This window comes from Macrosteles quadrilineatus, unplaced genomic scaffold (assembly GCF_028750875.1).
Source record: "Macrosteles quadrilineatus isolate MER2022 unplaced genomic scaffold, UCM_ALF_1.0 Scaffold_8__2_contigs__length_117827958, whole genome shotgun sequence".
In the NCBI taxonomy this organism is placed as follows: domain Eukaryota; kingdom Metazoa; phylum Arthropoda; class Insecta; order Hemiptera; family Cicadellidae; genus Macrosteles; species Macrosteles quadrilineatus.
Window position 1 is genome coordinate 73,212,863 of NW_026542601.1, and position 72,089 is coordinate 73,284,951.

General features: G+C 33.4%; 3 protein-coding genes across 3 annotated transcripts; 1 reads left to right on the top strand and 2 right to left on the bottom strand.

Annotated features, from left to right (window-relative positions):
• Positions 1-31,169: 31,169 nt before the first annotated feature.
• Positions 31,170-35,472, top strand: LOC129001476 (putative uncharacterized protein DDB_G0279653). Its single transcript, XM_054428776.1, has 4 exons — positions 31,170-31,278; positions 32,286-32,372; positions 33,686-33,831; positions 34,348-35,472. The coding sequence occupies exons 2-4, from the start codon at positions 32,286-32,288 to the stop codon at positions 35,393-35,395; spliced, it is 1,281 nt and encodes a 426-aa protein (XP_054284751.1). The 5' UTR covers positions 31,170-31,278; the 3' UTR covers positions 35,396-35,472.
• A 3,615-nt stretch (positions 35,473-39,087) lies between these two features.
• LOC129000475 (meiotic recombination protein SPO11-like) lies at positions 39,088-53,720 on the bottom strand. Its single transcript, XM_054427438.1, has 6 exons — positions 53,419-53,720; positions 52,911-53,104; positions 49,745-49,890; positions 48,835-48,972; positions 40,359-40,538; positions 39,088-39,482 (listed from the first exon to the last, which is right to left on the bottom strand). Exons 1-6 carry the CDS (start codon positions 53,718-53,720, stop codon positions 39,363-39,365), a joined length of 1,080 nt encoding a protein of 359 aa, XP_054283413.1. The 3' UTR covers positions 39,088-39,362.
• Positions 53,721-57,564: 3,844 nt separating this feature from the next.
• LOC129000476 (meiotic recombination protein SPO11-like) lies at positions 57,565-63,808 on the bottom strand. Its single transcript, XM_054427439.1, has 5 exons — positions 63,754-63,808; positions 63,197-63,325; positions 60,902-61,027; positions 59,523-59,660; positions 57,565-57,664 (listed from the first exon to the last, which is right to left on the bottom strand). Exons 2-5 carry the CDS (start codon positions 63,313-63,315, stop codon positions 57,565-57,567), a joined length of 483 nt encoding a protein of 160 aa, XP_054283414.1. The 5' UTR covers positions 63,316-63,325; positions 63,754-63,808.
• Positions 63,809-72,089: the final 8,281 nt, after the last annotated feature.

Genomic DNA, 72,089 nt, shown 5'->3' on the forward strand with positions numbered 1-72,089 from the left:
ACTATAATATATTATATTACAGTATATTAAATATGTATGTATCGTGCTTAACAGCTATTACAGTAAGTAATGGTTTTTTATCAAAACCCTCCTGGTCAGGGCTTAGGTTTTCTTCTTAGGTTCTTCTTTGCTTGGTTTTCTCTTCTAAGGGTTTTGATTGATTATTATACCTGAAATTAAAAAGCTTGAAACATTTTAATAATGCAGGAAATGTACTGTTACATGTTTTAAATTCCATGGGCTTCAGCAGAAGATGACTAGTACAATGCTAGTATATAACGTTCATGTGCAGCCTGAAGATGGCTCCAATTAGGAACCGAAACTAGTTGCTGATCACAATCTAAGGAACCACCACAAGCAGGTATTTACACCATTTAAAAATAATATAAATTAATAAATGGCACAAACTACCTCCATGTTTGTTTATACCGTAGCTTTTTTTATTTCCTAAGAAATCGTTAACAGAGAGCTGAAACCCCTAAAATATTTGGATACCGGTAAAGATTCGCCAATAATTACAAAATATTTAGAAACACCTATTGTCAATGTTTCGTAACAATAACTGCTATGTCTTCTTACAACATTAACAGTACTCACTACATAACCAGTATTTTGTTTATACAATGTAAATGTGTATTAGATAACAATAAAAATTCACCTCATTAGACAGAGCTGTTCGGAATCGAATTTGTATCCTTCTGGATAACTGCTGCCTTCTAGTAGACCGTTGCCACATTTGTATGTGAAAACAATAACCATGGCTCAAGGTAAATAAGTGCAATGACAGTATGTACATTATGTATAGTATCGCAAATGTGTTCATGGAAACGAAATAAAGGTACTTGTCAATGGTAAAACACTGAATGCTATACATACCTGTCATGATAAGTTTATGGATTTCCTTTTCCCAAATAAAATTAGTTGTTAGTAGAGAGTACAATTATATAGAAAAGTAATTCAGAAACTTGTCATATGCCTAAGAGATACACCACTTCTACCATTGAAGGTACGAGCTTTGTGGAAGACAGCTAATTTATAAATTGAATCTAATATATTGTGGTAATTGTTAAAAGCAAGAATATATTTGATCGCGAATTGGAATATAATTATGTACGAACTTCCTATGTCATAAATAAAAGAGGACGTCTACAACAAATTAGAACCATCACAAAGCGATGAAAATAAGTTTGAAACTTTCCTTATGATTATTGTAATAAGATGCGGGATCATTCAGGAAATTTTAAAGGGGAAATGTTGAGGTAGTTTCCAATTAATTGGTGATAAATAACTTAATATCGATGGTAATAATTTAATCTGATTAAATGATAATAATTTAATTTCAATTTAAATAATAATTTAAACAGTAGTATGGTATAAATTAAATAATACAGGAGATATAGCATATGTTTTGTTAAATTCTCATTTTCTAAAACGTAATTTGCTTATTTAGTTAAAGATCTATAAAAATGAAAATTAAAAAAAATAATTAATCTAATTAATTAAATTAATTAAAAAATTAAAAATTAATTAAACTGTCACAATAGTTTCTTATAGCCTATTCGCATCATGAACATATTCTATATATAGACATCTCTGTTATACAACTCTGCAACAACATGTTTTTCCTCAAAATCTCTCTGATAATAGAGACCCTCCAGTAATAATAGAATTTAAAAATCTTAAGACAATTTATTCGGCTATAACACATTTTATAAATAGACTTTCTATTTAATACCTTGTACAACTCGTTTGTAGTTTTTTTTTGTATTAACGATAATATGTACATAACACTACTTACAAAATCAGAAAAGTATATAATATTCAATTTTAAAACATTATGGTCAAATACAAAAAAGTAGGTACAAATGAGAGTAGTTAAAAATATACTAGAATTATCTTATCTAAAAAATCTAATGGTGTCAGTATGTGTGTGTTACTCAATCGCGTAAAAACTACTGAACCGATTGGTCTTATTTTACAAACATATAGCTACATACAAACATATAGTCAAGGATCCTTTTAAGGACTATTCACGCTTCAATACTGGCCGAGGGCTTTGCCCCTTTGGCTTTCAACGTTCTGAGGGGAGAGTTTAAAAGTAAATATTGATTGGCCTCTATGGCTGCAATGAGAAAACTCACAATGTTTACATTTCCTATGACATCTCAATATCATCGATCTATATTAACTGTCAAATGCACTTTAAATCATAATTCCACACAGCTAGTTTAACAAAATTAAATATGCCTATAATATTCTGTAAAACAATGTGGCAGGGTTATTTATTCTTAGAACTTTTCAATTAATTGATTATTAATTAAATTATACGAAATAAGCAAGTAGATTTTATAACTCATGTCGTATCAAGTAAATCCTTACCCTAAGTAGGTATTTAAATGTAAGCTAATGCTAATGTGAATCATTTTATTGAAAGATTTTGTGGAAAAAGTAGTAAAATCCGTAGGTTTACATTACTTGAATATTATTTTGATATATTTTGTTTACAATGTCAATACCCTACATGCTTAGCAAGTGTTTGGATTGTATCATACAATTCAAAAAGTAAAAGAGTTTTATTTTACAAAGGGATTGTTGTATATTTTTGTTAATTAAAGAGAAGTAATGTTCACCATTTGCTTTTTCATATATTTATTGATTTAAGATATTACAAGAATGTCCTCGCCAAGTTTACAAAAACTTGTCGGCGAGGTCCAATGGATTCAAAAAATGACAAACAAAGTTTACAGATTTTTTTCTTTAGTTTTGTTTTCTGAGTGCAAAAATTATGAAAGTAGTTCTAAGCTCTAAGGCGGTTTGTGGCAGGCACTTATTTATAACAAGAGTATTTTGGCAGCTAGACTTAATTCTAAAAGCATTAAAAAGAAGTGTATATATTTTGAAATCATAATTTTAGATTACTACCCTTAATTATGATGCTTTCTAATCCAGATATAGCTTCGTTAACTTTAGATACTTCATGTAGATTTCACATTGCAAGGGTAGTTCAGATTGTAATTAGCACAGATCAAACATGCATCAACCTCGTGTGAAGGAAGGGTACTCTGCTAGTAGCCAATAAGAAAGATTAAAGCCAATTGGAAAATTAATGAAATAGATTTTTTTGAAAATAATTTAAACATTTAATAAGAGAACCTACTAACCTTATTTTTTAATATTGATAATTTCGTATGTAATAATCTACACTTTCCAAATTTTAGTTGCCAACTCGGCCCCTCACCCACACAACGATCTCGGTCGCTCGACCAATTTCCAAAAGTGAACCATTGGTATGATGGTATGAGCGCTTGCCCACCAATGGTATGAACACCTCTTGCCGCACACACCGATAGTCGAATGACAACGACAAACTGTCGGCGTGCAGTCTGCAGTCGTCCACTGCCACTGTGATCCACGACTGTCGCCCGATTCATCGGAACACAGTGGTGTACGTAACCAAACGGAGGTTGGTCCACATACCGATATAGTTGGCTGTAGTTCTTTCTCACCAGTGACACCAGACACCAGTAGTCCTCGCTGCGTTTCCTTGCTATGCACATAGCATTTATTGTGTCTATCGATTCAAATGAAAAGTGGAAACGGCATGGGCATAAAGTGAATTAGAATTTGACATTAAAACTTACTATCATCACGCCGGATCCCTTAAAACATTGTAGTATTCTCTTGTGTGTTCTCTGCGTATTTTGATGAATTAATTAGTACACAACAATGCTCAAACCACGTTTACGAGCACCGTTCATATCCGAGCACATTGCTAATTTAGGTGAGTTTTTTGTAATTCGTGTTTAGCGAAATATTAGTAAATCCAACACTTCCGCTGGTTTTGGGATCCATTGTTATACTATTTTAGAAATGTAAGCCCTGTTGAGATAGCTGCGCAACGAATACACTCGTCCACGGCTACTAAGCCCGTGATCGTGCGGTGGCTCGTATTACCGATAGAAGTGTCGTGTGGGCGAGGACCACACCACCGGTTCAATGTCGGGCGACCGAAATCGTTGTGTGGTCGAGGGGCCTCGATTGTTGGAATAGGCGCTGCTAGAAATATTTGCTAAATAACAGCTGAAATTTTGTTTTCACATTGTCAGTATTTTCATTTCAAACTGTGCAATGACCAAAAATATTTTATTTAAAATCATAATTACTGCTAATATATCGCTGTTAAACATTATGTTAACTATTTTTAATTTAGAAATAACCAGTTCTTTCAAATTAAAATCTGAAAAGTTGCGAGAAAAATAATTTTCATCACTCCGTAACGAAAGTAACTATTTTCGATAACAGCTGACATCAATGAAAGTAGTCGTTTCCCAAGCTCTAATTTAGGGCGAGGGAAAATCGATCAGCTGATTTTCCCTCGCTCTAAATTTACTTCCCCTCGCTCTCAATTAGTTCTCCATTTATTCACTACGCGCGCTAGTGTTTTGTTACGGTTTAATTTAATGATTTGAATCAGCTATGTGTATGGTTGAAAGTTGTTTTATTCTTTTATTTGATGTTTAAACAAAATTTATTGAAAAATATACGTAGGCTACCTTTAGAATATTATCTCCTATTTTTTGTTTGAAAAATTAATCAAAAATATACCTAGGTTTCCTTTTTAAAGATTTATTTTATTTTGATGTTCAATCTAATTAATTGAGAAATAAAACAGTTGCAATACTACTGAGGTCTGTTATTCTGTGTTTGTGTATTTTTGCGTCGTGATGAAAAGTATCGTTCATAACTCGTACCGAAAGTTATTATCCGGCACTTGCTCCATTAATTCCCGTCCTCGGCTTCGCCTCGTACGTGAAGATAACTCTCACGTACTCGGCTTCGCCTCGCACGTGAAATTGGGATTCCCTGTGTTCGGCTTCGCCTCACACAAAAACTTGAGCGCGCGCCGGAAAATGCCACTTTCGGTCCTAGTAATGAAATATACTAATTTTGCCACCTCAACTTCTTAAGTACCTGCCAAAGTGACCCTTAACTGCGCAAGTTGTTAATACAAAAATATTCACGCTACCTTGAAGTCAATAAGTGCTAGCCTAGTTTATGAATGAGCGTCATCATATTGGAAGTACTTGTATACGATTACAAAATTGTTAAATTAATAGCTAAACAAATTGCAGACTTCACTTTGTAAAAAAAAATAATTCTAAAATCGATTGCAATTTAAGTATGCCAATAATGTAATTTTTGTGTTCATTGGCTTCCATTGTTGCATTGGCTAGTGAAATGGGTAACACTTATTATATTCGTCATCATGTAACACCTATAATGCGGTTTGAGCATTGAAACTTCCCATAACGAAGAACTAATGATAGTTTTTTACAAAAATTGGAATTAATAAATCACTAAATTTTGTAAACAATTATATAACAACTGTTACTCTCTTTTAAAAACCAAATGACGTAGCAACAAGGACAGAAAAACAAAAACCAATCGATTCACCCAAAGTGATAAACTTTTGATGAACTCAACGGTGGAAAATTTTGTTTAACGATAAAAACGATAAATTTTGTTGATCGATAGTGAGGAAATATTATTTTTAAGTACTTTAACCATTTCCTGTCAATAAAGTATGTCTTGGTGTGCTTCACGTTTCTACTTCAAGCCATAGAAATGCGAAATTAGATAGTTAAAAAGTAATCTAGTAGTTCTATATTAAATAGTAAATCAGAAATAACTAATATTCCTAAATTTTACGGATTGTTTGTTGCAAGGCAGTATCAATAGTGTTCTAAACATGCATATAGAATTTAATAACCAACACCTTACCATTTAATCTACATTTCTACTAAGCAATCCGAGTTCGTGAACTATAGCTTGAAAACCCCTGGGAAAATCGGTTGTAATTGATTTAAAATATGTTAAAATCAATCGTAAAAAATAAAGCATGTTAATGTAAAATTAAAAAAATTAGAATTTAAATACAAAGTGTAGGTACATTTTTTTAAATACTGGTGTAGCAGATATTGCATTTTCAAAATCTACGTGGCTAAGGGCGTTGAGGTGTAATATTGTGATGGGTGCAGACTTATATTACTAATAGGTTTAAATTGTAAAGTATGATTTTTAAAAGAAATCGTCTTACCTAATAATTAACTTGAAAACCCCTGAAAAAGCCAAAAAAGAATGTTAAAAATTAGTCTCAATGTTATAAGTACGGAAGTATCAATCAGAATATTTTGTTTAACAAATCCAATACTTCAAAGAGGGCATTTTATCACTTGATACAGTAATATTCAAGTCCAGTACCTGATAAACTTGTGACCGTTTTACTTATGGTGAGATTACATTTACGAAACACCATTGATTGTTTTCTTGTTTGTTACTTCCTGACAAAGATACAAAGTAGACCATTTGATAGGTGGGTTATCACCTTTGTTGTTCTTTAGTTGCAATGTTTGCGCAAACCCCGCAGAATCATGCGAGGTTAATGTGTTAACAGTGTAATAGTGCGTTGGTTAATTCCAATGATCATTTAATTTTTTTAAATATACTCAGTTGTTGTGGCTCATTTGGTATACACAATCTATTTTAGGCCCTAAAAATGTGGTTATAAAGGTATAATCAATTTAGGCTTCGATAGTAGTTGAAAAATCATAATTCTCAGCTGCTAATTGAAGTGAACCCTACTGCTTGGCTTTATTTTGCCTCCCTGGCTAAACTAAAAATTTAGATGTTAAGCTTTTTTTATAGTTTTTAGAACTTTGCGTTGTTTGATAGTACAGTATATTAAATGCTAAATCAAAGTGTTCTTCGCAGTTTTCATAAAATTAACAATTTCTTAGTAATGTAAATTATAAAAATGAAAACGACGGCCATTTTAAAGAAACACACATTTTTACGATATTTTTTCTTACATAAGTCTAGTTGGTCATTATTTAAAATTGTATAACTAATTGTATAGGTAGATATTAAAGATATATCTATACTGTATAGATATATCTTTAATATTGTTTTAGGCATTAATTTAAAACACAAAAATCACGAGGCATTTTTAGGAAAACATTATTTTTGAGTTTTTTCTATTTCCAAATATTTGGTCCTTATCTTTGTATTAAAAAAATATTTCAAAGCGAAAATCATATCAATATCTCTTTTGGTAGCTCAAAAGTCTTATGAAATCAGACACGATTCTAGTTCAATACCCGCGAGTCTTGTTCTGGAACTAACAGACCTTACAAGAAATACTAAGAAGGTCTATCAGTTTAGTTGTCGCTCAACAGATAACATTGTCAAAGGTTCAGAGAAATTATCTTCCTAAATTACATCAAACGATTAATTGACTGACCTCTGCAGATCATCGATAAGTCTATTGCTGCATTGCCAGTGTCGCGAGTGACTTTGATGTATGGGAGAATATTGAATGCATCAGACATTTATTTGTGAACTATTCAATTGCAATACTGTATCTTTTTCACGATCCGAAATCATGATTGTATTACAATTTTATCTAAATTATTTACGTCGTAGAAGAAATGTTGAAGGCAATTTTCGTCATAGCGAAATTTAGTGACAAGAGTGTATCCTTTGAAACAGAGTCTCCAAATCAATAAATAAATGTGGAGATTTATATGAATTTGATATTTATTATATAGAGAAGAATGATACTCAACGCTAAATTAATCAAGGTCAGTATCGTCTTCCATAACCCTAAAAGATGCTATTAGCGTCTCAGTTTGAAAGTTGTCACTGGCAGGCATACACAAGCTAACATTCAACTGTAGATATGCTAAGGTTTTGACTAAAATAACCTGCTATGCCATAAATGCATGTCGAACACAGATGATTGAAGCATTGAAGCATTATTATCACCTCTAAAATGTTAACCTTTTGCAGGATGACTTTGCACTTTTAAGTGTAGTTAATCATTTTCAATATTTAACGAAATTAAAATAATTAGGTTCAGTCGAATTAGGTAGGATGGTATTATTAAAATATCAACCTAGGGCAAGGAAAATACAAAATATTTTTTTGATTCGACTAGGTACTACATGAACAACTTACAACCGCTAATCACGATACCTCTGTTTCCGTTAGGAGGGAAATTGTAAAAAGTGTTAGACCAAATCCTAGATGCAAGGAGTATTTTCTCTCCCATTCTTGTGTATTTACTGAAATCCTTAGTTATGTTACAATAACCTATAGTGTGAAATGATTAGGGAGGAGAGAATAAGAGATTATTTGAGAATAGATTTTAGCATCAGGCTTGGTAGGTAGTACCAAATGATATTTAGGTTTAGGAAGAGATTTTACCTGTTAAATTTTCTTCTTTGTATAAATCTTGAGGTATCTTGATGTTTGAAATTTAGAATTATTAAGAATATAGTGAAAAGAGAGGACTAACTTTGTTAAATACTTTGAGGAAGAAAAAACACTAAAAATAATTAAGAGCAAAAATAATTTTTCACCACACTATCATGTTTTTGGCTGTATTACATACGTTAATTGGTGGCCGAAAGTTACGTTTTGCTGGCGATGCCAGCTGTCCATAATTTGGGGACCGAGCAGGTTTTTACAGGCCGGGGCCGCAAAATCAGCTGTCCGCTTACTTACTTAAAACATGAATGCATTTTAAATACATAATCAAAATCCATAGCATTTCAATAGAATTGTGTTATTGTCACCGTTGCCTAGCAACTATATATTTTTATTTTTGCTGATTCCTCAAATTATTTCTTCACATAACCTTAAAGTTGTAGTTGTGTTGACTATCAGTGTGCATTATTATTGTGGTGAATAGTGGTAATAGGGTATAGTGTGGTGAAAAATAGCGTTCGTACCACGGACCGAAATGGTTTTGCGGCTCTCGATCGATTTAAGTTCTCGACTTCGTCTCGAACTTAAAAACTATCTCGAGCCGGCAAAACCTCATTTTCGGCCCTAGGTACGAAATATACTATACCACAACAGTTTATATAATATCTTCAACATGAACACAGATTATTAAAAACAAAACTAACAACATCCAAAAGACACATGATAATATTTAAAACATGTGTTAGAGACAATAATGTAACCAGACAATAATATTTGAATGTTAAAACATTGGAGACAGACTGATGGAAAAATTTATTTTAAATCAATAGAATACTTAAACATGGTGTGTTTTTCTTAATTTATAGTATCACGTAAACTAGATAATAAGCTTAAAGTTTAAGTAAATCTATTTGATAGTAAACAAAAATATTCTTATTAGTTTACTTGGTTGAAATATCGGGAGTCCGAAAAAATCGGGATATTTTTTGTAGTAACTTGATGCGACGAATGTATAGGCCGAGTAAATATTCGCGTTCTTATGGGTCCTGGTTTTATTAATTCAATTTTTATTACTGTACCAAATTTCTTTAAATATGGGCTTGTAAAGGGAGCTTATAAAAGAGCTTATAAGGGAGCTTGTAAAAGGGGCTTGTAAGTGGAATTATAGTTTTAACCGTGTTCCCAAAACATTATAGGGGTTATATATATTTTCCCCAATTCATTCTTAAATGGATTGGGAAAGAAGTTGAGTCCCCATGCATTTATTTCTAAACAGAATTTTTCTTACATTCCAGGAATGTTTTGCAATGGATGATTGCTAAATGTTTATGAATATTAAACTAAGTCTGAGTGCAAAAGGAACTAACCATTACTGATATAATGTCACTTACCAATAGAAAAATACAGATTAACACATATATGGAAACTTGGAAAGAGCCGGAAAGAGAAAAGGAGTTTTTATCAGAGCAGAATTGTCTGTGGATGATAAAAACAGGTTGTCTAGCTGCAGCATATCAGTGGTAGCGTGCACTGAGCGGAGCAACACTAATGTTTAGGACAAGGTGATCAAAGAAAACAATTTATAACGTGTAACGTATCATAAAAAGCCTGACTGCTACGTACTTTGTTGTGTAAAACCTAAAAGACGTATGTCCACTCTCATTAGAGTTACTATAACTTATAATTATTTAATTAACAACATTTCATTTAATCTGGATGTTTCAAGCCATATTTTAAGTTTCAACTGTATATTTTCAAGTTTAAAAAGCTATTAATATTTATAAGGTTAAAAGAATACTATTTAATTCAAACTGAATTATATAGAAGCTTAGATCAATTAAAGTACGAAATAGTGTGTTGCATTAGAATGTAGATTGTTACTATAACAAGAATCTTTGTTTTAAAAATGTTTTAGAACTTATCTTTCATCATACTGTCCGGAAAGCAGTAGTTTTTTATTAGGTAAGTGTCTTTTTGGTACATAATTGTATTTCCAAGCTCGTGTCTCGCTTGTAAAACACGATTGCGTACCAAAAAGAGCCACTTTCGCTCCTAGTGACGAAAACTACTATTTATTTAGCCTGCCACCCCACATATATGTTTTATCCATCATAGGTAAGATAATATTCCTGATCAGGGGCTGACAGAAAACAAGTTAACCAACCTCAATTCAGTACAATTTGGTTCTTCCGACATTTGCCTGTTAAAACCATACTGTGATAGACTTTAGTGAAAAAGCAGTGTTTCATAAATAGTCAATAATTAAGTACAGAGAAGTTTTAATAAATGATTTTATTGTTTGTGACTGGTAAACCTGACACCAGCACTGCGATTGTTTACACCTCCACCTTGAGACACACGTTCATCAATGATTGTCCTTGCCTCTTTATGCTGTTACAATACCTGAACTTACTTTCCCCGACCTTCGACCAATCGATTATAGTGAGCGATTTAGCGGGCGATCAAATAGGTCAATCAATGCGATTAACTACGTAGTATCATTGACTTTGTATATTGAGGCAGGCATCCGATTTTTATGGGGCGACTGAAGCCGAAGCCGTTAGTTGTTTCCCTAAGACTCGGTTAAATCCCGTAGAAAGTGTCACTTACTAAAATTCTGTTTTTATCGTAGTTTTTCTTACTATGTTAGTTGGTGGGGACTTGAATGCTGTGTTTAATAATAAATTACTCTTTTGAAAGTGAAGTGGTTGACTAGGAGATTAAGGTTTATGTTTATTTGTTTATATAACACAGATTTCCTGGAGTGGATAGTAAGATTGTTCTAAATTTGAAGACTGAACGTAGCCTACTACACTCTTTTGACAGAGATAGGGCATTGACTTAAAAGTCAATGGATAGGGTAACGAATATTTTGTCTTTCGATATCTTCCCAGTGGCAAATACTTACTAGATTTTGAATTCAATAACAGTACAGTTGTCCCTAGATAAATCGACAGGTTCAGGATTAACAAGGGACAACTTTAGATTGTTTTATGTATGATTATTTACTACTAGCAGAGTACCCGTCCTTCGTACGGGGTTGGAATATAAGTATAAAATGCTTATTGTAGTTATACTCAAGCTTTGCGTTTGCAATAAGGGAGGACACAGTTTGATAAAATTTGCTTCTTTAAATTTACAGTATTCTATAGTATTACACATCTACCATAGCCATAATGTTCTAACACTTCACCTAAACAACAGAGAAAAATCAATTATCAACAATTCGCAAAATATCACAAATTATTCATGAAATGAAAAACATAAACATAACTGTAAACAATCCTACTTTGACAGTTCTCATTGCGAATCACAGTTTGTTGTTGCTGCTTAGTTCAAATTATTAAAAATATAGTGCTGCACCCTGTTGGTAAATCTTATAACTTTTTAATGCTTTTCCATATCATAGAACCAACTTTTTTAGTTGAAACAGCTGACTAAATTCTTTAATTCCCTTTAAATATGAATACTCATAAGGTTAACATGGGGAATTACAGAGCCACTGGGGCGGAGCACGAAAGGATTTTTGAGATAAGAATATGCCTATATGTTAATCGGGAATATGAGCTATCATCATGCCAAATTTCAGCCCAATCCGTCCAGTAGTTAAAGCGTGATTGACCTTCAAACAAACAAACAAACAAATAAACAAACAAACACACAAACTTTCACATTTATAATATTAGTAAGATTTGTTTATCATATCTTTACAACCGTATGTGTACTGTATGACAAAACTAAAAGAGCCAATTAATTTAAAACTATTCACTAATAAATAGAATAACTTTGAGATGCATTACATTATATAAAATCAAGTACAACCTTTTGATAAAATCCTTGTTTCAGAAACGTCCCCATATCAGGATAATAAACAGCAAAAACTTGTCTATCGCGGATCTTCTGTTCTCAACAATGCCACTGAGAAGCATCTGTTTTGTTGTGTTTACCTCTGCTAGGACAAGGAACTTGGCAACAGCTGATCCAAGGACATCAGCTGATGTTATGACCTTGGCCATGAATGTTAATGTAGATGGTCAGTATCTAACACACATTCCTCGAGTCTCTGATTATATCAGTGAGGAAACACCTGCAGTCACTAGGCGATCTAGAGCGGATGATTTATATAACTTAAATCTGTTTAGTAAAAAGTGATATGTAACTAAAGTAATCTAACTAACTAACTACTAAACCAAAATAAGTGAATGTACTAAATGGTAAGCATAAATTGTGCATTTCTTAACTATAGTTTTTTTCGCAGTCAGTATTTTATATTTTACATTTTGGTAATGCAAAAGGTAAAAAATCCCTGGTCAATGCTGAATAAGTTAGCACTTAGATCTAGAGTTTGATCCACCCATGATCATACCAGCAACTTTCAGATTTGTAGGCGAGCACTATCGCATTTATTTTAGTAATAACATTTCTCTACGGAATGAGAAAAACAGTTTATGTAACATAGAGTTGGAGTTTACTGATGATCGAGTTATATAAGTGTCAAAACAATCGCCCGCACAAAAACTCCTACTTGTGACGAAAGACTATTTATCATTATACAAATTTTAATATTTTACTCGCAATTATATGATATGACCCTTACACATGAATTCCAGAGTTGAACAATTCACCTTAGTTTATATTTTGTAGGATTAATTATTAATTTATTAATGGCCTTTCTCGTAACCATTTATTTCCGAAATGGAGAACCATGCAGTATGATCCTTATATTGGGGATTCCTTCAAGAAAGTTACAAATGACAAACTAGTGTGGATACAACCCGATTGCCTTGGAGACCGTGCAATGTAGTTCTAAATATTAACATACGAATCCGTTTCCTGGCTACATATACACTTTTCCCTGGCTAGTATAAATGATGATTTCTTCTGAGTTATTTGAGTGTGCGTATATTATCCCACCGAGTTTATCGGGGTGGATATTAAGGAACTTTGTGTGGATTTTACTAATATTCTTATTTGCAAAGCTGCTTTGGTGTAATGTATTACGATTCGCATTGAAGCGAGCATATTATATGAACAAAATACATAGCAACTAATCAAAATTCTGTGCATAATTGCCATTTAATAAGTAATAGTTTAAAATAGTGTTAGTTTGCAGTGGTAATAGCTTTTGAAGGTTCTGTAAATAGATTATAATTTACATTGATTATTTTCCATCACTTTGAGATGAACCAATTAAACTGTAATGTTATATAAGGGCTTATGATTTTTATATTCGTGAGGGTTGACTCTTTTTTAGTTGTATGAAACCCATTTTTGTTTACACCATTATGTGTAAACAGACAGGAGACTTAACAATAATGTTCTGCAAGTGGCTAATTTCCTTTGCTAATGCACATTTTGTTAAATGTAATAGGTTTAAGTACGTTTAGTTTATCTGAGACTCTTTCAGTCATCAGTGGTCCTAGATGAGGTTGGCTAATTTTTTAACAAGTCTTCCATATTGAAAATAAAAAATTCAAAACTTTATTGGGCATTAATAATAGGTTACACATTTGCAATTTATTACAAACATGTTCCAATGAGAGTCAAAATAAAAGGGATACTATGTTTCCATTTTACACTTGACAAGTAGATAACTAAAGAATTTTGTTTACTGAAATGTTGTTTCTAAAATGCTGTTAACTCAGATTCTGAAACACAACTTGACGAGTTTGTAAATTCAACCTAACAATGGAAAGAGTTTGTCAACGCCCAACATTCAAAAATCCTTTGATATTACGTAACGTGACTTTGCATCTGGAGCTCATTGTCGTTATACAACTGTTTCGCTCAGATGTTCGTTGAACGCGGCCGGCTTATGATTTTGGTGGCACGAGTTACGTAATTATACTTACCAATTACGTAAACATTATTGACGAAGTATTGACAGTTAATTTCCAAGCAAAATATGCATTTAAGGGGTTTATCTACTAAAACAAGGCAACACACGAGAAAAAACTGTACTCAACATGTAACTTCTTTCTCATTTACATACTTGCACTTTTTTTTGTTTGACATAGCATGCAGTGAAACTGCATAGAAATGTGGGCAAAAGACACAGTTGGAATATTACTCAAGTTCTAGTTTATCTATAAGTATTGTAATTTATTATAATCTACACCTGGGAAGCGGAAGTACCAACTTGTATCTGAACGTTTGAATGCTTTACTCCACAATGTTTTAAATACTGGAACTCATTAACAAAGCGTAGTTTACATAATACAGTCGTTAGTTCCTGTTTGGATGTTACATTGTTGTTTGTTTATATTTTAAGAGGAAATGATAGACGCATTGAAGATTTGTTGACTCTAACACGCCCTTAAATATGACTCCTTGGGCTACAAATGTATTCACCATCTACCACTATGTATTCTCGTCTGTTGGAGTAGGATGTCAAAATAAACAACAAACTGAAACTAATCACATATGATACAACTTTGTCGGTTCCCATCTTGAGCAGTTTTCCATTGTTCAATAGGTTTTACGTTTTGTGTACATGATTATGATACTGTGAGGTTATGCTACGTATCCAGTAACAGAAAGATCATTGACCAATAAATCGGCCATTATCTTTGCATCTAGTGAACAAGGATGGTCGAGCAAGTTTTCTGGCGAGGAAGACTTGTTTATATAACATCCAGGTCAAACTCGAGACATTCCGTTGCGTTACGTAACCGCAATTGTGTGGTCAGTCAATCAGCTTATTGATTACTAACTTATTAATTAATCAGCTAATTCCTTAACTTATGTGTTTAGGTGCTCATAGAGTATGTGAAAAAAGATAATTTTTTAGCCTCTTAGGGGTTTTATTTTTTGTGCTTCTTACTTGCTAAAAAAAATTATCATCGATTTGTATATCTGTAGAGGCACGGAAAGTAATACTAGTAAATATTTAAAAACCTTGGTTTAAATCTCATAGCTTGGATCTTTAAAATAAATTCATAGACGTCGACTTTTGTCATGAATAAAACATACACTCCCGTAGTCCCGTAGCTTTTGCATACCAAGGTAGACATCCTATCAACACGGACCAGCTGAAGCAAGTTTGTTTATTAAAATAGAATATAGTTCGATGAGTTTCTCACAGAGTGTTCTGATGTTGAAATTATATTTTATTCCTCAACTACTGATACCCTAGTAATAATAATTTATAAATAAAAACATTTTTTATAATGCAACTTTTTTAAACGCACTAAAAAGTAGAAAATATTTTATAAATATGTGGAAAGTATAAATACTTGTAAAATTTAAAACGAAAAACGTGGGGTGCATTCAATGGATAATTTACTATTACCTTCACCTATTGAACTAATGTTATCAATTGCATGCACCCCACGTTTTTCGTTTTAAATGTTACAAGTATTTATACTCTCCACATATTTATAAATTATTTTGTACTTTGTAGTGCGTTTAAAAACCTTTCGTTTTTAAAGGTTTTTTATTTATAAATTATTTTATACTTTTTAGTTTTTAATGTGTGTGGATGTTAAATCTCTTTTAAGCATCTATACCAAATTAAGACAGACGCATGTGGGAAATCTAAGGGTTCATTTGAGTTCCTTTTCATATAATTATGTATTAGATTGAATGTATGGCCTATCTACTAACTATAAATATATCAATCTATTTAATTTATTGATTACTTTATAGAATACTAAATAAATAACAATTGACATTATTAACAAACACCTTTATATCTGCAATCAGATTGTTTATCTTTATTTTGAAATGTGTGTTTGTATAAAGAATCTCTTGGGAGCATAACCTGTACCTCTTAACCTCTGCTCTTCGAACTGTCAAATTTTAGTATTTACAGCTGACTTAATTAATTGATATATTTACATTCTTTCAAAATGTAAACATGGAAAATTTGGAAGCCCATGGGGCGTAGCGTAGCCTAAGGAAAATATGAAAATTAAATGATATAATATTGCATTGTCATCCATATTTCAAATTTCAAGTCTCTAGCTCATCGGTAAGTATCAAAATTTGCAAGAAAGTGAGTTAATAAAAACAAGCCCATGGAAAATAAAAAAATTAAATGATATAATATTGCATTGTCTTCCATTTGTGAGCTGTTTCAAGTTTCAAGTCTCTAGCTCATCGGGAAGTTAGGATAAAATTGATTGCAAAATTTGTACCGGACAAGAAAGCGAGCTAATAAATCGTTTAAAAATATGGATGCATTTATAATATTAAATAATTTGCCCTTTTATTTAAGGTGCTATTGAAATGTTGGCTAGTTCGACAGAAATTAGCAATTTACTTCAGCGCAACTTAACAATGTCCATTTTGATTAAAACATTAACATGGATAGACTGCCAACATGAAGTGCATTTATACAATTATTATTGATAAACAAAATGCAATTTCATGGAAGCGAAATGCAATACTTTGTGAAGACCTCTTCAAACGTGAATCAAATATCTTTTGAGTTATTCTGGTTAGGGAAAACACTTTCCAAAATCAACGGTTAGATATAAACCAATTAATGACGTTTGTTTCCTAGACGATACTCAAGTACGACATTTAACATCAAGTATGATTTGATTAAGATTATGGTCACTTGGCATTTCAAATACTGCGTTATCACTTATCAACTGTGATACTGTGTTGTTTAGGCTATGTTGAGTGAATTTATTTGTAGGCCTAAACAAAATATTAAACAATATAAAGGTATTTTTAAAAGAAAATTATCGTACTTTTAAAAGTGATGATACATAAACCAAAGAAAAAGGCTGAATAGCTGGTAGATAGATAAATACAACTATGTATATTTTGATGACTGGAGGATAAGTTTTGAATGAGATGATAGCTTTGTTACTGCCTAAGCTCAACTGGTACTTTGGTCATTACTGTACAATTTATTAAAATAAAATGAACTGCTGGGTTGACTTTCGAACCATAAAAATGCTACTGACTCTCACAGGATCAACCCGACGACCGGTAACCAGACGAGCACTCTAACTACAGGTCTAAGGAGGCATTATCCTGAAACTATTATAATTATGTAGCACACTAGGACCAAGGACGAGGTTAGTGAGCCGAGTGACGCTCCGAGTTGTGATCTTACATCATCCGAACAGCTGAGACTAATGACAACAAACTAGAGCAAAAATTAAAACTTAGAGTCTTATAGTCGGGGGGCAAACTGTATTCCGTGGGATTTTTTGTGAAGGGAATGTGTGACTATGTGAAATCTCTTTATTATATGTCACATAATGGTGTAGTACCGGGTGTTTACCCTCAAATTGCTGGGTTTGGTTTTTATGACGTTTTAAATCCAAGATGGCCACCATGTGTGACTTCTATTCATTAAATTAATAATAACTCTTTCCAGAGTAAAATAATCGAATTTAAATTTATACCATTGAACTCAGCTCAAAAAATCAAACAATTTGGTGTTTTGAATCATTGCTCTATGACCATTGGTTACCGAGATATTGAAGGCGGAAAACACAGAACATTGTCCCCAAGCCAGACCCCACTACCCCCATATTACCCTTATGGAGAAAAAATAAAATTGTATATCTAGCTTATTACTCAGCATATCTTAATAATAATTGGTATATGGCTTCATTTAGTAGAGATCTATTTGATTATGGCCTAAAATCCCCCATTTTACATTTCCGTGGCAGCAAACCTGCATACTCACTTCCCATGTTATTCTTATGGAAAATTTTGTGCATGCTTGATTATGAACATACGTGTTGAGAAATGTTAATGTGTGGCTCCATTTTAATTATTTATTGAAGCATTTGCAATTCGTTGAGTATACAGGTCTGCTAGATCGTAGATAGTAGATCTCTACTAAATGAAGCCATATACCAATTATTATTAAGATATGCTGAGTAATAAGCCAGATATACAATTTTATTTTTTCTCCATAAGGATAACATGGGGGTAGTGGGTTCTGGCTTGGGGACAATGTTCTGTGTTTTCCGCCTTCAATATCTCGGTAACCAATGGTCATAGAGCAATGATTCAAAACACCAAATTGTTTGATTTTTTGAGCTGAGTTCAATGGTATAAATTTAAATTCGATTATTTTACTCTGGAAAGAGTTATTATTAATTTAATGAATAGATGTCACACATGGCGGCCATCTTGGATTTAAGACGTCATAAAAACCAAACCCCGTAATTTGAGGGTAAACACCCGGTACTACACCATTATGTGACATATAATAAAGAGATTCCACATAGTCACACGTTCCCTTCACAAAAAATCCCACGGAAGCTGGATATGTGCAGTTTGCTCCTGGACTATTAACAATATTATCGTAAATGTCAATAATTTACAAAAATATATCGGGTTTAAAATGAATTGTCAACAACCACAGTACGCTCTTTTTTCACTAAACACTAGTTTCTAAATCTTACAAGTCGTGTGATTTTAATGTGACTTTTTACAATTCTTGTTTCAGTTAATTGCTTATGTATCATTGTTTTCTGAGAAACATTTAGATACAATGGAATCCTGCTATGGATATTCGCTGGAGGAAAAACCATCATCCAGGACCACTTCTTTGGACACCACGTGTTGTGATTCCCCAAGAAGATCGACTGGAGGAGTAACCGTTTGAGTACAATAAATACAAAAGTTTGTCTCTATAAATTCATTCCTCCCTAATCAATCAACACATGTTAGTTAGTCATGTAGTCCATTGTTAACCAAATGTTTTTTTGACAATGTTAGCCTGCACAATTAAATTTACGTTTTACTTTGAAAGTCTATTGTTTGAAACAATAGAAAATTTCCTCTGAGTAGTTCATAAAAGAGTGCAACACTTTATTCATTTCATAAATATCCCTAATAATAATGACAAAAAGTTGAGGTGAACTACTTGTTTTGCTATACAAGGAGTATTCAACTCCCCAACGATAAAATCACAAAATAACATAATTTCCTCATAGATGAAAGGTTTTAATAATGGGTTTTCTCGGTGAATATGTGTACATGATGCCATTTTAGCTTCCATGACACAGTTGTATTTGGATACTACAAGTAGACTTAATGAATCGTAAAATTTAAAGCAGGCTATTTGTTCAGTGACTAACAAAAAAATACATTATGTTAACTCAGTGACTATGTTTCTCTTTCTCTGGTGCAGTTTACAACGTGTGCTCTTGGGTTATTATTACAGAGGAACAGTACTGCCGAATATCTTTTTTATTGTTGGTAATTTTAAAACTGTAAAAAATAGGTCGATGAAATTTCGTTAAGCTAGTAATAAAGTAAAAAATCAATATAATAATTAGTCTTTTAGGTAAAGTGTTTAATAGATGATGAATCCTATAGATATGAAACTTACACCACGAAGCAACGTAAGGACAGCAAATTAGACATAAAAGAATGATATCCTTTTATGAAATCCACAAAGCCCTTGAAGTAACGTACGAGATGGTTACGCAAAGTAAGATCTGATGAAGTAGGCTAAATTTGGAAATCAGACAGTTTAAAATAACATTTGCCCTGTCTGTTAAGCTTATCGTGTTGCAATTTTCCCCCGATGACCCGAGACTAGATAAACCTTAGGATTAAACAACGTGAGCTTAAACATCTGTATAATCACCGATTGAAACGTGCAGCTTTGTTTGAGGTTTGGTTTAATATCAAAATATTGTTTAGTATTTAAAATATCGAACCATGGCCCATTTTGATAATTTTGCTTATGTTTCTGATTTTGGATTGCTTTCTGACGCACGCTCAATGCTTAACACTGAGGCCCGGTTTCTCCAGGTAGCGTTTAACTTAAACGGGTTTAAAGGTTATTTTGGACTAGCTGTTGTACCCGTGCTTTGCAACGGGAAGAGGACACAAAATAGAAACATTTTAATCTTTACATCTGTTGCATATAATAGTTACACATCCGCCAACGCTTTTAGAAACAAAAATTCAACTTTTATGGCCTTAATAGAAACGTTTAAGAGGGTTCCCTACCCCCATTGAAAAACGTCAGAAAACCGCTTCGCGCGGTATCATATAGCGATTCTAGTTTTGACATTTAAATTGTGAACCAAACACCATTTTGTACATAAAGAGTGGTTCTACTAAGTTTGCTTTTTAAAAAATGTCTATGCTTACGCAATCAAGAGCAACGACTTGTCAAAGTTAGTGAACTTTAACTGTAACTTTTACTTTTATTATTTACATTTTAAATTTCAATTTTGAAGTTGCAAAAATAATAAATGAACATTTAATTTCACTCTTCTTTATATTAAATCACAATTCCTTCCATCTTCAGTTTTTTCACTCACAATAAATCATTAGCAAAACTAAGTCAGCTGTTATAGAATGTTGTAGAATGTTAGAAATATCGATGTGCCTTATCAATACAGTCTTTTGAAAAATTAAAGAAACTATATCTATAGGTACTATAAAAAAATTCAAACAAATAATTTAGCATTATAGACAGCAGACAAAACTAATATGATTATCAAAGCATCAAGGACTAAAAAATGTAATAGCAAATACAGTATATGTTTCATTGCATCTCTGATTCTACTATACAAAAATATCAACAAACAACTTAATATACAAACCAGTTCTTTTAATCAGTTCCATCGTCCATTGCCTTTACATTTTCACACTTACCATAAAGAAAACATAGTAACAGATATTTCATAGATTTTAGAAACAAAAGAACACTGTGTACTGCTTAGTTTTATGATATTTTCCTTGGTGCTGAAAGCTATGTTAAGATAAAATAAGAGTATTTTGTATTACCATTTGATAATTAAATATAGTTACACATATACAACAGATTTTAGAAAACAAAAATCAACGACAATTTAGTTATTGATGATATTTTTTAGTTTAATTTAAGCATTAGCAAAACACAATAATTTAATTTACCTAAATATACATATAAAAAACAATGTGATGTGCAAGTTATGTTAAGTTAATCTAACACATGTGAAGCAGTTAGAATTTATTTAAAGTAGCCTCCAAGTTCATACAAAACATCTATACATTGTAATTTTCATACTGTTTCCATGAAAACATATCAAAAACATTATTTTCACTTAAGATAATTAACTTAAGACGCTTTAAAAAATCCAAAGCAGAGCCGGAGTTGATACAGCAACGGTTATAAAATCTTTTTTTTCTATAATCATTGACATAGTTTTAGTATAAATAATCCATGACAAAACGTTAGATTAAAATAAACCTACCTCATATTTATGGAAAATATTATATTTAATTTCTTTGTATCAGCTGTCTGAAATTGTGAAATATGCAGTTTAGCAGTTCTTCTTGTTTATATTTAAATTTCAAAGCAAATGTAAACAAACATTGTTAGTATTCTCATCACAGCCATAGAGACCAATCAATATTTACTTTTAAAATGTTAACCTCAGAACTTTTAAAGCCAAAGGGGCAAAGCCTACGGTCAGTATCGAAATGTGGATAGTCCTATAATGGTCCTTGGTATGGTAGCTATATTTTTGTAAAATTTAAGCCCAGTTGGTTCAGTAGTTTTTTCACCTATTAGTAATACACATACAGACAGACACCATTAGATTTTTATATAATAGTATAGATATAGATAGTTTGAAAGTGGTTCCTAGCTATTCTTGATCATTGGGTTGTCATACCCCTGACTAAAAATCTGCTGATCTTAGCTAGTAACAACGGTATTATCTTATTCATTCATTTAGCCATAAAATTCGCACTCTTGGGTGTCAGTGTCATATGGCTATAATTTTAATTAACAATTATTAGCTTTTAAGAAAGGTGCACACACTTGATTGCGTATTTTAAGATTGTGCCAATATTAATATTTTTCCCCAGTAAAACCGCATGATAAGGGATTGAATAATGACGAGAGATATTCATTCATCTCCATGTAAGAAATAATTCAATAAATGTAAATACTTTGCTGTGATAAATTAAAGATTTAAATTTAATCCTATTTTATTTTAAAATTGCACTTTATAAATATATATTGAAAATATAAAAATATATATTGTATGTTACCAATAGCAAATAATGTTGGTATTTCGTTATGTATTATATTGGTACAGAGGTTATTGATTTAAGTATTTCAGGACACAACTTGGCATTTTGTCATGAACGTGCAAAGAAGTAAAGAAGGCAATTGACTTCAACTTTCTTCGATACCCTACATTTTCTTCCACTGTATCTAAGTTAGATTTTCATGTTGAGATTAAAATCAATGAGATCAAAACCTTTAAAAAATTCTATCCTAATACAATTTCCTCGTTGAATGTTTCTAAAAAGGTTTTGTGCAGTACACTCAAGAGTGTTTATACATAATTTTACTGACTCGGAGTTTTTTTTTCATTGACACTAAAAGACAAGTGCAAGCATTGACTATATAACACTACAGTAGTGTTATATAGTCAATGGTGCTAGTCTTGTACGCACATTACTACTACAGAACCCCCAGTACAACACTGTAACCATATATTCTTCGTGATTTTGCTAGTGCTTATTTGAAAGTCCTCTTACAAGCTATTAAGCTACTGGATTCGATTTCAATTATCTAAATCGCGCAATATCGAATCTAGTTGGTAAGGTTCGACGAACGTCTTCAAATCTGCATTCTGGTTCAACTGGTTTGACTGTGATACAGTTGCAGTCATTAACCTTTACTGCATAGTCCAGATGAAGATTTTAAAACAAATTTAGCACAGTTAGGGACATGACAGTTATAATAGAATTTTGGAAACTTTTTTGTCCTACCACTTGACCGTGTGAACCAGTTTGAAATAGTTATTTGTGCGCAAAGACACTGAACGAACACGTCTTAGGCATACACATTATATTTTTCCTGCAGTTAATTACTATAAAGCATATTATAAATAATAGATAGGTGTAAGTTTACTAAACTTATGCAAATTTACAATTTAAAAATTCCAAACCGGAATTAAATTGTTTCACAAATTAACGAATAGAAATCTGACTGAAATTTCACAAACATAATGATTTAATGAATTTTAACAGAATATATCAAACAAATAATTGGATGGTAGTTTTTGGTTTGTAATATCTATATTAACACTCAACATCAGGATACAGGTTAAGTCTAAAGCGTTGAACGACGAATAAACACTGCACCGATCAATTTAGTAGATTTGCCAACTTGTTTTCAAGCGTAGGTACACGTATTACGTGTCTAATAAATGTACAGTATTTTTAACTGTAGGAAAAGTAGTAAATTAAAATGTCGTTCAGGTTAAAGTTGTATCATAGACTAACGATCACAAGTAGACTTCTCATCCCATTGTAAAATTTGAAGCTCGTTTTCGCGTCTTGTTCATGACAGTGGGTGCTACAGGGGACGAAGTTTGGTTTAGATTATTTTGGGGTCAATTTCATAATTTGTGATTTACTGTTTCGTTATATAACTAGGGAACGAGTTATTGTTTACGATTAGATAGTTTTATTTGGCAAAACAATGTTTACAATAACTAAATAACAAGAAATAAAACGTAAACAAAAACACGATCCTAGCCCCACCAGAAGGAACTACAAATAAAATTGTCTTCAGCTGACCCATAAAGATGACAAATCTACTAAAGGAGTAGGTTTTGGTTTTATCTATGGTTGTATGTTTCGTCTTGGTCAGCTGATGGAGTCGATGGCCGATGGACGTCTGTCTTGGTCCATCTCTTGACAACAGAATTGACCTTGACTTCGCTGCTTATATAACTGTCTTATATAACACATTCGCTCGCTCTACATTTAACTGCTTAGGACGAATTATCATAGAGATAGGGGAATTAACACCTGAGTGGACATATAACAGTTATTTCTGTTTGACCTATTCTGTATATAAACTTTAACTTTGAATTCTGCTGTAGGAAATTTGCAAGATAGTAATTGGCCAACAGTGTATTACATAATGTTTTATAAATGAAACAATGCATTGTTATTATAACATTTTTGCAAACATTTTTTTTAAATTAATATTTTGTATTCAGTTTATTCAGTATTTGCTCGAATAATCACCTTAAAATGTTTCAGAATTTGGAAAAAATGTTAAGTTCTATAGCGATTTTATAACAAGAAGATTTTATCACTAGGGAAAAATCTTCACTAAATTCCTATTATCCTAGATTCCAGATATCCAGAGCAGATCAAATTTTTCTCCGAGTTACTCTTTACCTACACATGCATTTCTAAATACCCCAATGTAGATGCAAATATAGACTTATTCCTATTTATGAAAATCGTTAAGCACATTATCCAATTTCTCTTAAGCTCCCATTATTCCTTTATTCTGGTATATAAAAAAATATATAGAAAATGCAATTGCCTGTCATCTTCAAGTTCAATTCACCACCAGAAATTAGTTTCTTAAATTAGTGTGATAAAATCGTCATAAATAACAAGTTGCTATATTATTTGTTATTTAACTGATATTTTACCTAGTTAAACTAGGTAGATAGAAGTGTGAGAATAGTCCTATAGCTTAGCTTTAGCACTTAGCTAGAAGCTGAAAATCGGCCAAAAACGTTCAAAGACCAGATTAGCACAATAGTAAACTTAATCTTGACCTAAATACTTGTCGTTTAAAATACTGTAATTACCGTGTGTTTCGGAATACCGTCCAAATCGGAGTTTTGGCTCTTTACTTAATCCCCCTAAACAGAGTATGCCGGCACGAAGAAAGTGTTGTTTTCGTCAAAATGTTCGAATTACTTATTGGGTAGAGCTATTCGTTTCGAGAAATTTAAAGGCAATTTTCCCGTATAACCATAAGATGTAGGAAAAATTGGGGTTTCACAAAAACGGTTCAATCGGATTTAAGATTTTAGTATGTAATGGTCCTTTAAACTTAAACAGAATGGTACAAAAATACTGCAAAAAGACGGTTCAAAAGTTATTGCCATTTGTGTGATTTTACACATAAAATATCAAAGTTACTCCTTCGCTAATCCTGACATTTTGTCATGAGGGTTGTTGGCAAGCTCATGGGAGTGCGCTGATGTATTTGCGGATACCGTTTGTTTATTTACATTTTCAAACACACCTGAAATATATTGATAAATATATCAACAGAAGAGGGTGTTTCTAACCTCGATACTGGCTCATGGTAATATATACACGAAGTGTATAAATACATCGAGTGTATGGATACACCGTGTAACTACATTGTTGATTGTTGAGACGCGAGAGTATGGTGACCGACAACCGGTTACTGGTTACTGGCAACACGTGAGACACAACGTGAGGCCAAAATGTGGTTATGTAACCCTTTATGTAACCTAAACAAAACCAGTGGTCAGTGGCATCTGCTATCTGCATATCAAGTCGTGCAGTTTTGGAGCTGAGGAACAACCCAAGAAATGTTATACACTGCAGAGTTTTCAGCGAATTTCGCTACAGGGAAGAAGCTATCTATTACCGTGCTGCAAGGAGAGACCTAGACCTGAGACCGATTTACTTTTCGTTTTGAGGTCTCCAGAGGTCAAGAACTTAATCCGTTCAGATATATATACTATGTCACGATAACTATAGTAATTTTTGTCCAATTTTGATAAAATTTGGTATGATCATGTTGAGCTGGATAAACTTAAATGAGTTCGCGAACCAGCAAGATCAGGTCATAGGAACGGGGAGTTTTGATATGTTTTGAAGTTAATCCCAAATTTTAAAGGTAACATGGAAATGCGCCATTTCTATTACAACCGTTGTGTAGAGCTTAAAAAACCAAACAATTTGGTATATTAAAGCATTATTGTACGATTAAAGTTTACCAAGGAAAAACTGTACATTTAAAATTCTTATGTTATTTGTATGAAGAAAAATAAAACTTTTGAAGTTTCGTTGATTATGAATAAATTTTGTAATATAGGCATACTATAAAAATTTCATTAAAACACTGTTTTCCTTTCCCGTAGCAGCAAACCTAAGTTCTCGTTGAATCTAAATGTTATTTATATGGGTAATGAATATGACTTCTTTATGGATAGTATTTTAGTTATCCAGTCAGATAAATTGAAATTCACTCAGTCTGCAGGTTTGCTGCAGCGGGGGTATTTTTTTGTTATATTATGATGTTTCGGTTGTCAAATGACAGGATCCGATAACCTTAAACAAATTCTTTTCATTTAATGATTAATGACGAAAATTATACTATTTCTTTCCTTGGCTAATTGAAGGTCTGCCAAAAGGTAACTGATACTATGCGGGATTCATTTTGACTAGGAAATAAAATATGTAGCCTAGTGCTTCGTACTTTTATATCATTCCTGCAAAAAAATAAACAATTATGGTATTCGACATGTTTATATTGCATTGAATATAAATTGATCAAGTGTGTAGGTAAAGAAATTAAAAATTACCATATTACGGTATTTACCTAAAGAAAAAACTAAATAATTTAAATTGTTTAAATATTTAAATACATTTGAATTGTTAACTTAAATTTCAAAGAAGTTTATTATTTGAATGGTTTGGGTTGGGTTAGAAATTAAAGTAGTTAGTTGTGGTTGTAGATAATCGCTTATGATATTGTGTCTTTTGACCCTTTTGTTTTACTTTGTCTGGTAAAATAAGTAGCCTAGTTTCTTAATTTTATTTTCCCTTATTCGCTTGTTGCTTATTTCTGTTTGTGAACCTCTGTTTAATTGTGTTGTAAAAAATACACATAACCGCTTGAAATGAATTAATACTGACAAAAAGTGATAAACTATTCATCGTTGAGTAGATGGTATAGAGATGAAGTTTGGAACTTTCATAATGAGAACAGCTGAAATTTATCTTGACTCAATCAGCTAATCCAAGTTCAAGGTTGCTAATTTCAACTTATACTGGATCTCTCGCTCATGATTTCCAAACTGACCGGCATGTATTGCACTCTTAGCATGGCCGATGAGTACATGCTGCATGAATGTAATAAACGGATGTAGTTTTCCTATTATTATTCACGGCCTTCAAGAATCGTTGACCCGCTAAATTACAATTCCAACTTACGCCACTTAATGCAAGAAAAGTGTGTCAAATATTAAACTGACCCTTAATGTGTATATTTTAATCCTAATAAATAAAAGATAATTGCGTTTTCTTTATAATAGAAAGTTGGTTATTTTTAAGTCCATTGTTTATGAATTACACCTGCTGTTTTTATTTACGAACGTTTTCTACTTCAAGTATTGGCTGTCTGGGTAGCCAAGTAGTTACAGTCCTGTCTTCAAATCTGAAGGAGGGCATTTAATCCAATGATATATCAGTTTTCAACTTGGATGCCATTTGACCTTGTTCCAATTAATTAATGCTATCTAATTAAAGTATCACGTTACAGTGTAACATGTTCATCTGATGAACATGGTTTGGACAAAACCCTAAAAATATCATTACCGTAGCTTAAAACACAAATTAGTTTAACATAATTTTAGGGACAGATAGTCCGATTGTTCGCGAAGTGTCAGTGGCGCTAGGAGCGAGCGAATGTGTTATATAAGACAGTTATATAAGCAGCACAGTCAAGGTCAATTCTGTTGTCAAGAGATGGACCAAGACAGACGTTGCATCGGCCATCGACTCTTGAAGCTCTGTCAGCCAATATCAGTAATTCGTGAAGATTGGAATAATTTCCAAAAAGTTTCACCATATTTTTGGGATAAAAACCCCTAAAGAAAGACATGGGCCTACAATTCAGATTCGCCATTACCGATTACCTTTGTAGTAGTCAGGTCGTTCAATAACAGTGCAATAATGTAAACAGCTGATTTAGGCTATTACATAACAACATTGGCTTTGTTGACTGAAGTGGACGTCCCATATACAGGGTGTCCGGTCATAAGTGTTAAATAAAATTTTGCATCAAACTACGTGGTAATGGCGACATAATGACGTACATTTGAGGTTCCCAACCTCAACCGTTAGGGAATAACAAATAAATTAAGATTTTTCAAAAAATATTGTAGTTGTTATGAACAAGTTTATATTACTCTGTTAAAAATGCACTAATTGTTAATTTAAATGTCATTTTCAGAATCCTCACAAGATTCTAAATAGGTATAACACATAATCGTTGGGGTACGGAAAAATATTCTATTTAAATTTCTTCGTTAAACAATTATTTTTAATATCGACGAAAATTTAAATAACATTCAGCAATTTATTTCTCGGTTACCGAGTTCCGCTGAGTTAAACAAATATTACTAAAAACTTCCTTATTTAAAGGGCTTTACAATGATGTATAACTACAATTATCTACTGTCAAATCTATGGTGAATTTTACGTACTATTGTGAAAAATCACGGTTAAACCAAAACAGATATTGTAAAAAATAATTAATTTTACTTACTATTTTATGAGCTGACCACTGATGATGAGGGTTTGTGTAATTTATGATTGACCAGACTGCACTTTCATCAAACTAAAGAGGTTTTGTTTAGACTTTGGAAAATTTCTTATTAAAAAAACAATACATTAGTAAAAACACACAATACAAATCAAGTGGGTGTAAAGTGACCTCCGTTTTCCCGCAAGCGTGAATCGCGCCAACTGTGACCTCATACGTCAATTTTTCCCTTACTTTCCCAGCACCCTCAAAGATTCTCTACCGTAACTCAACTTCAGAGTTTACAACAGTTGAGTAAACTAGACTTTACATGTAACCCCAAACAAAAAAAATCTAACGGGCTCAAGTCTGGAGATCGTGGAGGCCATGTCACACTTCCTCCACGTCCAATCCATGTCGGGTAGTTTTGGTATAGCCACAACCGAACTTCCGCGAGTTAATTGAAATCTTATCTGAAATATGAAAAATATACGATAACCGTAACTTTATCACAAACCCATTTTGCTAATGTATGTTTCTTTTCTTAGCTTAATATTTATAAAAAAAGCGTTGCATGCGAGAAAAAAATACAAATTATTCGTTGCCTGCAGTTAAATGTATTATTCTTCACAATAGCTTTTCTTTGCCCTACCATGTTTTTTCACAACAATGATTGAATTACGTTAGGAAATTTGAAACTTGGTAAAAACTATTATACACCATTGTAAAGCCCATTAAATAAGGAAGTTTTTAGTGATATTTGTTAAACTCCACGGATCTCAGTAACCGAGAAATAAATCGCTGAAAGTTATTTAAATTTTCGTCGGTATTAAAAATAATTGTTTAACGAAGAAATTTAAATAGAATATTTTTCCGTACCCCAACGATTATGTGTTATACCTATTTAGAATCTTGTGAGGATTCTGAAAATGACATTTAAATTAACAATTAGTGCATTTTTAGCAGAGTAATATAACCTTTTTCATAACAACTACAATAATTTTTGAAAAATCTTAATTTATTTGTTATTCCCTAACGGTTGAGGTTGGGAACCTCAAATGTGCGTCATTATGTCGCCATTACCATGTAGTTTGATGCGAAATTTTATTTAACACTTATGATCGGACACCCTGTATAAAGAAACCCATTAAAATTCCGACATATTTTAAAACCTAATTCCTTCAAGAAGCCGTCCTGTTTATGACCACATTTTAGAATTAGATACCAGCAATCAATAGTCAATACATTTCCAAATAATTTCTCTTAAAAAAATTCATCTGTAAAATCAAATTATGTTTACACAAACTGTTAATCGCTGGACAATTCAGTGCATTACCAGACTTAAGTGTTGTGCATGTGTTGGACCTGAGCTACAGATTCCCTTAACTCTTTAAATGATTGATTAAACTTTTGGCAAGACTTGTTGATGAACAGGTGCTTGCTTCCTGCTATTGTTTTTTGTTAAATGTTTTACTTATCGTTCTAATATTCTTATGAACAGATTGTAAAATAAATTCTGATAAAAAATAACCAAAACCATTATATAACCACTATTTGTTCAAATTGTATTGCAATATATATATATATATATATATATATGTGTGTGTGTGTGTGTACATATACATTTATAATTTTTGTATATATATAATAAATACAAAAAATACATTTGTACTTATAAAAAAAATATATAATTATATTTAATAGCAGAGAAGTCCCAATTTTTAGGTGCAAAATGAGGCGAATAAGACTGCTTAGTCTAACTATGCCTGGCCTGTACAACTAAAAATCGTAATTTATCAGCTAATAATATTATTTTTGATCTTTTTGAACTTTCTTGTCATTTAATAGGGAATTTCAAATGCTAAGTAAAAGTGTATTTGGCGTTTTTACACAAAATCATAAATTTTTTTAGTTATTTAAGCTCTAAAAGTTAAAATGGCTGCCCTTTTGACACCAATAAAGTTTTTGAAGTGATTACTTTTTATTATATTGATTAAAACTTTTAAAAGTTGTATATCAAACGTCAGAAATATATCTTAAATAGTTTTTGAGATATAAATTAAAACACAAAAAACATTAAACGCAGAATATCCCACTAATGAAGATAAAAAAGTTAAACTTGATTTTTGTTTTATTTGGCCCATTAAACTAGTTTCTGATTCCTGAATTACTTGTACTTACTTACGGGACACCCTGTATACAGGATATTTTGATCTGCTTTGGCAAATTTATTTTATTCATCCTATACTTTTAACATTTGATCAAAACACTTTTTACCTTCCCCTTAGCAGCAAATCTTAGTACTAGTCCATTCCTTCCACCATGGTACATTCATCTATGGTACAAGTTAAATATAATGTTATTCAAATGGGGAATAAATTTGTCTTGTTTCCAGAAATATTTTAGTAAAAATCCAATCAGACAAATTGAAATTCGCTAAGTCTGCCGGTTTTCTGAGGGCATCATGAATAAGTGTTGCTAAAAGTTTAATATATGTGAGATTTTCTTTCAGAATCTAATATGCATAAAATTGCAAAAACTACATCTTATGCACTTGACTTTTTCTTTTCTGATAAACAAAATAATGCCAATGTTTATTAATCATACTGAGTTGTCATCATATGGTTGATACAACAAAATGTTGCTATTAAAAAGTAAATATTTTCAACTATAAGCATAAACATATTCTGCAAAAGTGTAAATTTTGTTATTTTAAATAGTTTTTTGTTCCTCAAATATAATTTAATAAGGTATTGTAATAAAATATTATCTATTTCTGAAACATTATAATAGCCCAAAAGTGATATTATGAGACACAGTTTTGAAATCTCATAATAGTTAACATTAGCGGATGCCTAACTTGTTAGAACTAGCAGTAGGCCTATACTTTATCGCTCTTTATTGATAAATGTCAAAGTTAAACTACAGTTTTGTTATTGAGGCAAATTAGGAAAAATATTATACATTAACTCATTTTTTTATATTGCAGCAATTTAATTTAATTTTGTACTAAATAGTTAGTTAGTCTGCTATCAATCTAGTATTACAGTGGAACCTTGATAACAAGACCCTCAACAACAAGTCACCAATAATAACAAATTTCATTTTTAAATCACCTTGAATTTATTTTACCCCTAATCACATGCCATTGCAATCCTCAATATGTCAACCTTGATAACAAGTCTTATATTTAATAATCTCCATGAGAGTCTTGTTATTGAGGTTCTACTGTATTCTTATATAACTTACTGTCTAGCGTGATGAATAAATTATTTTGCATCATGTTGATTTTAATTTATTTAACTTATCTGGTGATTACTTTTGACCTTAATTATCTTTGACCCATGTAGCAAATGAAAAAGTACAATAGCCTTAATGAATTGTTATGAACTGATCCCTTCAAAAGACATTTTTAAATTTTGACTTTAAAAAAGTTTTATCATTGAGGTTTTTGTTTCCCATTGATTTGTATTCATCTTTCTCCATTATGAAGACATTGTTTCATATCTTTAGTTGATTAAAATTATTTCTTTTCTGAATATTTGCTTTAAACTTAAAAATGTAATTTGTATCTAGCAATTTTTTTACAATTTTCTATTAATCGCTGCTATAAAGAGCATACATAGAGCATGCTATAAATCCTTTGGCATTAATTTGCTTAGCATTATATTTTGATCAATAATTTAAAATATGTAAATGTACAATTTTTCATATAAAATCCTATTGTTTAAACAAATTTTATATCTGTGATTTTTAGATGGTTCGAAAGAATAAGATTAAACGCAAATCTAACCAAAACAGTCACAGATCAAGTGAAAAACAAAAGCGAAAACTGCCAGAAGAGGTAAGCTTTTGTGTATTATGCATTTTTTACAAATACACATTTTTTTCCTAAACATACATTAAGTTATGCTTACAGTATTTGTAATGCTTTTAACCTTACTTTGTTTATATTCTATATTGATAATTTAATCATTTATCACTGCTACACACATAGTGTACAGATGAGTACAGATGAAGCCTATAAAATAAGAAGATTTGATGTAGGATGTTACTAATGACAGTATTTTTTATCTGCTTTATTATAGTTTACACCAACTATTACTGTTCAAATACAATAATAAATTCATAGGTTATTTCATATTAAGTAGTTTTATCACTATTATGTAGGGAAACATGTTACAATTCTTTTTTACAGCATTTCTTGTTGATATTGTTAGCATGTGCTGATAGGCCATAATTGTAGGTTCAAGAATGCAACCGCTTTCTTTTACATTGAAGTCACCACTGGCTTCTCCATATGACTTATACCATACCAAACAATTTATGTTCCCTTTAACAGGAAAGTACCGATTATAATACTATCAGGCTGCTAACCTTTAAATTTCATAGAATAAGAGCTGTTCTTAAGATATCTTTATTCAATTTAAATTGAATGTTTTTCAAATAAAAGAAATTAAATAATATTCATATTTTATTTGAATTTTGACCTAAAGAACGAACTAAGACTGAAATCTAATCCTAATGAGAATCTGATTTACCATATATCAGGACGTTAGAGAATATACGTTGTAAGAAAGCCCATATTGTTCGTACTGTAAACACCTGCACAAGGACTAACCTTCCTCGCCATTCCATTCCTATACCACCCCTCCCATTCAATCAACAACAAAAGTAGTAAAACAAAATGTTGAGTCATAACAATATTTCTCACAGATATTCTTACAGATATTTTCCTGTCCATTAATTCAAATTATTTAAAAAAATTCCTAAGAAAAAGATGTCCCACCTCTGCTCTGCTCGCCTACCTCATGCTTAGCCCTGTGAAACATAATTTTACTACGTAGAAATGTTTAGGATTGTTAATACTCACAGTACTGTGAAAGAGTGTTATTGTTGATTGAAACAATATGTGCTGACTGGCAAAATCTACGTCACTATTACATTTTACTGTACTAAAAGCTAAAAAAATACCCATTTTCTAAAAATTAAATGTATAAAGGTGTTAACGGTACTTGTAAGAAAGCCCATCTTGTTCGTACCATAAACACCTGCTTCTCAGCCTTATAATATACTATTGTATCTACCATAATACACTATACCTAACCAGTACTAATTAATATACTAATTTACAGTGAGAATTTATTTATTTTTTAGCAAACCCATAGTCCAAATAAACGGAGAATCTCAGAAAGATACAATCTTCGCTCGTCCAACTCAGTGATATTTGTTGGTGAGATCCCTTGCTGCAGAACACCAGAGCAACAGAAGAAATACACAAAGTTGGGGCTCAACTCTGCTTTGTAAGTCTAGTTGGGACTTTACTTTTTACATTTTATAAGATTAAGACTCTAAAGATACTCTTCAGCCTTGTTAGCCCTGATTAAAAATCAGATAAACTTCTGGTATCATAATCTTAGTTTCTACCTCGTAGCCATCCATACTCCACTATACTCTGTTCACAGATTTTGGGCAGTTTTAGGGGAAGAAATCTATCCCCTCCATTTGAACCTACCTTTCAAAATAATAGCTCAACCCACTCAAACCGCCTAAATTATGTGTTGGAGTATAGCTGTTGAGACCATCTTACAACAGTTGTTGTTGACTTTGGAATCCCTTTCATAGACAATTAACAAAGTTATATAGCCTGAATGGGTATAAATAGGAAAATTATCCTGAATAAAATAAACAGCACATTTTAATTATTTAAATTTATCAATTATATATTAATAAAATATATATTAATTCATTCAATCCATAAGTGCTTGTAAGGGATTTGAATTTCAATTCAAAGAATCATCATTTTACTGTTTTTCTAGATTCTTGAATAGTTCTTCACCTCCTAAACGTAAACAGTCCCACATTTCAATCATAACTGTATCATCAGAAGATGAAGTAACGAGTGAGGAATTTACATCAGAATGGGTAAAAAACTTGAATGAAAATCATAATCAAAGTGAAGAAAATGAACACTTAGATGCTATTAATAATCATCAGAAAACAGATGAAGACGGAGAGGAAGATGAACAATTAAACACTACTCAAAACCAATGTGAAGAAAATAAACTCTTGAATGTTACTGAAAGTGATCAGCAAGATGAAGAAAGCAGACATGTCGGTGGTAGTGAAAATCATCAGCACAGCGAAAGGGATGAAACTTATGTAACTCAAAGTTTTCAGAGCAGTAAAGAAGCTGAAAGTTTGGGTTGTAATGCAAACTTAGTGAAGGAGCAAACTTTTCATCCAATGTGTTCAAGTACCCCTAACACTTCTGTTAGTTTTCACACTACTTTACATTGTCAAACTGACAAATGGAACAACCCGATACAATCAGATCCTTGTACTCTGAATTTAGCAGAAAATACTGGATACGACAAACAGGATGATACGAATAAGTCACATGATGCCTGTTTGGTTGGAGCCTCCCAGGAATCTAAAAGTTATTTTCAAGATCAGTTACGAACAGCCAAAATATCAACGTTTGTACCACCTTCACCTTCAACCTCAACTTATATATATCCATCAATGCATCTACAAAATGAATCAAGGATATCTGCTTCTCAAAGTTTAGATCCTAGATCTAGATACATTGGATCTTGCAACAACTCAACAAAGAACAATGACAAAAATATGCCATCAAATTTTTATTTTGGTTCTTTATCAGGCCAAAACGTAACCAACCCCCTTGTATCTCCATTTGAGTCCTTCCTACATGATAGTATGAATCAACCAAACACATCTGGTACGTTTAAACTTCCTTCAGCGATTTCAAGTGAACAGCAGAGGCGAAATGAGGTCGCCACAACCAACAGGAATATTGAAAAAGAATCAGACAATAGTAATCCTGTAAACGTGTTACAAGACTGATGAAATGTTGTTGTGATATATAACAAATTAATTTATGTAAAAATTCACTGTACAAATAAAAAATTTTTTCCAAAAAAATCCCGTAGACTGGGTTTGTACCCATAGTAAATATTATTTTTCAAAAGTGAGTGTGATGTTTAAGTTTGTTGTATTTCATCTTCAGAGAAAAAAAATCATCAAGTCTCTACAAACGTTACCTGCCACTGGGAACATTGTTGGTTTGCGCCTTACATAACAGCTTTTATCTATAGAAAACTGTTTTAAAAACCTTTTAATTTCCGCACATATTTTGTTCATCAAATTTGCAGCTTTTCAAAAATGAATATAAGAGCCACCTTTTTCATGTTCTATTTACAGCACATGTACATATATGTACATGTGCATACAGTGATCATGTATGCAGGTCTAAGGGGAAAGTAAGGTGTGCATTGTTACGCTTAGACAGTTTCTATCTAATTTCTACACTATCTTCCACATCTCTCACACTGTTACTCATCATCTAGCCATAAAACTGTACTATTTCATTATATGTGAAGTACTAGCCGTTACCCTCGGGCTTCGTCCACTTGGACTTCATAAGTACAATTAGTGCAACTATTGATTGCCGTACCAGGTTTGGTAGCATTTTGAGTGGCTTTTCATGGTTACTTCGAAGATCAACATTGGACACATTAAGCTGTCAGGCCAAAGCCATAGGAAAGTATTAAAATAAAAGATGACTATCTCCATTAAGCCTGTGGTTATATTGGCTCTATTCGTGAAAAAAATCTGCTCAATTGGTCAAGTAGTTTTCACGTTATTGACATACTCTAAACACTCATCTATATATATAAAAGGCAAAGCCCTCACTGACTGACTCACTCACTCATCACTAATTCTCCCACTTCCCATTTACCTAGGAGGCTGAAATTTGGTACACTGATTCTTTAGGCATTAAATAGAAAAACTAAGTTGTTTTTATTCTAATCGGACTCTCGGACTCCGCGCCAGTGGCTCTGGAGTTTCCCATGTTAACCTTATGAGTACTCATATCGTAGCGAACGAACTTCAACCTGGAGGTGAGTTAGCGTAGCGAAGGAACTTCAACCAGGACGTGATTGAGCCATGCGAACGAGCTCACTTATGAAGTAAAACGGGACAAAGCCCGTGGGTACAGCTAGTTATTGACATACTCTAAACACTCATATATATATATATATATATAATATTGCTGCACCCTGTTGGTAAATCTTGTAACTTTATAATGCTATTGAACCTCATAAAACCAACATGTTTAATTGAAACAGCTGATAAGATAATGAATTCTTTTAAAAATGAAAAATCCTAAGGTTAACATGGGAAACTCCAGAGTCACTGGGGCAGGGCCCAAAAGTCAGATCACAATAAAAATTACTTAGTTTTCCTATTTAATGCCAAAAAAAATCAATGTACCAAATGTCAGTCTTCTAGGTAAATGGGAAGTAGGAGAATTATTGATGAGTGAGTCAATAAGTGAGGGCTTTGCATTTTATAGGTATAAGATGATACCATTTGATTACAACTTCAGCTAGAAAAGGCCCACCATTTACAGATATTTACTCCACAAAATAACTGTTATCCACAGTAAATACATTGAACATATTTTATAGGAATTCTCTTATACCATCTTTTTTCTAATACACATAACTATTATTTGTCAAGTGAATTTCTTTTCGATATCAATGATGCCAAAAACCTAGACGTGTCTGACTTTTTAGAACTTTTTGGTGGTTCAATAAAAGTTGTGTATGGTGAATGCCACAAAAACTGACTACTTGTGCTTATACGATAAAATAAAATGTGTGTTTATAGCTATATTATTAAATTCAGCTTTTACTACAATTTTGGGCTATAGTTATTTGTGCAAGTAGTGAGCAAAGTGAGCAATTGCCTCACTCGAGAGAAATCCTTAGGAATGGTTTCTTGAGTGAGGCGATTGCACTTTGCACTCGAGTTGCACATTATATTTTTCCTACAGTTACCATAAAACAAACAAATTGGTAAAGAAACGTGCCTTCATGTTGCAAATGTGGAGTGAGACAAAGTAATTAGAGTGAATATGAGCGAATTGGCCACTTTGCTTTCTCAAATCAATGGGCCGAGTGAATAAAAACAAGTACAGCAAGTAATTACTTGCGAGTAAATACTTGCAAGTATTCATCCCTCCAAGTAAACTCTTGTGAATAAAAGTGACTCTTTACTTGCAAGTAAATACTTCCTAAATGAGAGGGTATACTCACTGATCTGAGGGTATACTTGCAAGTATTTACTACTTTCAAAGTAAACTTTATACGAGGTACAAGTAAATACTTGTAGCTTATTTCTCATAAACAAATTTACCTTTCTCTACTATTCTGGTATCCCTATGTGCTCTTACTTGTATATATTTACATGTTACTAGTGAACAGCACTGCTGTAGTATGTATACAACTAAAACAGCTAATTTTACATACATTCATTGCAAGGGCGGTTCTAGACCTATATTTTTTTGGGGGGAAGGTTGCCGAGGGGTCCGGAGGTCCTCCCATGGAAGAATTTTAACAATATGTGCTTAAATGAGAGAATTTAAGCTATTTTGAGGCATACAAAAATTAATTATCCTAGTTTGATGTAGAAGAGTCCCATATTATTATTGAAGGTCGAAGAATTTGGTTTAAAAAGTGTAACATGTAATGTTTTTTTTTTATTATTATTGAGACTTGTGGTTTTTCATTAACACGTAGCTTGAACAACGAATGAATACCGCAAAAAATACAATTCAGTACATTTAGTTTAAAAAAAAAAAAATTTTTGTATTTAATTAATATTTTTGGACTCTTGCATTAAGGGTTCCAACTTTTCCTCAAGTATTTATTTTGCAAAAACACTTGAGTCATACATCATTATAAATAAATGTATTGAATGTATTACATGCATTTTCAACAAGTAAACTCAAACAAGCATGGGTTACTTATAACTTGTTAAAAAACAAGTATTTACTCTTTAGACAAGTATTTACTCGTGGTTATTCACACCAAATTGTTAGGTTTCTGAGGGTATACTTCCTTGGCAAGGCTTTACTTACAAGTAAAAGTAAATACTCGTGGTTATTCACTTCTGCCCAAGTAAATACTCAAATTATGAAAATTCAAGACAAGTAAACTCTTTTACTTGTTTTTATTCACTCTGCCCAGTGAGAGAACATTTACATTGTTAGATAACTGTAGGAAAAAATATATTTACCTCTAGCTAGTAATACATTATTTAAATAGTTATGGGTATTTATGTGTGTACTGTACATAGCACTACAAAAATTGTAAAATCCATGCACCAGTACTCATTCCCAGCCATTGTTTAGAAAAACCCATAAAGCAACCAAATTTTAAAGAGAAATAGTACTACTGGTACATACAGTACAGTTCTGCTGGTGGAACTGGTTGTAAGTTGACTAAAGCTAGGTTATTTAGGGTATTTTAATTTTTTTATTGTTCATATTTGAGTTGGTTTGTCTCTCGATCACTGAACAAACTATTAAAGGTTTAAAATTACCTGAGTAGGAGGATCACTCTAGAAGTACTCAGGTAACTTTAAACCTTTTATATTTTTTATTGCTGTTTAGTTTAAAATTGTTATTAGTTAAAGGAAAAAATCAAGCAATAAATACTTTTGAAATTCATAATCCTTGTCAAAACACAACATTTACTCGGCAAACCATAGAAAGTAAAAATACAAACAAATTACATTATTAGCCATAATTTAACAATAAAGTGAATGATACTATTAATAATATAGGCCTAATTATTTACTAAGCCATTAACTTAACAACTAAAAAGGAAATATGATTAATAATCAATTAGAGCAATATAGTTCAGTACAGTAGGAAATGTGTCAAAAAGTGTGCAACACTTATAAAATATCTTTTTTTTTAAGACATTCAAATAATGTCAAATATTGTAGTGAACTAAACTAACTAAATGACGTTCCTAGCTGTTATCTTATGAGGCAGGAACATGTCGGTGAGAAAAGTTTGAGAGCAGGCTGTAAGGTTTTCTATCTCACTCTTTCTGCCATTTTCCAACAACCAGTTAACCTATAACAGGGAAAAGAAAAAAATGCATCAACAATTAATTAATACTTTACAAGTGATTTGGTTTTATTTTAAATCATTTAGTTCACTGCTCACAGCTGTTCCGACAAAAGAAGCTGTTATGCATTTTTGCATACAAGTGGGGCCACACTCCTGTGTTATAAAGACCATTTTAAAAAATCTTAACATTCTCAACATCCTGCCTATCACCGATGGATTTTATCCAAGTAGTATTGTTGCCACTCTCTAGGCCTAGCCTAAAATAATGTAAAAATGGTTCTAGTCTAGAGCTGAGCACCCTGGGACCATGAACAAAAATTCTCAATAAATATTGGGGCTGTTAAAACTTGTCTTAAAATTAAGGACTCACAGTCCTTATTGATTATCAACTTTCAAAAAAACCTTCATTTGTGTGTAAATTAATTCTCCTACCTTTATGTTACTTGTAATCTGTATGATTGAAGCCTCTTATAACAGGGGTAGGTTATTTAAATTTAACAATATGCTCAACCGTCTACCTAAGAAACTATTTTTAATGCAAAATATGTTTTAATTTTAAAGTTCAAACAAAAGTACCAGATGAGTACTTCAAGAGACCCATACGACCACTTCAAGGCTTGCCTTGAACAAGGTCTTCTACATGTAAAAAGAAAGTTAATCTGTACTAGAAAGAGAAGGGATGTCTGTGGTTTCCGACCGACTGACTTCCTCTGAACCCACGAGACTCTAGCCTTGCTACGTGATCCAGAACGGAACAAGACACCACCCAGAACGACTCTACTGCCACTGACACCACAAACAGTGGCACACCCAGAGGACATAAGTTGAATGTTGGAGATGGTTTTCAATTAACTGCAGTATGATATACCTAGATCCCACCTGTTCTAAGAGCTGTTCGTCTTGTACGATGTACGGTCGACGGCTGAGCTCCCTGGCTTTGGCAAAGTCCAGGCTCGTTAGAGGCACAGTTGGTATTGCCAAGCGTTGAATATCAGTTGGATGAAGTCCGACCCAACGCAGTTCTGGTGCAGCTAGCTCCGCCGAGTGTTGGATCATGGTCTGGTAAATGAACAAAATTGAAATTGTGAACTGTATACCACTATATTACAACGTAAGTTTTGCATTTGACTTTTAGTCTATACTATTATATAAAAATCTAATGGTGTCTGTATGTGTATTACTAATAGGTGCAAAAACTACTGAACCAACTGGGCTTAAATTTTACAAAAATATAGTTACCATACCAAGGACCATTATAGGACTATTCACACTTCCATACTGACCATGGGCTTTGCCCCTTTGGCTTTAAAGGTTCTGAGGTGAGGATTTTAAAAGTAAATATTGATTGGTCTCCATGGCTGCAATGAGAATAGGTACTCACAATGTTTACATTTACTTTGACATTTCAATGTAAACAAGAAGAACTGCCAAATTGCATATTTCACATTTTAAGACAGCTGATCCAATGAAATTTAATATGATATTTCATACAATTATGTGGTTGGTTTATTTAATCTAAAAACTTATCTAAGATCATTTATTCAAAAACTATGTCAATGATTATAGAAATAACAAAATATTCTAAACGCATTGCTGCATCACCTCAGGCTCTACTTTTGATTTTAAGGTGTCTTAAGTGTTATGAAAATAATGTTATTGATATTTTTTCATGGAAACAATAAGAAAATAACAATGTATAGATGTTTTATATGCATTTGGAGTCTACTTTAAGTAAATTCGAACTGCTTAACATGTGTAAGGTTAACTTAACATAACTTTCACATCACATTGTTTTTTTTATATGTATATTTAGGTAAATTTAGTTATTGTGTTTTGCTACTATACCAATGCTTAAATTAAACTAAAGAATATCATCAATAACTAAATTGTATATCGTTGATTTAAATACTATTATTTTATCTTAACATAGTTTTCAGTTCACATTTACTTTATTTGATAAATTTATTATTTGTGTTTTGTCACATCACTGATTAAATTAAATGAAAGGAAAATATAATAAAACTAAGCAGTACACAGTGTTCATTTGTTTCTAAAATCAATGAAATATCTGTTACCATGTTTACTTAATGGTAAGTGTGAAAATGTAAAGGCAATAGACGATGGAACTGATTAAAAGAACTGGTATGATATTAAGTTGTTTGTTGATATTTTTGTAGAGTAGAATCAGAGATGCAATGAAACATATACTGTATTCGCTATTACATTTTTTTGTCCTTGGTCCTTGATGCTTTGACAATCATATTAGTTTTGTCTGCTGTCGTTAATACTAAAATTATTTGTTTAACATTTTTTATAGTACAGATATAGTTTTTTTAATATTTCAAAAGACTATTGATAAGGCACAATAATATTTCTAAAGATTATAACAGCTGACTTTGTTTTGCTAATGATTTATTGTGAGTGAAGAAACTGAAGATGGAAGGATTTGTTATATAATATGAAAAAGAGTGAAATTTAAAAAATGTTCATTTAAATTAAAAAATTAGTGTTTTTGCAACTTCAAAATAGAAATTTAAAATTTCAAAAACAAAGAAAAAAGGTATGCAACAAAGGGAGATGAAGGTAAATCATGTATGTGAAAGTTTTATTCGAAGATATGGTAAGTTTTTCTCATATCAGCCCACACAAGATTTAAAATTAATCAAGCCCAAAATGGTGGTATCCACTACTTACCAGATTTAAAAATGATAACTTAAACGTTTCTATTAAGGCCATAAAAGTTGAATTTTGTTTCTAAAAGCATTGGTGGATGTGTAACTTTATTATATGCAACAGATGTAAAGATAAAAATGTTTCTTTTTTGTGTCCTCTTCCCGTTGCAAAGCACGGGTACAACAGCTAGTTATTTGAATAAAACCTGAAGAACTTGTGCACTATAACATAATATTGACCATTTCATAAAATACTAATGGGGATAACACACAAAAAATTGAATTGAACAGCCAAAAGTGGTTTATTGAAATTTTGGCTCATTAAACTTGGAAACTAGAGCATGAAGCTTCACCTTAGATGCTAGCTTCTAAGCAACTAGGCAAAACAAAGGTGCCTGTTAAAAGTTACACCAACTGCTTGCTTATTTTAATTTTATGTTAGTTATAAGGAAATACGATCCTTCCTCATTTTTCACTTTTTATTTTTCTATTTAATGTTTTTGGGTGTGTTGGTTGAAAAAAAAAACAATTAAAACAGTTGATCCTATACAGACATACGTCATTAGAATTATAAATTTTGCTTACATAACAAAGTCCACTACCGTATTATTATTTTAACAGAAGTTAAATAGACTGCAAAACAATATGTTTTAGATAGATGGCATTAACCAAAGATTACTCTTAGAGTATACTAATGATTTTTCCCGAGCAAAGCTAGGTCCCCAGGTACTACTTCATAAAATAATCCTTGAATGTGTCATACACAATAATAACAACAATGTTTATTTATTGTTTCAACATATAACTTTTAGAAAAAATATAGAATATATTTCAATAACATTTTTTGGTTCTTTGTCGTATTACATATAGGCTACAAAGAAAAACAATCCATACAGGGTTTGCCTGCTTCTCAATACTGCAAAATGCAAACTGGTAATCTTTAGAAATCCCAATTCATTACATTATGGGTTTGTAAAATAGACATTTCATTTCAGACAATCCACTTGCTTTGACTAAAGGTAGGACTATACATTCCACTCCCTTCTTCAAGTTGTAGCCAGTTTTAGACCAACAATGGAGGTAGTTGAAATGAGCCACAAACAACGCACACAGACGTAAACTATTTAAATCATGTTAGCATTACAACCAAACCAAACTGAAAGGACAACTTGCTGTAAACAGTATAAACTAGGAGTACACTCCGAAGTCGCGTATGAGAATGAACGAAGACAATTCCATGTAGGCTACCATAATATATAATCTGTCTTCAGTCTTTGGTGCCCCTTAACCCTGCCTCTGCGGCCCGCCGCAAGTTCGTGCGGCGAAAGTGGCAGGCAGTGGCAGTGATGACCAGCGTTGCCAACACAACTTGCTCATTTTACCCGCAAAATCCGGTGGTAATCCCCGGAATTAGCCGGAATCAAGTCTTGATTACCCACAAAATCCCTTGAATTCAAATTTTAAAGATTTCGGCAAACGTTTTGGTAAAAACCTCGTTGTAACCACGTTGTTACGGTGCATTGAGAGAATTATTAATATTTATACCATTCTTTCTTATATTCAGCAAACCGTTCATCATTCATTTCAAGTTTTTTTAAGGCTACCTTTTTTAACTGAAGTCAAATGAAATGTAATGAAATGTCTATTTATGTAGGTAACTATTTATGCAAATATTTTTATCTTTCTGAAAGAGAGGTAGGCTACCGGAACTCCGTTTCACTGCATTCCCCCCAAAATCGAGCACTGAATAACAATAAGACTTTATCCCATATATCAACCATAAAAGTTTTAAAAAAACATAAAATTTACAAGATTTTAAACCTTATGTGATGGCCCTTGGCCCTATCATAAATTGAATTAATAATGTTAATTATAAAAGCTAGAGCAAGAGTACCCTAGGTCTATCGCGAATGGCAATTTGAGTACTGTGGTTAATTCAGAATTCTTATGAATAATATTCAATAGTTTGATGCCATAAAATGGTGTTAGTAACCCTTATGGGAAAGTGGACTGGTCCCAGATCTGGATTCTATATCTGGCCAGATCTGGGATGACATATCTGGACATATTCCAGATCTGGCACCCATATCTAACCAGATATGGAATTAGTTCAGATCTGGCATCACAGATCTGACCAGATATGGAATATGAAATTGGTAAAATTTGTGTTTTAAGAGACAAACTAACATTTTATGTTATTCACACTTTATTCTCATATAAAATCCAAGCCTAAAAAAGATAGTAACCATTGAAAGAGAAAATGAAAAAAACTTTAACTAAATTAACGCATGAGTAAAAAAAATAGTTTTAATTTGTAGAGTGTTGTTTATTGTAGGCCTTTCACAATCAATGTTGTTTTTGTGTCATATGGTTGCCAACCATTTGTTTTAGCATAAGTAAAGGACCATTAAAAAAAGTATTAAAGTACTTATGATAGATAGGCCTATGAGATCAATAAATGATTAAATCTGTAGGAACTGTTGTAGTCAGTCGAATTTCGTTTGGTAAAAGTTCTACCGAGCAAGACAATTTTTGGGAAATGTTATCTTACAATTACGAGACCTAGATTCTCGTATTCGTAATGGCTTTCGTTACAATACGTGATTAGAAGTGGCCGTGGTGTAGTGGCTAAGTGATCGGAGTTCAATGCTGGAGTCCCTGGTTCAAATCCCGGTCGGGCATGTTCGAAACTTTTACTAACAACTTTTTCACTTTTTAATTTTTATTGAAATTTTAATGCATAGTTCATTAGGTTTTAATGTTAAAACATCTTATATTCTTTTTTATTTTATAAAAATAATTTTCTTTATAAGTAATCTGGAACTCCTTCTTAAGGGAAGATGCAAAACAATGTTAGGCCTACTATTTAAAATGCATAACAATGTTATTATTTAAGTATTTTAACCTGTAGAACCATGTTACCAGAAGAATAGAAGCCTGTATATAGAAACAAATAAAGTACTGTAGGCCTACCTATGGAAATTGAATTTAAGGTAAAAATAACAAGATTAATATTTCAATTTGTTTTATTTGCAAGCATTTTTTATATTGTTATTTCATTGTATTTCAACCACTATTTCAATTGTGCAAAGACAGTCTGGAGGTAGCATAAATTAATGAGCCGGTTCGTTATAACCCAAACTTTACCTTCCTAATCAAACCTAACTTCAAAACACTTAATACAGTCACAAATTCACATAAAATCCAACCTACCTTCCCCACATGCCTAACTAAGAGCTGATTTTTTAGTTTCAAAACAAATTGATTTAATTCTGCATTGCTCACTCAGTCCTCAGCCCACATTCGAACCCGTCCAGACCACGCCATATTACCATACGAACCGCGAAATGAACCTTACATTCGTAATTTTAGCCTTCGTTTTACATCCACTTAGGGATCTTTCCGACAAAAACGGATTGCATTTTTGGAATCAGCGTGAAAAATACTGTAAGGAAACATCTAAAAATTACATCATTTCTCAATGTAGACATACTAAATAATTGCCAAATATTTTATCTGATGAGTAAGTTAAATACATTTAATCTTAACAATGCATATCAATATTTATCCGATTCAATTTTTCGATTAAAAAAATTCTTTTTTTCCAACGTATGTTGCTAAACATCAAATTGATTTATGGTTGGTACGGTTTTTGTTCATACCTATTTAAGAAATTAGGCTAAACTACTGTCTAGGACTAACTTACAATTGACCAAAAATAAATAATAAGTTAGGCCTATTAAAAAGAAAGGGTACAGTTTCATATCTTTGGCACAAACAACCGAATGAGTAATATTAATTATTCGATTGTTTAATTCGATATATCGATCGATATTACTCATTTGGTTGTTTGTGCCAACAGATATGGAAGTGTACCCAAAAGAAACAAAACAAATAGGCCTAGGCCTACCTAATAGCAAAACAACCAAGGATAAAACAATAAAATACTTCTTTAATGTTTGGTTACCTCGGTAGGTGTACCTATGGCTCTTTGAAGTGGGATTTTTTAAACGTTATTTTTTTATTTATATCATATGGTAAATGTATGATGAACTTAAATTCAATAGGCCTAGGCCTACGATATTAAGTTAAGTTAAAATCAAACCGATAAGTAGTTATTCATTTGAAAAAATAATTAAGTTATTGTTGGTTCTCTGCGGAACTGTAACTTACCCAGTAGGTAACATAGGTAAGAAAAATAGCCTAATTTTTTATAAACTCATGAAAAAGATCAAAGTTAACTTACCGTAGCCTAACTTATGTAGGCTATTTAAAAATTTATCTCTTTAACAAATCATACACAAAAGATTTATGTTGATTTTTAGAAATGTTACCTTTGTTATTAGGACTATTATAAACTAAAAAGTAGGCTACACAGTGTAAAGAGTCTCCTTAAAAAAAGATCTTAGGCATAAATTGTTCAATGTTGAAATAGGCCTTGGCCTACATGATAAATAGGTACGGTAAGTTGTATCGCCAAAAAGTGAACCGATTACGATAAGTTATCGAATAGGGTATATTAAGTTAAACAAAAATATTTCATCTGATAAATTAACGTAGGCTAGGTTCTCTGCGAAACTGTTCCCCTGAAGATGGGTAACTTAATCTAAGTAGGCCTACTATAAGGACACAGATATAGTAGCTAAAAGAAAGTGATATGATACATTACTTTTTTAGGTCTATTTAGGTAAGTTAGGGTTATATTAAGGCCTACCTTTCTTAGTTTAAACTTTCTACCGTAGGCCTACATTCTTTGACGGTGAAAAACACATTATACACGAATGTTGTATGAACAAATAAACATAAGTACTGTGACATCATTAGACACAGATTTTTAACAAAACACTTGACAGGCCATACCTAGGCTAGGCAACACGGCCGTCTAGGCAATTAATGTAACAGACACACTTTACACAAAACAACTTTACATGACACAGCACTTCGTCGCTTCACCGCCTTCCTTCAAAAGTTTATACTGTTTAGGCTATATTTTGAAGTTAAGATTATCTACCTCAGCATTCTGATTGTCTGTCTCACCATTCTTCCACTGCCTTTGGTACAATCAATGAAGACCTGTGAGCCCAATTTTATGTCTGCTCGTACCGTACGTCTTGATCTTCACTTTTCGGTTATCTGCGTAGTCCTTTTGTTATGGGCCCTTAGCAGCATTATTATAAGTGGGCTAAGTTAGCTCTTTGAAGCAGTAGGTTCCCACTTATTGACCTACAGTATTTAGTGTTCAATACTTGATGAAGGGTCCATAAGCTCAGTTGACACATAGTGAGAGTTCAATATTAAACTCACTAAAATTTATCACTTATTCTGACCAAAGTCGGGAAAGCTCCTTCCTATTGCCTAGTCTTGTGTCCATTGGCTAAGTTTCATCCGCTCTTCGTCAGAACTGAGTCTACTTGTTCTAGGTTAACCTTAACTTAATGAATGAGGTTTGAGTTGAATCTAAAATGCAGTTTGATTGCATTACTTACCTACGTAATTTAAATACATAGGATTATATTCACAAACTTTTAAAACCTACTTAGGTTGCCGTCTTATTATCAATAGCAGAAATAATGCACTAAACCTTGAGGAGGATGTTCTAAGACTAAACTTAACTTAAGGCAAGGCAGCATTTCTGATTCTAAGCGAGTGAACTGCAGACGGAGACGACTGATAAAAAAAAGATATATTAAATGAAAAAAAAACCTTATTTGATAAAAAAAAGTCTTAGTACTTATGTTATATCATTATACAGTAATATGAAAGTACAGTGACTTATCTAAATATTTTGGGGCAACATTTGAATGACTGACTGAATAGATAAAGCCACCGATGCGAGGCCTTACTGAAATTTAATTAAGAACAACCAGAACGAAAATAACTAAAACCATTGATTATTAGATAGTGAAATCTTATCTAATATTAATTAGTCAAAGATTCCACTTAACTTTTAGCAAGTTAGGAAACAATAAGTTAGTAGACTTTCACCCACGGCATCGTTTACCGTCGCGTCGTACTTATTATATAGTATTGCCTACTGAAGAAACGTAGCTTGTAGAATAAACAAGTAAATATTTATTTTCCAATCAATTGCGATACATTTTAGTAGATAATTTGTTAACTCCTGCCACATTTTCGTAAATACATTATTATCCTAGAAATTGTAGAGTTATAATGTGAATACGGTTTGACTGTTACTCTATGGATGAAAGAGTAGTCGTTCTCTTTGTCTCAAGTAAACGACAAAATTGTAGGTCGTAAAATGTAAACAAATAAAAAGAAGAAGAAGGTAGCTCATAATGTTAATCTTATGGGACAAAATTAAAAATGTTTTTTTAAGATTTTATAATAATTACGGAATAAATATTTTTAAACAACTAATGGTCGCAAGATAAAGTGGTATAGAATCTTTGTGCAACACATCAAGTTTATAACTTTAGGCATTCTCGAGATTTCGATCAACATAAAGATGCATTTCACACCAGTATGAGAATTCACTTCGTTCATTCAATTAATCTTTTATGTCACACAAACTATCATGGTACCGTAACAACAACTTATTGATACAGTAATATGATTTCAGGGTGTGGCGCAATAATTCAGTGGCTCATTCAACTATTCTATTTGCATTTTTTAAATGCCTAAGCCTACAGCTATAAGTTAATAATTAGTTGTTGCCAACTTACCAATGATCCAAAACGGTAAGTGCACATGATCTCAATACCGTAAGGGTCTGCATCTACCAAAATCAACCCTGGGATTGCCAGTTCCCGACTGAGTCGGCAGACAAACAATCTTGTGTTGATATCAGGCTCTCCTTTGCCCTGGGGTAAACATTTGATAGTAAAATTTGTGTTTTTTCTTATTCAAATAAAAAAAATTAAGGAGGAAGGAGATCAATATACCCTAAATAAATTATGAAATAATATACCGTAAAACCGTCTTGACCCGGACACCCATGCGTACTGATTTCAAAATCGTCACTACAAACTCACCTGATGAGATAAACAAACACAAGATTGCGTTGTTAGAATTACCACAACATAACCTAAACAGCTGAGTGGGCATTGTAGGGCTGTTTGTATTATTTCGTTCATCAGTAATAGGTTTACCAACTGCTCACTTTTTGCAAAAGAATAATCTTTGTCTGACTAAGGTCAAAGAAGTCTACAATATAAGGGTTAACAACCCTAAACCATCGACCAGTGACCAACGTACCAGTACTGCAAAGGATATTGAACCGGAAAAAATTTATTTAATTATTGCATCTTACGTGATTGCAGCCATAACACCTAAATATTTTGCCATCGCAGCTATGCAAACGTCAATTGTGATCGTGACCATTTCAGTGTCTGTACATTATAATTATTATACCCGCTTATTTAAATTTCCAGCTAATCTGAACAGGGTTCAGTCCCACTTAGTTTGGAATAGCGAGTCTCTACGGTCAAAGTGAAAAAAGTCAAACGGGTCCTGAAAAAATTCCTCTCAAGACCAAAGACATTTTAGCCCTTTATACTTCCAGTGAAGAATAGGAGGTAACATTAATAGTTAATCAATACTATTGAAGGAGATATTTGGAAATAAATTACTTACTGTGATAATAATGCAGGGTCCTAACCTCACATGAGCACCATCATCCAACAGCTTTTGAAAAGCAGCATCTTTTTCAACGATAAGAATGAATTTGGCAGAGGATTTAATCTTTAATATTCCATTCACGTCTTGTGGCACCAATACTCCTAAGAAACAATTAACTTATAATGTTAGAAAATAAAACAACTGTAAAATATTAACAACCATATATCTCTGATATCTAGGCCATAGCATTAAATGTTTGAATGTAGTATAACTTACTCTTATTTATTACGTTGTAGAGGCTTTTTGGAAACGAACAACATCTAAAATTTTGACACAACAAATCAATCTCCAGTAATAGACAAGCACTAGTTTTAATTAAAATTCAAACTACAGCTTATGGGTACTGCTGGAGTGCTGGTACTGAATGTGTTGTGTCTGTTCCTGTTGATAATGTTTCATGAGATATTATAATAATCATAGTTTGGTAAAAGTTTGTAAACTTAGCATAAAATTATCATTTGTTGTACTACAAAATATTAACATAAACCATTAACTCTGATCAATTTTTACTCACAAAAGGAGCCTATAGCCTAACAAATAATCTTTTGCCACTTATTACAAAATTAGCCCAGATGAATTCTGATATATTTTGTTGACACCTCGCCTTGTATCACAACCTTATGTGGATCCTGCAAAGAAAGATTTAACGCATAAATTCCTTCATACTCCAGTAGTAAGCCTGGATTGAACCAACAGAAAAGTTGCTAGCTTGCAATTCCATTCCATCAGTAGTAAACTGTTTAAGCTGAAGTTATTTTATATAAATTATACATTTCGTTGAGCTAAATTAGAAAGCTATGTAAAACAGATTTTCATGGAAAAAAAGTTATTTGTTTTAGACCAAAATGTAAACTTTACTTTTATTTTATATTGCCCGTTGCCTGTCCAAAATTGAGGAATGCATAGCCAGTGGCCGCAACTTATCAGGGGGGGGGGCACTTTTAGAGGATTATTTTGATAAACTGATACAATTTTTATGGATGATAATAACCCTAATTCTTTCCAAATTGTTTGCACCCCCTTCCTTATCAGTGGCTAATCATGCCACTGCACTCAACCAAATGGTATAAAGACAATTGTTATGCTCATACAGTGTTTATACAATGAAATATAAACCAATGTAGGCCTAATCTAATACCTTACTTTAGCTGGGTCATTTAACTAAAGTTAATAAAATTTTACACATGATAGTACCTCCAGGTTTAGAAGTCTATGACCTCTCTATCAGCAGTAACGATTGTAAGGTTGGGGTGGAAGTGAAAACAGGTGTGCCTCAGGGCTCGATCTTGGGTCCATTATTGTTTCTTTTATCAATAAACGACTTACCAGCTAATGTTTTCTCAATATATTGGGCTTACGACCACCAGCTTTAGAACAAGAATTAACAATCACAGGACAGACATAAAAAACAACCATCCAGATAAACCAGTTGTTGTAGATTGAATGAATAAATGAAATTACCTTTAGTTAGGCTTTATTGAACATAGAATCTAGCATGATATAGAACTAACAATATGAAACAAACTAACATCATAGTAAACAAAAACAACTTCTAAACATTTGAACAGATGTTACAATGTACAGATAGAAAGGAATTATATGACATTCTTCCCCTCCTAGCTGACATAGTCTTTTAGATACAAAGGCGGGTGTTTACTTCTGGAGCTTCTCCTTAGAGCAATCTGGTCCTGATTCAGTCTTTCCTCGTCTTAGAAGATAGGCTCAGGTCCAACATCAACTTGAGAACTTCTTTCATTTATTTGTAGATTGCTGTTTGAGTCTTCTTCATGTCGTAGATTGGAGTTTGAGTCTTCTTCATGATGTGACACTTCTCCTACAGGTGCTAATTGCCTGGAACTCACTGTAGTTTCACGGCCATCTGCATATTTTATGTGAGAATACTCAGGATTACCCTCAAGGAGCAGTACTTCTTCAACGAGTGGTTCGTATTTCGAGCTCCTGACAGGCCGTTTCATGAGCACTGGACCTGGATTCATGAGCCAAGATGGAGTTGTCTTACCATTACTAGATCTTCTAGAAAAGAGAAATAGTCTTTCATGCGGTGTTGTATTTGTTGAAGTACACAATAACGACCGGATAGAGTGCAAAGCTTCTAAATATACTTTTTCCCAATCAGATATGTCCAGATTTTTACTTTTAAGTGATAGTTCGATTGTCTTCCAAATAATACCAACATACCTCTCAGCTTGTCCGTTGCCCTGAGGATTGTAAGCTCCGAGTCCAATGATACATTCGAGACACTCCTGGATGACATAAAGCGTCATGTAGTGATACAAGGTTTGATAAACTTCCTTCCATCAATGAACACACCCTGGATAAAGCATCTGCTGGTTTGTTCTCTTTTCCAGCTCTGTAAATAATCTCATACTTATAACAGGATAACTCAATTCTCCATTTCATTATTTTATCATTCTTGATTTTGCTTGCATTCCGATCACTGAACATGAATGCTACAGATCGTTGGTCTGTTATAAGGCGAAAGTGTCTGCCCATGAGATAGTGCCTCCATTTTCTTAACGCTTCAACTATTGCAAATGCTTCTTTCTCAATAGATGAATGTTTCTGTTCCGAGTTTGTTAGTGTTCTAGAGAAAAACGCTACTTGTCTACCATCAATAGTCAAAGCTGCTCCTATTATTATTTTTTTCATTTTTCATTATTTCTCAGTATTATTTTTCTTTGTCATCTTTTAGTTGTTAAAAATTCTATCTCAGTTATCAATAATTTACCCTGTGTATGTCTTTTGTTGGTCGTTTTCATGTTTACAATTAATTTAATGCAGCCAATCTCAATCTGTGATATTAATTTATAGCTACTGTGATATTATTCTGTGTATTAGTTTAAGAAGTCTGAACAATTTTATTTAGATCCTCAGAACTAAATTAAAATATTATAGCATGCCATGTTGTCTATTGTCAACTACAATATAGCCAAATTTAGGATGTAGTTATTTTTTGACAAAACCAATCACAATATTGTATTGCTTAAAGATGGAATAAATTACTATTTATTGACTATTAAACCAATGTAGGCCTAATCTAATACCTTACTTTAGCTGGGTCGTTTAACCAAAGTTAATAACATTTTACACATGATAGTACCTCCAGGTTTAGAAAAGTCTATGACCTCTCTATCAGCAGTAACGATTGTGAGGTTGCCAGCCACAAGTCCCTTGGAGGTTGACAATACTCGCAGCTCCCACAAAGAAGCTTGCAGTAGATCACATATGTCCAGCACTGCTGTGTTTACAGTTGTCTGGCTGCCAAACAGCTCTGTCCTCTCATAGTACAACTCTCTACACACAAATCCATCATATTAACAGAGTAAAGCCTGTAGCAGATCACATATGTCCAGCACTGCTGTGTTGACTGATGTCTGGCTGCCAAACAGCTCTGTCCTCTCATAGTACAACTCTCTACACACAAATGCATCATATTAACAGAGTAAAGCCTGTAGCAGATCACATATGTCCAGCACTGCTGTGTTGACTGATGTCTGGCTGCCAAACAGCTCTGTCCTCTCATAGTACAACTCTCTACATACAAATCCATTATATTAAAACAGTAAAGCATGTAGAAGATCACATATGTCCAGCACTGCTGTGTTTACAGTTGTCTGGCTGCCAAACAGCTCTGTCCTCTCATAGTACAACTCTCTACACACAAATCCATCATATTAACAGAGTAAAGCCTGTAGCAGATCACATATGTCCAGCACTGCTGTGTTGACTGATGTCTGGCTGCCAAACAGCTCTGTCCTCTCATAGTACAACTCTCTACACACAAATCCATCATATTAACAGAGTAAAGCCTGTAGCAGATCACATATGTCCAGCACTGCTGTGTTGACTGATGTCTGGCTGCCAAACAGCTCTGTCCTCTCATAGTACAACTCTCTACACACAAATCCATCATATTAACAGAGTAAAGCCTGTAGCAGATCACATATGTCCAGCATTGCTGTGTTTACAGTTGTCTGGCTGCCAAACAGCTCTGTCCTCTCATAGTACAACTCTCTACACACAAATCCATCATATTAACAGAGTAAAGCCTGTAGCAGATCACATATGTCCAGCACTGCTGTGTTGACTGATGTCTGGCTGCCAAACAGCTCTGTCCTCTCATAGTACAACTCTCTACACACAAATCCATCATATTAACAGAGTAAAGCCTGTAGCAGATCACATATGTCCAGCACTGCTGTGTTGACTGATGTCTGGCTGCCAAACAGCTCTGTCCTCTCATAGTACAACTCTCTACACACAAATCCATCATATTAACAGAGTAAAGCCTGTAGCAGATCACATATGTCCAGCACTGCTGTGTTGACTGATGTCTGGCTGCCAAACAGCTCTGTCCTCTCATAGTACAACTCTCTACATACAAATCCATTATATTAAAACAGTAAAGCATGTAGAAGATCACATATGTCCAGCACTGCTGTGTTTACAGTTGTCTGGCTGCCAAACAGCTCTGTCCTCTCATAGTACAACTCTCTACACACAAATCCATCATATTAACAGAGTAAAGCCTGTAGCAGATCACATATGTCCAGCACTGCTGTGTTGACTGATGTCTGGCTGCCAAACAGCTCTGTCCTCTCATAGTACAACTCTCTACATACAAATCCATTATATTAAAACAGTAAAGCATGTAGAAGATCACATATGTCCAGCACTGCTGTGTTTACAGTTGTCTGGCTGCCAAACAGCTCTGTCCTCTCATAGTACAACTCTCTACACACAAATCCATCATATTAACAGAGTAAAGCCTGTAGCAGATCACATATGTCCAGCACTGCTGTGTTGACTGATGTCTGGCTGCCAAACAGCTCTGTCCTCTCATAGTACAACTCTCTACATACAAATCCATTATATTAAAACAGTAAAGCATGTAGAAGATCACATATGTCCAGCACTGCTGTGTTTACAGTTGTCTGGCTGCCAAACAGCTCTGTCCTCTCATAGTACAACTCTCTACACACAAATCCATCATATTAACAGAGTAAAGCCTGTAGCAGATCACATATGTCCAGCATTGCTGTGTTGACTGATGTCTGGCTGCCAAACAGCTCTGTCCTCTCATAGTACAACTCTCTACATACAAATCCATTATATTAACACAGTAAAGCATGTAGAAGATCACATATGTCCAGCACTGCTGTGTTTACAGTTGTCTGGCTGCCAAACAGCTCTGTCCTCTCATAGTACAACTCTCTACACACAAATCCATCATATTAACAGAGTAAAGCCTGTAGCAGATCACATATGTCCAGCACTGCTGTGTTGACTGATGTCTGGCTGCCAAACAGCTCTGTCCTCTCATAGTACAACTCTCTACATACAAATCCATTATATTAAAACAGTAAAGCATGTAGAAGATCACATATGTCCAGCACTGCTGTGTTTACAGTTGTCTGGCTGCCAAACAGCTCTGTCCTCTCATAGTACAACTCTCTACACACAAATCCATCATATTAACAGAGTAAAGCCTGTAGCAGATCACATATGTCCAGCATTGCTGTGTTGACTGATGTCTGGCTGCCAAACAGCTCTGTCCTCTCATAGTACAACTCTCTACATACAAATCCATCATATTAACACAGTAAAGCATGTAGAAGATCACATATGTCCAGCACAGCTGTGTTGACTGATGTCTGGCTGCCAAACAGCTCTGTCCTCTCATAGTACAACTCTCTACATACAAATCCATCATATTAACACAGTAAAGCATGTAGAAGATCACATATGTCCAGCACTGCTGTGTTGACTGATGTCTGGCTGCCAAACAGCTCTGTCCTCTCATAGTACAACTCTCTACACACAAATCCATCATATTAACAGAGTAAAGCCTGTAGCAGATCACATATGTCCAGCACTGCTGTGTTGACTGATGTCTGGCTGCCAAACAGCTCTGTCCTCTCATAGTACAACTCTCTACATACAAATCCATTATATTAACACAGTAAAGCATGTAGAAGATCACATATGTCCAGCACTGCTGTGTTTACAGTTGTCTGGCTGCCAAACAGCTCTGTCCTCTCATAGTACAACTCTCTACACACAAATCCATCATATTAACATAGAAAAACATGTAGCAGATCACATATGTCCAGCATTGCTGTGTTGACTGATGTCTGGCTGCCAAACAGCTCTGTCCTCTCATAGTACAACTCTCTACATACAAATCCATCATATTAACACAGTAAAGCATGTAGAAGATCACATATGTCCAGCACTGCTGTGTTGACTGATGTCTGGCTGCCAAACTGCTCTGTCCTCTCATAGTACAACTCTCTACATACAAATCCATTATATTAACACAGTAAAGCATGTAGAAGATCACATATGTCCAGCACTGCTGTGTTTACAGTTGTCTGGCTGCCAAACAGCTCTGTCCTCTCATAGTACAACTCTCTACACACAAATCCATCATATTAACATAGAAAAACATGTAGCAGATCACATATGTCCAGCATTGCTGTGTTGACTGATGTCTGGCTGCCAAACAGCTCTGTCCTCTCATAGTACAACTCTCTACATACAAATCCATCATATTAACACAGTAAAGCATGTAGAAGATCACATATGTCCAGCACTGCTGTGTTGACTGATGTCTGGCTGCCAAACTGCTCTGTCCTCTCATAGTACAACTCTCTACATACAAATCCATTATATTAACACAGTAAAGCGTGTAGAAGATCACATATGTCCAGCACTGCTGTGTTGACTGATGTCTGGCTGCCAAACAGCTCTGTCCTCTCATAGTACAACTCTCTACATACAAATCCATTATATTAACACAGTAAAGCGTGTAGAAGATCACATATGTCCAGCACTGCTGTGTTGACTGATGTCTGGCTGCCAAACAGCTCTGTCCTCTCATAGTACAACTCTCTACATACAAATCCATTATATTAACACAGTAAAGCATGTAGAAGATCACATATGTCCAGCACTGCTGTGTTGACTGATGTCTGGCTGCCAAACAGCTCTGTCCTCTCATAGTACAACTCTCTACATACAAATCCATCATATTAACACAGTAAAGCATGTAGAAGATCACATATGTCCAGCACTGCTGTGTTGACTGATGTCTGGCTGCCAAACAGCTCTGTCCTCTCATAGTACAACTCTCTACATACAAATCCATTATATTAACACAGTAAAGCATGTAGAAGATCACATATGTCCAGCACTGCTGTGTTGACTGATGTCTGGCTGCCAAACAGCTCTGTCCTCTCATAGTACAACTCTCTACATACAAATCCATCATATTAACATAGAAAAACATGTAGCAGATCACATATGTCCAGCACTGCTGTGTTTACAGTTGTCTGGCTGCCAAACAGCTCTGTCCTCTCATAGTACAACTCTCTACATACAAATCCATCATATTAACACAGTAAAGCATGTAGAAGATCACATATGTCCAGCACTGCTGTGTTGACTGATGTCTGGCTGCCAAACTGCTCTGTCCTCTCATAGTACAACTCTCTACATACAAATCCATTATATTAACACAGTAAAGCGTGTAGAAGATCACATATGTCCAGCACTGCTGTGTTGACTGATGTCTGGCTGCCAAACAGCTCTGTCCTCTCATAGTACAACTCTCTACATACAAATCCATCATATTAACACAGTAAAGCATGTAGAAGATCACATATGTCCAGCACTGCTGTGTTGACTGATGTCTGGCTGCCAAACTGCTCTGTCCTCTCATAGTACAACTCTCTACATACAAATCCATTATATTAACACAGTAAAGCGTGTAGAAGATCACATATGTCCAGCACTGCTGTGTTGACTGATGTCTGGCTGCCAAACAGCTCTGTCCTCTCATAGTACAACTCTCTACACAAAAATCCATCATAACACAGTTAAAGGCTGATTACAGATATCTACCACTGCTGTGTTGACAGATGTCTGGCTGCAAGCAAAGCATTCCCTACCGCTTCTCTAGTACGACTATAGTATTGAAAGCTCTGGCAAAAGTTAGTTTAGTTGGAACTAGGACAAGATCACACAAGAGGATCCTAAAACACACAAGAGTTCCTGAAAATACACAAAGAGCATCATCATCTGACCATTTCTGCTGCTGTACTTCTGCCCACCTAGCAACCTGACGGAGGCACGAGGCACCGAAACAAAAAACTTCCCCTACAAATTTACCCTAATGGATTCGAGAAGAAGTTCTCAACCGCGCTCCCAAGAGAGTTGGCAGGTGTACTTACTCCCATAAGATAAGATTTAATGTTTTTGCTGTACCAGTGGAAATTATTTCACAAAACTGCATCGGACTCTGCTTCTGTCAAGTGTGCTACAGTAGAACCTCGATAATTCGAAAACCTTTATAATTAGAAATGTTTGTCTGTTCCCCTCTGAAATTCGGAAAATAATATACCGATAATTGGAAGTGATTTGTACACTGAATGCAGCCTCTACAATTCGAATTTGCACATACTTGAGCCTCTACAATTCAAATTTTGTTGCCATAATTTGAATTGTTACCTCCAAAATTTGAAGTCAACCTCTGCAATTCGAACTGCATTACCGCAAGCCTATGTAATTTGAATTTAGAACAAAAAATATGCATGTTCAAACATGAACTGACGCTCTTATTGATGTGTCCACAATGTGTTCATTAGTCTCCATTCTCTCAAACTCTCTACACTTAAAACTGGGACCTCCATAATTCAAATTTTATTTATTCTGACCTCTATAATTCAAACTCTCTATATTTCAAACTTCCTATAGTTCAAAATATATTGGCTTTCCTCTGAAATTCAAATTAGCGAGGTTCTACTGTACTAGCTTTAAGCTTGCTACAGATCAACGATTACAGAACTCTATACAAACAAAAATACATCATATTAACACAGTAAAGCACAGATGTTGGCCATCTATTTTGACCTTGCATTTGCCTGTCCAAATAGGCAAGGAGTAAGGTGGTACAGTACCAGAGTGATCAATACCGATGATGTTTAGTGACGGCCACCACGATCTGAACCCACAACATAACTGTTGTGACTCCTGCCCTAACAACTATTTTAAAAAATCCTTTTATTTTTCTTTATCTTCCTTTGCATCCAGAGCCTGTATCATGTAGGCTGGTTAGTTTAGTTAGTTTCTTTAGAATTTTGCAACTTTCTCCACAACAAAATATCTACTAAAAATTAATTGAAGCTTTGATTTTTTGGATAATAGAAAAGCCAATTTACTAATATGTGAGCTTTTCCTCTGTACTTTTCTTAACTTACTTGCTGAGATTAGCATACATACAACATAGAGCATTGCTTATAGCTTAAGGTGAGGATGAGGAAAGGGTGAATAAATAACAAATTACGTACCAGTAAAGTTTTGGTAATAACTGAGACCAGCAACAATTTTTATTTAAAGCTCAATGATCTGGGACCCCTTGATTCTATCGGTTTTTTCTTTCTATACCAGTGGCATTTTGATTCAAGTCAATGAGAGATTAAACGCTTAAAAAGGAAAGCAGACTGAGCCCATGTTGTTTTGTGGATGTGCCGGGAATTGAACCCAACCCCCTTGTACCGAAATAAAACACTTAGGCCTAAACAAAAATCTATGAGGACGGTCTAATTTGTTTTGATGTTAATTACTGATAACAGTGATAACCTGGGTTAAAGATCAGTGGACCTCAGTGGGTACAGTTTAAAATGTTTAGCTCTTAAAAAGAAAAAAATACCTCTTAGTCACCGAACTTCTTGACAAAAGCAAACGATGAATTGAACGCAAGAGGCAGCATATTATCACAAATCTTCTTTCGTGACTTGTAAATTTAATATGTTGACAAGATGTTTCATTCCTCGGTTTTAACGATAATCTGAAATCAAATAAGTAATGAACAAGAAGTCAAGTAGCTCCTGTCAACTAATAGTTTTAATTGAAACATTGGGTTTAGCGTTTTAATTGTCACAAGCCTTAAGCCAAGGTAAGTACATTCCTCTAAGGCATATAATCAAGTGTCCGTCAACTCTTATGCCTTACACACTAACAATTTAATTTTTCCCACTAAAATAATAGCAGGTATTGGTAGGGTTCCCGGCCCAGAGACTTCAATCAAAAAAAGAGGACAGTTAATTATGACTAGCGGAACTTACCGGTGAGGAGGTCCTCAGAATTTTTTTTAATAAGAATTAATTACTCTTATGCGTTCTAAGGGCTTTTAAGAGAAGAGTATTCTTACATACTGTTGGCATCCTTGATGACTGTTTAAGATCATGATTAGACCGTTTTAATAAACATCAACTAAAAGAAGCTGTATATATGCAAAAGTCTGAAAACTTTGATGTAAGTTACCAGGAATGAAGACAAAATGTGTTCATGGTCCTCAGAATCAAGCGTTGGTGCAGTTATTCGTACTGGGTACAGGGGTAAGGGGTCTGTTAAAGGGTAGTGTTGGAGAAGTAATATTTCTCAACTAGTCTTTATATCATCCCCTGATGATCAAGTATTTAAAATTGACTTGTTTACTTATTTGAGTGTTTTTGGTTTGATGTAATTGTTTTAAAAATGTATTAATAATTTTTCCTTGTTCAATATAAAACGTTTTCATGTATTTATGGGCTATTACATTCACTTTTAGATAGGTACTAAAACTTTCTACATTTTGGATTTTCTTAAAAATCGACTGACAATTTCTAAAAACGTATAGCCTATAGGCTATTGTAAGTTTTAGAAATTTTAAACTAGAATTTTCAATTTGGGAGCTTATATTTTTGTATAGGCTTATATAATTTTAAAATATTTGCTTTTAATTTTGATTTAGGCATGCTTATACCACAGACTTACTCTGTAATCTGTGCTTGTTTCCTAATAAAACGTTGAAATTTAAAGGTTAATTTAACAAAATGCTAGACAGTGTAACCATGGTGAAAAAAACTTCTTGATTCTATATCCTTCGCAAAGAATATTCATTTTGTCAATTATTCTTATTGTTTCAGGCCTACAATATGTTTTATTGTAGGCCTATAGTATTATAAAATTTGAAGCTAACCACGGTCAAAGATAAAGAAGACAAGTATCCAAGTAAGATAATAGACCTAACTTAGCAAATAGCTGTACCTTTCATTGAATTCAGAGTCTTTCCATTGAAATCTCCGGTTCACTTTTATGGATGGTATTTCATCGTTCGCTGCACATTTCACAGTTTTCAAAATGAAGTTTTGAATCTTAAGTATTAGCTCCTCTCTGTAAATAAAAACATATAAGAAGACTAAATCACATAAAATAATCTTATTAAAACTTAACTAATATCCCTATTTTAATTTTAATAAACCTACAGACTAAGTGAATATCCATTTGCCTCATCAGATTTACAATAAACTATTTTCTTAAACATTTCAGATGTATCCCATTAAAATTAAATGAAGTTTAACGGATTAAGCTTGCGTACGGGATTTTAGCATAAAATTATTTTGCCAAATTTTGTCAAATTATATCTAATTTTGAAAAAAGACCCTAATTTTTAAAAGTTAAAAACTTATTGGGTAGGTAATCTTGTTTATCCCGATCCCAATCTGACTCCCATTCAGTGGCTTTTCTAGGACCTTGTTAAAGGGGAGCGGGGGTTTCCACACCAGGAGAGGGGTGAGGTGAGGGGATCCTCTCCCCCAACTTGCTATTTTAGCGAATCTCCCATGATAGGGAATAAGCTATTACCGCAGTACTCATGGTAAGACCTGGACTCGGGACCGACTTACTTTTTTGTTTTGAGGTCCCAAGAGGCAAAAAACACCATCCGTTCAAATCAACAATCACATAAGACCAATTATCGGTATAACAATGCTTATTGGTAAAACTTATTGTTATAACGACCAACTTATTGGGCTTATGTGATTGTTGGTTCAAATTCATATATAGCCTATATGTGTCTTTTAGCACAATAACTCGAGCAAAGATGATCCTATTTTTATAAAATTTGGTACAAACGTGTAAACCTAAATTTATTGGAACGAGTTCGCGAAGCAGCATGATCGGACTATGGAAACGGGAGTTTATGGGGTAAAAAAAACACAAACCATATTGTAGAGCTAAAGAAAAACAAATAATTTAGAATATTGAAGAGTTAAATGCGCCTAATGGTTACGGAGAAAATTCAAAAATATTGTAAATTTAAAATCCCCATGTTATTCTTAAGGAGAATAAGTCAACTGTTGCAGTTTGCTTGTTAATAAACATATTTTGATCAAATTTGGAAATAATACATTCATTTCTTACTAAACTAAACTAAAGATTTTACAACAAAAACACTTTTTTACCCTTCCTGTTGCAGCAATCCTAAGTACTTGTTAAACTAATTCTATTTAAATAGAAATAAATGTGATATTTGTAAGGAGACATTTTAGTGTAAATCCAATTAGGCAAATGGAAATTCGCTTAGTCTGCAGGTTTGCTGCGGCGGGGGTATTTAAAGCTTCTGGTTATTGACTTTTTAAATGTTTAGTGTTTAACTGTGTCGAAAACCCTCCGTGACATTTTGATGACAAAATGTAGGCCTATGTTTAAATTTATATTTTCAGGCTCCAATGGGGGGAAGGGTTTAGCCACTAAGTGATAGCCCCCCTCCTTGGAACCACTACTGCTCCCATTAGGCCTACCTGATCTTGCTGGTTCGTGAACTCATTCATACCAAATTTAATCCAAATCAGATTACAATTGCTCAAGCTAACAGGTTCACTGACAAATATCGTAAACTATAGGCTAAACTTATACATGTGTGGTACCTATGTATGTATATGTACAGTTACATAGGGCATTAACATGACATTTGTACAAAATGGAACATTAAAATCGTACAGGGTTTAGGTCTTATCTATGGTCCACCTACAGTTAAGCTACTTTCTCCCTATAGAGGGGAAATTCATGAAAACAAAACATAATAAATTAAGCATCCAGATAAACAATCAAAAGATTAAACTTACTAGGACCCACATCCTAAGTAGGGTGAAACTTTGATATCCGACTCCATCAAAACATCAAACAATACCTATTAAGTTATTCTATCAAGTAACTAATCTTTAAACTAGATCCAAAACCTACACTTTTTAAGTTACCGTACCTAACTTTTGGTTTGTAACGATCAATAATACAATGGGTGTGGATAGGCTAGATCAAAGTTTATCCATTTAGCCTACTTAAATAGTTCCAAATATTGTTTCAGTACGGTAGGTAACTTAACTTATCCATGAAATGTTTTGTTTTTAAAACCCTGAAACCATAGGGTACGATAGCCAATTGGCAGACAGACTATGCAGTTTTTAACTTTATGCAGTTTTTTCTGGGCAGGGGCAAATTAAAGAATTAGAAATTATCAGTTTAGACGGTTTTATTGATAATCTTAACTTAAGTTGGCAATACCTTCTAGAAGCAGAATTATCAAGTAGAACTGACTGAAACGCCACCCTTTGAATCTCTGTTTCTTTTCTGATTCGGTCCAGAGAAGCATTGAACTCTTCTTTTTGTCTTCTACAAGACATTTTCAATTCCCTGTTGTAGTGTAGTAGGACAAAAGATTTATCAGGTATCCTAAGACAAATACAACTAGGGTTAACCTTACCTAACTAACCAAACGATATATCGAACAATCAATATATCGATTGATATTTTCATTCGGTTGTTTGTGCCAACAGATATGGAAGTGTACCCACAACTAGGCTAGACTAACTGTTATCCATAGAGATATTAGGCCTAGCAACCTCTCAGTTGTTTTAAGTTAAAAGTTTAAAGCCTTGACCATAAAATTGCAGGTTTTACATAGTAAAATACTACATTCAGTGTTAAATATTACACAGCAATTACTTCAAACAAATAACTTAATTTGGCCTAGGCCTAGGCTATTAGGTAACGTGCATATTCATTCATTCCTAACCAACGCCTAAGTTAAGTTTACAGTAAACAATTAAAACATAACCTACAACTTCAACAACGCTTCCAATTATTCCAATTTCCAAGTTCGGAAGTTGAAAATAGACATCCAACTAGTAGAATGGTAGAACGGTAGAACTAACTGACAGTGACAGACAACTTGAACTTGAATATAACCCAACACAACACAACAATAACGATGAAACGATGAACAAAAAACTAACTTAAGCAACAATGGTAAGGTTAGTAGGTAATGTAGTGGAATTGGAATGGAATAGTTAGTGGAATGGAATGGAAATTGAAATGGGATGTAATGTTGCCAACACAATCATAAGAATGCTTTAACACGTTCATGCGACGCCGCGGTCATTGCCACAGACCGAGGTATACATTTGAATCTTACACATAGACCGACTGTCACTTGGATAACAGTACACACAGACCACGGGCGAAAACATGTAAAACAGTGATCATTTACATTGTAATACGCTACAATCGTGTTTGTAAATAAATTATTCTTGTTTATTTGTATTTTTTATAACCTTTTGTAATGTCGCATATTTGCGACGCCCGGTCTACAGCGAAGACAATAGTGAAAATTATTATAGTTTTCTTGAAATAGACTAAACGTCGCATATATGCGACAGTTCATTTTTTTGTGTTTTAAGGTGAAAGTAAGTAAAGAAATAAACAGATTATTCAAGAACAGTTTATAACTGAACAAATATAAAAGCTACATAGGATAATGCAGCATACATACTGCATACATACACACAGTGATGCAGAAAAGAAGACCAGTTTTTCCAACTATTATATGACGTAACCAATCATCATATCCACAGACCAAGCGACGCAGTTGTGCGTCAGACATCTCTGTAGACCACTGCAGGTAAATCAGTGCCTTCAAATAGACCACAACAAAGATATAAGCATTTTAATAACATGAGAACCCCGACGCAAATATGCGTCGGCAGTCTATTTTAATGTGACTAGCCGTCGCACATATGCGACGGCAGTCTATGGGTGGAAACCGGCCGTCGCATATGTGCGTCGCTGGTCCATGTGAATGGAAAATTTCGTACTATTGCAGTAGCGAACGTGTTAATACCATTTCATTGTTAATACTGAAGCGTGTTATTAAACTTAATATCATTGACTATATAACACTACATCCTAATATAAATATAAATAGTGTTATATAGTCAATGGTAATATTCCCTAGATGGGAAGTTCGCTAAGACAAACCCTGCGTACTAAGAAAACTTCAAGTTGCCTTTTAGAACTTATAGAACAATCCGTTCAACAAATTACGCAACGACCCACATTAAGAATATTGTTTTGGATCATTTTAGGTTAACTGGTGCACAAAACACGATAAAAAAACGTAAAATTCCCTTTTAGTGCAGTAAAAATAAGCGAAAAATTCCATAAACCTAAAAAAGTTAGCTTTTGAACATACTAAAAGTCCCCTAAAATTGAAGCTGTGCTACGGCCGCCATATTGGAAAATAGCGGCATATATCCTGTATTTTTGGCTATAGTGATTTTATTATTAGAGATACAGGAAAAGGCTAAATATACAAAATGTAGTCCATCAAAAAATAAAAATGTTTAGCGAATTTCCCCTATAGGGAATAAGCTATTACCGTAGTACTCATGATGAGACCTGGACCCGGGACCGATTTATTTTTTCGTTTTGAGGTCCCTAGAGACCAAAAACACCCTCCGTTCAAATTCACACACATATATATATATATATATATATATATTTAAAACATTCGCCAATTAGGTCTGATGATGATTGGAGTGTCCAATCGAAATCGATCACCACTTACCATCTTAATTTTTGTATTGTACCGTCTTGTGAGTAACAGTATGAGCGTAAATATATGTTTTAAGTGTTATAAGACGTTTCTTTTATTTACTTTCCGTGAATTTAATAACACATACAATGCTGATCAAGAAGTTATTTATTTTATACAAAATGTTTGATATTTTACTAAAAAAACACACTATACTACCCTCGCTGTAGCAACAAATCTAGGTAGGCCTACCTGTCAAACCTAATTTTAATTGTATACATTTAATCAAACATACAATCAAATGAATATTTGTGGACTTGTTTTACTCATAAAATAAAGTTAAATTTTAATATTTTATAGTATCACACTACTTAACTAAATGGGATGAATTATCGCGTTAACCTTGAAAGTAACCGTTGATTTCCATGGGTTTCGCCTATCTATATCTATAAAAGAGGAACTATGTATGTGTGTGTGTGTATACAGGGTGACAAAAAAGTCTGGAAACGGCTTGATATCTTTTTAACTAAATTCGTAAGAAAATTCATACCTTTCACATCAACTTATATGTATGAAAACTACTTTTTGCAAGAATTACCATTGTTTTACCTTCACCAAGGGACGGCCCATGAGGAGTAGGTACACAATCTTTAATGTAAGCATAGGTTGATATGCACATCATTTTAAAGGTCTGGTCAAGTGGAGTTCATTGCCGGAAACCACATCAAAAAAGGTGCATTCGTTACAAAATGGCGGCATTTCAAAGTTCTTGCGGAATATACCTGCACAGGCCTTAGTAATGGTAAATACTCATAGTCAAAATTAGCCAGGAAATCTGAAACCCGGTTAAATTTGTTTTGAAGATTGAATAAACTTAGTCTATGGTCTATTTGACTTTAAAATACAGTTTCAGCTCTCAAGATAATGTTAAATACGAGTATTTACCAATATTAAGGCTTGTAAAGGTATATTCCACAAGAACTTTGGACAGCCGCCATTTTGTAACAGATGAACCTTTTGAGATGCGATTTCCGGCATTGAACTCCACTTGACCAGACCTTTAAAATGATGTGCATATCAACCTATGCTTATATTAAAGATTATGTACCTACTCCTCATGGGCCGTCCCCTGGTGAAGGTAAAAAAATGGTAATTCTTGCAAAAAGTAGTTTTCATACATATAAGTTGATGTGAAAAGTTTGACTTTTCTAACGGATTTTGTTAAAAAGATATTAAGCCGTTTCCAGACTTTTTTGTCACCCTGTATATATATGTATATACGTTATGGACTCCGAAACCGCTCGACAGATTGTAATGAAACTTTCAGGCATTATTAAGCATCTTTCAAGGATGGTTCGAGTGAAGTTTGGTGTAGATCTATCAAAAGGGCTCTGCCCCAGAGGGTTTTAAGTAGGCCAATGTCAGACTTTTTGATCTACAATGTTTACAAATAAATATAATTTAAAAGCAGGATGTTTACTTTCACCAAAGATTACATATGCTAGCGCAAAATCTTTAAATCTAAAACATTACACCACCTTGAAATTGTACTTGTATCTGGAAGGGACATTTTTTTGTCATCTCGTAAGCTGTTGTACAGCGCCGGTGACCGGTAGTGCATTTCTATTGACAGTCGTTTCTCTTCTTCACTCCAGCTAGTTCGCTTTTTGTGGAACATTTCCATTCTCAAAAGAGTCTTCAACGCATCGCTTTTTATATATTGACTGGCAGCTAAGAAAGCAGCTTCTTTTGACATGGGCTTTAGTTTTTCTCTTCGATAACGCTGTTTCAGGCGATGAAGGTTTTTCTTTTTGTCAATCAAATTTTTTTTAAGTCAAACTTCCCTCCGGGTTTCAAGTGAGTTGCAAGCTGTCAAAGTCGGTGTTAAATTGTCATGTAGTGGTATAGTTGTGTCTCCGTATACTGGTGAATTATATGTGGTTTCTGTGGGTGTTTGAGGAAATTGAAAACCTACAACATTGACTGTAGACGTATCACTAGATGATGGACCAGCTACGGCGAGACAGTGGTGATCGTCTGTAGAGGCGGTAGTTAGAGCAGACTGCTGTGTAACAACCGGTGTATATTCATAGTCCATAACCAGTCGTGTTGGCACAGCATCCTTAATTAGTTGATTTCTTATATTATTTGTGTAGCAGTCAGTTTCAAAATGGAGTTCACACACTAAACGTGAATGCAATGCTGTGTCAGGAAGGTCTTTAAGTTTTTCGTTTGCTGTGTTTGCTACCCACTTAATACAAACACTCTTATTTTTAATAGGAAATTTGAAAAATCTTAAATTTGGACTGTTAATGCGATTAGACAGACAACCAATAAAAAAGCACTCTTAATACCTGGCATTGTTCAAGAAAATATACACATCATGACACAATCGTAATTAACCAGACACGTTCTTCACTCTGCTAATTTATCTAGTAAACTTCTAGCTTCAAAAATCTTCTAGAATGAAAAAGCACAATAGCACAAATAAAGGTTAACCATAACACAATAAACAATAACAAAAAATACGTAAATATATAGCAGCTGGTCATGTCGGCAATTAAGTCTAAGGTTGTAAAAACATTCGCTAGGCCTCGCATGGAATTTGATATCACAAAAATGGCTTGGCTGCAATATCTATTTTGCGCTAGCATATGTAATCTTTGCTTTCACCAACTGTTTTGTAGGTTTGAATAATTACAACATTCTGTATTAGCATTAGTCATGATTTGAAATAGTGCCACAGTGTTTCTACAGAGTGCAGCACAGAAAACTATTTTACTTTTGAATAAGTCCAAATACCCCAATCGCAGCACACCTGTGCACTTAACAACGTTTAAATTCTCCAATGTTAAATATTAAAACATAAAAACCTTTATACGTAGCGAACGAACTTCAACCGGGACGTGATTGAGCCATGCGAATACTTATGAAATTAAACGGGGCAAAGCTCGTGGGTACAGCTAGTTTTTGATAAATAGAAAACTAAATATACTTTATGACAAAAACTCAAAAACCGTTGGATTCAGAGAAAGATTATAAATACAAAAAATGTGTATTTTTAGATTGAATACAATTTGTATCCTGTATCTCTAATAATAAAGTCACTTTAGCCAAAAATACAGATATATGCCTCCATTTTCCAATATGGCGGCCGTAGCACAGCTTCAATTTTAGGGGACTTTTAATATGTTCAAAAGGAAGGTACACCCAACATTTGTAACAAATTCTTTGGTTGTGCTTTTTTATCAAAACATATTTTTATTGTACTGTTTGTAAAATACCTATACAGTTTTCTGAATCTTTTAAGTTTATATCGTACAATCCTTGTATATTGGTTTTATGCATACATTATGTTTCTATGGTTACTAAAAACGTTTAAATTAATTTAATTAGGTATTCACTCTCAGAGTAAACTGAATATGTTAAAAAATCATATTTGTACTATACATGTAGGCCTAGGTCTAATTGATTGTATGTAAACCAGCAGATCTGTCATTTCATTTCCTAGACAGCCTTCTCAATCAGGGAGGTACGTAATTGGAAGATGTTGAATTAGAAGACAAGGGACTGGAAACCGCAGAAAACCTGACCTTGCTAGATGATTGGTAAGCTACGTCAAATGTGGAGATAAACAATAACGTAATCTTATTAGTACACGATGGGGGTATAGCCACGTTGAGGGTATAGCCTAATTATAAAAAGGTACCAACTTGCTCCCAATACTACACGCTCACGGCTATTTAGCATCCGTATAGTCCGACCTCAAGCGTTGCGCTGCGCTCTACGTCGCCCTGCTAACATTTTTCTAGGACTGGTTGCATAAAATGCATCAACGCCGATTTTGGAATGTAGCGCGCCGCGTAGACTGCGCTTGTATAGTCGCTCCAATTGACTTGCATTGCCATTCAAAACGTAAAATAGCACACCGTATTTTACGCAACGCATTTAGCGTTACGTATAGTATGAGCCAACGCGGGCCTACCAAACGGCATTAGCGGATACAGACCAAGTTGTATGGATGCGGACTATCTCCTAAGAACCCCATTGCCTGGGTTGAGTGGTATTAAAGTGACAGCATTAACGCGGTGGTATATACTTTTCGTTGGTTAAAACAGTTTCAGAATAAATTAAATACTTAGAAACAAATATAGTGAACTATAAACCGAATTATATACAAACCAGAAGGAAGTAACATTAAAAGTAAATTTATAAGAGGAAGCTGATTTCAATCAAAACAAAATGGCAGTTGGGAACTTTTGCCATGATTATAAGTATTTTCATGCATGGATCATTCTGGTTTCCATGGATATGGTAATATTCTGTAAAAATTCTAGGCGAACAGAAAATTAAGTCCTCCAGTTGAAAACGTATATATACGTAATTTACCATTGCACACAGCGTATTTATTATTCTCTATACGGTCTTCAGTTTCGGAACCGGTGAGCCGAAAAACTGATGATTCCAAAAACGACCAAAACCGAAGGAAGTTTTTGCAAGTCCAGTAACAAGCTCAAGTCTGTATCGAGCTACGTCACGTGCGTGGATGGACGGTAAAGTAAACATTCAACCAAGATCGAGCTACGTCACGTGCGTGGATGGACGGTAAAGTAAACGTGCAACCAAGAACTTTTAGTTTATTTTTATTATATTTCCAGACTATATGGCGTTCAAGGCATATTTAATTTTAATATACGAAACATTATATTCAACATTGCTTCAAGGAACATGACGTAATAAAGGCATCGATGTATAAAAGGTTTACTTACCTTATCAGTCAGTTTTCACAAAAATAACGGTTTATATTTTATAAGCAGAAAAAGGTTTAAACTGTTTTAGAAGGTTTGGTGATGTATGTGTTGGATAAAATAGTATGTAAAATATATTTAAGATGTAAAGTAGGATTATTGGCGAGCTCAGTAATCGCATGGACCCTAAATTTGCCGTTAATATGACCATGAAAACATAGTGCAAGCAATATTCTCTCTGTGTAAAATAATTCTCACAGGCCTTAGGACAATAATATATCAAACAACATTGCACGACTAAACGTAATTCGATAGTAATTCTAGCTATACCAGTTATTTGTGGGGATCCAACTTGAAAACATGAATCTTCCTGGAAGTAAGACTTCCGTTATACTTTGCTATACATTTACCATACGTAAATATATTTCCATCCCATCTTTGGCAAAACGTAAACTAAAAACATTCCTCTTTAATGCCTTAGTTAGCAGCATAAGAACAAGTAAAATAAATAGCCCATTTCGAAGGGTTGATGCGTTAAAGAAAAAAGTTTAAGTTTAATAACGTTAAAAACAATATGATTCAACGAACTTTACCTTAAATTAGTCACCCGCCACCGTTGTAATGCATTATTTGACTAACGTTTGATCATTGACTAAAATAGTCAATGGTTTGATGTTTGACTAGGAAAAGTGTATCTGCAATACATTTATTTTTGGTCTGTTTGTTTGATCTCGAATGATAGTCGAGCAACAAGCAATTCAGAGAGTTATTTTTTCTAATGATTGGATGTTGGTTGTGCTACCAAATCTCAAATCATCATTTTTTATTTATATGATTTTTGTTCTACAAACTAGCTACAGAAAAAATAAACAATTCACATTTTTCCTCGTCTTCGATTAGAAAAGCTACAATTTTAATGAATTAATTGATTCTTCTAGGATTTAGGAATAGTGTATCTGCAACACATTTTTATTTTTAGCTGTTCGTCGATCTCAAATGAGAGTCGACTCACAGCTGGTCAGAGAATTTTTTATGCTTTGTGTGATGTCTAGAGTTGTGCTATCGAATCTCAATTCCTCTTATGTAATTATGAATTGTTCAACAAACTTGCGAGAGCCAAATCAAATAATTCACTTTTTCCTTATACTCGTTTAAAACAAACTACAATATAAAATGATTATGGTATTTTAAAAAGTGTAGCAAGTTTAAACATTGATAAAGGATAGTAATCGTCTGATCAAGTTATATTTAAAATTGATTTTGAAGAGCTCTCGCAATGCCAAAGTATACATTGTTTACAAATGTAGTTTAGGTGTTTTATACTAGATGGCACCGGGGTAAAGTTCTAGCGGCCAGTCCACGAACTTACTATCTATGTTTCAGAAATAGGAAATTGTAATTTAAAATTTAATTTCTTTACGTTAATGTAAATAGTTAAGAACCGCATCATCCTGATTTTTTGTATTTTCAAAGATAAATACATACGTTTTATACATAGATTATTAACAATATAACCGTCAGAAGCGGTATAATATTAAAATATGATAAATACATTCTAAAGTTAAGTAAATATTAATACAATGTTATCTGATTTCATATTCCTGTTCGTCTGTGGGAGAGTTGAAATGAAGAAGTATACTCTAGAAATTGTCGATGTTGAAGAGAAACCATTAAAAATGAAGGAAATTATTCTAAGACAAGTGAGATGGTAAATAGGTGAGATACATATTCAATTTTAATAGACGAAACATTACATTCGACATTGCTTCAAGGATTGATAAGCTATAAGACGTAATAAACGCTTACTTAACCGTACAAAAAAACTGTAAACTGTACA

Bases quoted from the DNA above. Each gene is read 5' to 3' on its own strand.
- LOC129000476 (XM_054427439.1), bottom strand. From the start codon at position 63,315: ATGTCTTGTAGAAGACAAAAAGAAGAGTTCAATGCTTCTCTGGACCGA. The intron at 61,028-63,196 runs GTATTGCCAACT...TTTTATTTACAG, and splicing joins GATAATTCTGCTTCTAGAAG to AGAGGAGCTAATACTTAAGA. The intron at 57,665-59,522 runs GTATTTTTTTCT...ATTTTTGTGTAG, and splicing joins AGAAGTTCGGTGACTAAGAG to AGAGTTGTACTATGAGAGGA.
- LOC129000475 (XM_054427438.1), bottom strand. From the start codon at position 53,720: ATGGATTTGTGTGTAGAGAGTTGTACTATGAGAGGACAGAGCTGTTTG. The intron at 53,105-53,418 runs GTAAACACAGCA...ATTTGTGTGTAG, and splicing joins TGTTTGGCAGCCAGACAACT to AGAGTTGTACTATGAGAGGA. The intron at 48,973-49,744 runs GTAAGTAATTTA...TGTTTACCCCAG, and splicing joins GACCCTGCATTATTATCACA to GGCAAAGGAGAGCCTGATAT.
- LOC129001476 (XM_054428776.1), top strand. From the start codon at position 32,286: ATGGTTCGAAAGAATAAGATTAAACGCAAATCTAACCAAAACAGTCAC. The intron at 32,373-33,685 runs GTAAGCTTTTGT...TTTATTTTTTAG, and splicing joins AGCGAAAACTGCCAGAAGAG to CAAACCCATAGTCCAAATAA. The intron at 33,832-34,347 runs GTAAGTCTAGTT...CTGTTTTTCTAG, and splicing joins TTGGGGCTCAACTCTGCTTT to ATTCTTGAATAGTTCTTCAC.